Source organism: Heloderma suspectum, chromosome 5, assembly GCF_057233095.1.
Source record: "Heloderma suspectum isolate Gila_16-S chromosome 5, 16-S_ref, whole genome shotgun sequence".
Classification (NCBI taxonomy): Eukaryota; Metazoa; Chordata; class Lepidosauria; order Squamata; family Helodermatidae; genus Heloderma; species Heloderma suspectum.
In genome coordinates, this window is record NC_139462.1 from 230779907 (window position 1) to 230846943 (window position 67037).

At 48.1% G+C, this 67037-nt stretch overlaps 3 protein-coding genes across 11 annotated transcripts; all 3 read left to right on the forward strand.

Annotated features, from left to right (window-relative positions):
* The first annotated feature begins 3481 nt into the window (after window positions 1–3481).
* Window positions 3482–10022, forward strand: LOC146345274 (cathelicidin-3-like). The gene is made up of 4 exons (XM_084855118.1): window positions 3482–4126; window positions 5917–6024; window positions 7056–7139; window positions 9762–10022. Exons 1-4 carry the CDS (start codon window positions 3956–3958, stop codon window positions 9846–9848), a joined length of 450 nt encoding a protein of 149 aa, XP_084711244.1. The 5' UTR covers window positions 3482–3955; the 3' UTR covers window positions 9849–10022.
* Window positions 10023–29082: 19060 nt separating this feature from the next.
* On the forward strand, window positions 29083–37542 carry LOC146345275 (cathelicidin-related peptide Oh-Cath-like). Its single transcript, XM_084855119.1, has 5 exons — window positions 29083–29479; window positions 30221–30328; window positions 34205–34279; window positions 35084–35170; window positions 37291–37542. The coding sequence occupies exons 1-5, from the start codon at window positions 29303–29305 to the stop codon at window positions 37294–37296; spliced, it is 453 nt and encodes a 150-aa protein (XP_084711245.1). The 5' UTR covers window positions 29083–29302; the 3' UTR covers window positions 37297–37542.
* Window positions 37543–45660: 8118 nt separating this feature from the next.
* LOC146345276 (uncharacterized) lies at window positions 45661–60340 on the forward strand. Of its 9 annotated transcripts, none has more exons than XM_084859533.1 (5): window positions 45661–45782; window positions 48014–48153; window positions 50608–51266; window positions 57017–57220; window positions 58515–60340. In XM_084859533.1, exons 3-5 carry the CDS (start codon window positions 50801–50803, stop codon window positions 59600–59602), a joined length of 1758 nt encoding a protein of 585 aa, XP_084715659.1. In that variant the 5' UTR covers window positions 45661–45782; window positions 48014–48153; window positions 50608–50800; the 3' UTR covers window positions 59603–60340. The 9 variants fall into 9 exon arrangements, with proteins under 9 accessions (XP_084715659.1, XP_084715658.1, XP_084715664.1 ...); XM_084859532.1 differs by having other exon boundaries at window positions 48058–48153; XM_084859538.1 differs by having other exon boundaries at window positions 48058–48153; window positions 58518–60340.
* Window positions 60341–67037: the final 6697 nt, after the last annotated feature.

A 67037-nucleotide genomic window follows, 5' to 3' on the forward strand; every position in this document is an offset into this window, starting at 1 on the left:
TTATTGAAAGACCATTAGGGTTGCTGGTAATGTGCACTTTGGGCCCTCACCCTCTGCAGGAACAGCCAAGAAGAAATGCAGCAGGCTGCAGCCTTCCCCAACCTGGTGCCCTCCAGATTTGCTGGACGACAACTCCCATTGGCTCCAGGCAGCATATTGGCTATGCTGGCTGGGAGGGGGGATGATAGGATTTGCAGTCCAACACATCTGGAGGGCACAAGATTGGGAAAAGCTGGGTGAGAGATGTGATGGAGAAGTTCTGCGGCCCTGCCCAGAGCTGTGCCGAGGCAGGCAAGACGCCGCTGCGTCAGGGCTCCCAATATCCATGTACGTGTTTTCTCGGAAGCAAGCATACAGATTTCAATGGGATTTATTCCCAGGTATTTCTTATCACTTTAATTTTTAAAATTTCATTTATTTTTCACTCATATAGACTTCCTCCTCCTTCTCTCTGCCCTCCCCATGCCCCACCCCACGCCCTGCTGCCTTTTTTGGCTGCCGGCCACCCCCCCTCAACAAGCTGACTGAGCCGACCTGTCTGAGTCTGAGGCTGGCCAGCATCTTCTCAGGTGTGTTGTGCCTGTGTGCTGGGTTGCCGCCGCACTACAACTAGCTGGGCTTGCTGGGGGCGCGAGATTGCTGATCACGACCAGCGTCTCCAGCTAGCAATGTAGCTGGGCCCAGTGCTCCCGTCCTTCCCTGAAGCCGGACGGTGACCGCGCAGTCTCAGGCGCAGGAGTGGTGGCAGCTCCTCCATCTCTCCCTCTCCAAGCAAGAGGAGGCAGGCTGCAAGAGAGGGTGAATTAACCCTTTGCCAGGCCAGGCAGCCTTGCCCAGGAGGCCTCTCAGGACAGGGGAGGGGTGAATTCACCATTCTTTCTGCCCCATGCCTGGAGCTTTGGGGAGAGTAGCTCAGCCCGCTCACAACAGCATCTCAGGCTCTTCCAGCCACCTGCCCCACAGCGGTAGGCTGGGAGTAGGAGGGACCTGGCTGAGACCTGGCTCTAAAAAAAGTCCCGGGTCTTTGTCCTGGTGAGACCCCCCACCACTGCACCCCTAGATGTATCTACATTGAACAGTCATTCCCTCTCCCCAGAGATCCCTGGGAGGTGAGAAGAGATGGTGATAGACTGCCCAGCACCACTGTCCATCCATCCATCCATCCATCCATCCATCCATCCATCCATCCATCCGATTTTAGCCTTGCTCTTCATCCCAAAAGGCTCCCAGAGTGACTGACACACAATCAACAAAAGAAGGCAGTCCCTGCCTACAAACTTACATCTAGAATACCAGACACGAAAGGAAAACGGGATGGGAAGCAAAAAGTAATCTACCATTCCAAGGATTCTTTCTGGAAAGCTATGCCAATTAAACTGGTATAAATCACCAATATAAAACTTGGCAGTATTGTACAACTGATCAGCATTCCAATGGAAAAACACCAGTTGGGAAGTAAAGCCATCGGACTGGCATATTGCACAGGGCCATGAGTGCCTCTCGCTGGGGGCTGTGAGCAGCAAACCTGGCATAGTTGGGTTTTTTTATATAACCACTGATTTGCAATCATGTCGCAAGGATATTTGCAGAGCAATTGCTTGTCAAAGCTCACAAACAGGAAGGGAGACTTCTTCTTCCCAACTGTCACAATAGAGGAAAGAGACCATTCAAACCAGACAGCTGTGGGATAGCCACTAACCAAAGAGTTAGTTCCAGCAAGAGAGTATGGCACTTGCTGGAATAACCCATACATCATTGGAGGATGAAACCTTGTCTCAGGAGACGTGGTCTCCAGGCACTCCTTTCATCATCTCATGGCAACCTGCGTTGAATCTAAGGAAGGGGAGAAATTTGTTCACACTTTCAAAGCAATATACAAACTGAAACTCAGTCGTCCTTCAAAAATAGCACTTCTCTGAATTTTGCAGTGCAGTTCTCCAATCAAAAATGTATGCACAAATGTGTATATTAGGGAAAGGTACACTCAAAAATGCGTACAAAAATAACATTAAAATGCATTATTTTAGGAAAATTGCTTGCCAAATGTGTAGATTTGGCAAAATTGCTTACAAAACTGAATGTATTAGGAGAAAAGTGCTCAAAGGATGGGAACAAATTTTCATACAAGCTTAAAAAAAATTTCTCAAAGTTTGGGATGAACTGAATTTAAGACTGGGAAAATGTGAATCCAAGAGAAACCAAAATGGGCAGATTCATCCATTCCTAGCTGAATCTCCCACATCAGATTCCTTCTTAGGATGTCCAGACATATGGGAGAGGGAGGCGTCTGTATCTTCAATAGCTTTAAAAGGAAATGTAGGAACATAAGAAGAGCCCGACTGGATCATACCAAGCTCGGCATCCTGTCTCCAACAGTCAGGGCTGGCCTTAGGGGTGGGCTGTTGCCCGGAGTGCCGAGCTGAGCTCAGTGGCTGTATTTTTTGAATGTACTGTCTGCAGTGAGCTAGGGTGGCAAAAAGCAAGTGTGTGTAACCTTCCTGTCATGGTTCTACAGGTCATTTGGGCAGTAACTATAAAAATGATCGTCCTTCAGTTAGCTTTAAAGTATGTTTCTTTTTCACTTCCCACTTCGATGTCATTTGCGCTAGGAAAAAATCAGTGGAACCCAGCTTTACCTTGAGGCAATGTAACTGAGCACTCAGCACTTCAAATACTGAAAACGCTATGAGCGCTATATAAATAATAATAAAATAAAGCCGTAAGCTGTAAGAGGTCAGCTGGGTACCCTTTTTATTTATAACTTTTAAAAATTATTTTTAAAGATAACAATAACAGATATTCTAAAATAAAGAATGATTACCAAAAGAGAAAAACTGCTACAAAGCAAAAGAAATATTATAAGTAAAAGCTGTGATAGTTCTGCTGTGTTGCACAGTGCACTGCCACTGTTCAGAATGTGGCTTTTTGAACTTCGGCTTGTGCAAACTGAAGCACAGTAGCTGAGAGATCAAGGATTTGAGCGATGTTGTTCTCGATGGACATCACACCTGCACCAGGGCCCATAAATCCTCTGGGTGGCCCTGCAAAACTGACTTCGGGAGGAAGGGCACCAAAGGCACTCCTTGCCTAGGGCGCACTTTATCCTAGGGCTGGCCAGCCAGTTGTCTCTGGGAAGCCCACAGGTAGCATATACCCATTGTGACGAGTAGCCACTGAAAGCCTTATCCTCCATGAATTTTTAAAAGCCATCCAAGCCGGTTGCCATCACCACTTCTTGTAGGGGCAAATTCCATTATTTAACTATGCGCTGTGTGAAGAATGCTTTAGAACGCATGAAACATTTACACCACAGTTAGTGTCAAACGACATGTTACATTAATTGCGTAGTGTATAGCTGAGGCTTAGCTTTCTTTTTTTACTCTAGAGTAAGTGTGTGCAGTCCTGATTCAGATCAGGACCACCATGCACCAAGAGGGGAAGATTAAACCTTCCCCTCCCCACAGTTTGCATCTCACAATTCCCTCCCATGTGGGAGTTTTAAAAAAAGCTAGAGAAAAAGGCTCTGTTGATTCGCTGTAGGTTACAAATGTACAGTTTGACCCTTAATCCTCAGAAAGAAATACATCTCTAGTTAATTTAAAGGATACAAAGATAACTGCAGCTCTTAAAACGCACAGCTTTTTTGGAATATACCCAAGATCACCAGGCCTTTGAAATTTTCCATGCATCTCACACATGCATAATTCCTCCTCCCTCCCCGCTCCATCCACAAAACCCTGAAATGATGCTTCTGCTCTTTACAGGCCAGGTTTGGGATATTGGTCAACAGAAGGAAAAGCCACAGGTTTGAGAAAGCTCCTCTCAGCCATTAGGCCCCTCTGAGCTAATAACCCCACACGGACATAGCCACCGCAAAGGCCGTCCCATATGATATAAAGGGCATCCTTGGCAGATAACAACGTACTCCGCTCCCAGCTTGCACCCACAGCCAACCATGGGCAGCTGTTGGGGAGTCCTGTTCCTGATCAGCCTGGCCACTGCTGCCTCGCTGGGTCCCCCCAAGACCTTCCAGGAGGCCCTTTCGCAGGTTATCGAGATCTACAACCAAGACCCCAAGATTCAAAATGTCTTCCGCCTGCTGCAAGCAATGCCGCTGCCTGGACTGGTAAGTAAGGATGGGAGGGCAGTTAACAGGGGGATTCGTGGCCAGTTCTGCCAAGCATCAGAACTGGCATGTCAGGTCACAGCTAGAACTGAAATGAATTTGCCGGGGGGGGCGGGGCTCTTCAAAATCTTTCTCTGCAGATTTGGACGGCACATATTATTTGAAGGTGTGTGAATACTGGAGAAATGCTTGCTGAATATTCACCATCCACATCTGCCATCAAATGAATTCTCGGTAGAAGTCAACATTTGATGGTATACTGACACATTAACAGTCAGTGCAAACCAGCATTTCCTGCAATAGTTTTATTATTATTACATTTCATAGCTCACCTTTTTCCCTCTTGCAAGGAGCCCAAGGCGGCTCACCTGGGCCTCCTCCTCTCCATTTAGTCCTCACAACAACCCTGTGAGGTAGGTTAGGCTGAGTCACTGGCCCGAAGTCAGCCAGCGAGGTTCATGGTCCAGTGGGGAATAGAACCCAGATCTCCCGAGTCCCCGTCTAACACGGTAATCACTACACTGCTCTGGCTCTAATTGTAAGGTAAAAACAGCAAAGAGCCTTGTGGTGCCTTAAAGATGAAGAAAATTTATTGTGGCATAAGCTTTCGTGGACTGTAGCCCACTTCATCAGATGCATGGAGTATTATGGAGTTTCAGGTTTGTATACGGTACATATGGTGATGGTGGGGGAGAGAAGTGTAAACATTGACGTCAGAAGGAAATTAAATGCAGAAAATGACCAGTCACATTCTCAGCAGTGGCCTTTCACAATTCACGGTTGCTCCTGCGAACACGGTCGGTCATCCTGGCATTAGGTGAGCCAATTAAACACGTGCCATGTGAGAAGGGCACGCTGGAGGCTGGTGGCTCCCATGTCAGTTGGGGCGGTGAATCCACTCCAGTTTTCAGTCAGAACTCTAAAGCAGCTATCCACAGCTACTATCCACAGCTCCTTTAGAGTTCTGGCTGGTTCTGGCTGAAACCTGGAGCAGATTCACCACCCCACTGACAGGGGAGCCACCAGCCTCCGCTGGAAGGGCAATTGTCCATGAAAGTTTTCAGAGCAAACCTGCAAATCTTCAAGGTGCCACAAGACTTTTTGGGTTGGATCCAGATTTACGCTGGATCAACTGCACGGGTGGAAGTGGACTTCCCCTGCACTCTCCTGCCCATGGCAGCCCTTCCAGCCCGCTGAAAATACTACAGAGAGAGTCAGGAGTCTCTGCAGAATGGAGTGAGCTGGGTGTCGAGGAGGGGGATCCCCGAAAATCAGGCACAGAGGCCTTCCCCCCACAAATGGCAGATCCTAGATCCAACCCTTTGTTGTTTTTGCTGCAACACAGCTACCCCCTGGCAATTTTAAATGTGCAGTGCTGCCCATATAGAGCATGCTCTCACTGACTTTTCTGTGAATGCTCAGGCTGGCTCAAGTGAATATCCAAGGTTGCAAATGTTATTTTCTAGTAAGGCTCCAGGATCTTTAATGGCAGCCTGCTATGTAGAAATCTACCAGGTGAAGCTTTTCCTGAGGTGGGGACACAGTGTTGGGAAAGGCTTCCCCTACTAAATTTCTGCCTGACACACAGCTATAAATAAGGCACAGACAGTAAAATGTGTGACATATTTTTGGAGGGAGGGTTGTTCTAGAGCAATAAACTGTGACCAAGCAGAATATTTGTTAAAGGTTTTTAAATTGTGAGATATTTTAAGGACAGGCTTGGGGTCCAAAGTAAAGTTTATTCATGCTGCCCTCTTCCCATGGCTCCTGTGTCTGATTTTTCCACTCAGAATTCAAGCTCAATAATGATTCAGCAGCTGAACTTCACTATCCAGGAGACGGTGTGCCCAGCCTCGGAAAAACGTGTCCTCGAGCAGTGTGAATTCAAACCTGATGGGGTGAGGAACAGCTAGGACGAATGAACGCTATTTTGCCAAGTTCTTTCCACTCTCCATTTCTAAAATGAGAAGTGCTGAGGCTTAAGCCTACCTGCAAACCACACTCTCCGCCTTCCTCCATTCTCAGGTGTCTGCGTGTTGGGGGCGAAAGTTGGGATATCTGTGCTCTGCACATGCTCAGTGGCACTATCTTCATTATTGCTTCGCATGTTCCAAAGCTGACTCTTAGCATTACTAAGAGGTTCTGGGCCCTGCAAAGCAAATGTTGGCTCATATGATGCTTTTGTCTGCATATGACACTGAAGCTGCCTTAAATGATTCACACCCTGGCTCCATCTAGCCCGGTATTTTCGACACTGACTGGCAGCAGTGGATCTCCAGGGGTTCAAGCTGGAATTTTTCCTAGCCTTACCTGGAAATGCCAGAGATCGAACCTGGGGCCTTCTGCATGGAAAAGCATGTACTCTACCACTGAGCTACAGCCCCTCCCTCCATACAGGTTGCCAACATTTCCACTGACTGCTGCACGTGTGTCTTTAATAGCAGTTTCATCTTCTCAGACATTAAAAAGTCACAGGGTCTTTCACCTGTCACAGAAAGCAGCTTTGAAACAACAACAAAAATCTGTGTGAGTCCTGAATATCTCCCTGAGCATGTGCAGAATTCCCCCTGAAAAACAACATCCTTTTTTAAAAGTGCATCTTAGTGGAATAACAATGAAAATATCACTTTTCCAGCTTTACATCTTCCTGTTCCAGCAATTAGACAGGTAGATGAATTTCTGGCTGGTTACCAACCTGAAGTTCAGTTAAGAGCTATTTACTGCTAATAAAAATAATAATATAACATCCTGTACAAGTACTTTAGATAACAAACCAGTGTATTGTGGTATTCCATTTTGTTTGGATAGTCCTTTCCAATTAGACTTTTCCTCCAAAGTTGATTGCTTGCTGCTGCTTCCCCGGGGTGGTTTGCATCTCGGGGTGGGGGTTGGGGACCAGAGATCTGAGTGTTTCCTCTTACTTTTGCAGCTGGTGAAAGATTGCTCTGGGTACTTCTCCACTGAGCAGGCGAATTCCCTTATTGTTATTACATGCGATGCTGTGGTTCAAGAGGTAGGTTTTCCATTGAGATAATGCAGATGGGGAGGGGGGGGGGACAATTTTATTTATTTATTTATTTATTGCATTTATACCCCGCCTTTTTTCCTCTTGCAAGGAACCCAAGGCGGCTTACATTATCCTCCTCCTCTCCATTTTATCCTCACAACAACTACCCTGTGAGGTGGGTTGGGCTGAGAGTCTGTGACTGGCCCAAAGTCACCCAGTGAGCTTCCATGGCCGAGTGGGGACAACACTTTCCCATCCATGTTGGCAAGATAGACCCCCTTCCAAGGAAGCCTGTCCTGTCCATTAGGCAGATGCGACATCCCCCCCAAAAGCTTGCTGCATTCCCCCATGCTTAATACTTCCTCTGCTTCAGCCCTGGCTCAGCCTCACATGGCTATTTTATATGGTCCACAGGTTGTGAGAAAGCATCTTGACGTTGCTAGGCAACTGTGGGATTTGCTTCCCTGGCCACTCCCTAGCCAGCCAAGAGGAGTGTGTCTGATGGCTGCCTAGCAATGGGTGGAAATTCAGCTCTTTTCCAGAGAATTCCCAGAGATGAACTGGATATTAGGGTAACTGTAAGATTTTGGTCCCTCAAAATTTAAGCTCTAATGAGGTCTAGAAGCAACACGCATGTGAGACATTTACAGTGGCTACCCCACATGACAAATGACCTATGATTCCACTGTTAAGAGCGCAATCCTATGCATGTTTAGAAAGAAAAAGTTGTTGTTATTATTATTATTATTATTATTATTATATTTATTTATATCCCGCCTTTTCCCCCATACTGGGACTCAAGGCGGCCTTACAACGTTAAAACTTCTACAATTAAAACCTATTAATAGAAATATAAATACAACTCTGTATTTATATATACAACTCTGTATTTATAACGACAAATGAATACAAAATGCTGGGAGCTGTAGGACTCCCCTCCCCCCCGCCATCTTAACATGCATAGAATTGTGCCCTTAGAGAAGTAAAGGCAAACGTGACAAAACAACAGGAAAGATAACAGACCATCAAAACACAGATTATGAATGTAGGCATGAGTTTATTGCCACCCAGTGGCACAAAGGCAGAAATAAACAATTATTGACTTCAGTGGGAGAGTTAAACATGTCTTTAGCCTTTCCATTGAAATCAATGGGCCACAGAAGTATTTCACTTTGCCAAGTGTGTGCCTGCCAACATTTGAAAACAGAAACAAGAAATACCTTGGGTATCACCATTAGCCTTAAGGGCTCCTTCCCATCTTAGTTTTCCCACGCCAGCATTCGTAAGATGCATCTATGGAAGAATAACTAAGGACTCATGTCTATCTACATGCAGAGAGCCAAATGTGAGTCAGAAACTATGATGGATCATAGGGAGAAAACCTTCCTTTACTGTTGGACCCCCTTTCTGTAAGGCAGGGGTGTTGAACCTCCTTCAGCCTGAGAGGCAAATTCAATTTAGGACAAACTCTCAGGGGCCACATTCTAGTTGTGGGCAGGGCCAAAGAAAATGAGGCTGGGGCCAAAGCCACAAAAAATACTAATGTATTTTAGCTTAAAGCTCTTATCGCCAATAACTAAGCCTTAGGAGTGGCACTTCAGCTTTCTGGAATGGGGAAATAACCATGCAAAAGCTGGGAAAACATGAAACGATCAGCAGTTGTGGGAAAGGGTGTGGGGTCTGGGGAAGGGGGCGTGGCCCTCTGAGAAACCCCCAGGGGCTTGGATTGGGACCCTAGGAGGGCTGGACTTGGTCCATGGCCTGAGGTTCAATGTCCCTGCTGTAAGGTTTCCCCACAAAAAGTATTACTGGTAGGGTGCTACCACAGGCTAATCTGCACCTGAACACTCCATCCGCTTGAAGTGTTCTAAGCCCTGTGCCTCAGGGCTTCAGCTTCAGCCCAGATCTAAATAAAATAAACAAAAATTAAAAGAAAAGGCATACGTTATAAAATGACTAGCCAATTTAGAGCAGGTGGGTTACTGTGAAAAGGGGATTGAACTAAGCATATATATTTGAGAACAAAAGACAGGATATCTGTTTGTTCCAGGCTTCCTGAAGATGTTCTGATCGCAGACACGCTAGTTTTGATCTATTCAGAATATAGGAGTTTGTCACAGAAATATACATTTGCTGGACCAGAATTGGGGAGATTAGCCAAGCCTGTGTTTCAGGCTTGCATCTGACTATTTGCCCATGTGAAGATAGGGAGGGACCATAGTTCAGTGGCAGACCACCCGCTTTGCATGCAGAAAGTCCCAGGTTTGATCCCTGGCATCTCCCATATTGAGCTAGATGGATAAACAGTCTGACCTGCTATAGGGAAGCTTCCTATGTACCACATGCCTTCAGCCATTTTGTAAGCACTTCTGTTCATGCCTTTCTCCACTGGAGGATCTGCAAGTCAATGTGCAGAGCACATGCTCCATGTACACGATGTTCCAGGCTCCATTCCCAGCATAATTAGCTAAAAAGATGTCAGGCTCTGAAGAGCCACACAAGCCAAATGGACTAATGATCTTCTTGTGCCTGACCAGCCAGGGGAGCAAATAAATATACAGTCATTCTACTAGAACCATATTGCCTCAAAATTTCAACTGACACCCTGCATTTATTTCTGCCCCCCAGCCTGTCCGCATCACCAGATTCCGAGGGCTTGGAGGGTTCCTGAGAGGATTTCGAAGAGGATTGAATTTTGGGGGCTCCGATAAGTAAATACAGAATGAGTCCAGGACTCAAGAGAAATAATGGCCCTGAAGAGCTATGAGCATGATGTGAAAGCAAGCTTTATTTACCTCTGCTTCATAGACCTTGTTCGTTTTTGCTTGTACGGTCACTGCCTCCTGAACAGAATTGCATTTGCAAATGTATATTAAAAAATGGTTATTCAAAAAAATAAATTGTGTCTAGTTCTCTTAATACTTCAGGTGCTTCCACACTGGGGGGGAGGGGGTGGGCTCCTAACACTGACTATCAAAAGCCATTGTGCAGCAACTCCTTTTTTCCCTAGCAGATTTTCTGTAGTAAGAAATATGGAAGGGCTATCAGTGGAAGATGACAGTGTCCAGACACCACACACACCCACGCATGCACGCACACGTCGCATAACATTCTGTGAATGAGGCAGAGCAATGGTCCCATAAAAGCCTTGCCTAGAAGCACCCTTGGTTTGTGCCTGGATAGCTTCTGACATTGCTAGTCATGCAGATTACTGCTAGGGTTGAAGGGCAGGTATCAGCACACACACAAAAATTTGCACAATGATGACTATATAATCACACACATATGGTGATCCTGCCAATGCTGTAGCCTGCTGTTTTGGACTAGCAGTCATCAGCACAGTCTCTAAGAGCCTCTCTACATGAGGCTTTTATCCTGTGATCAAGACTGGTTACTCACAGAGGTTTGTGGGTGCTTTACATGACATCGTCAAGTTCCAGGGCCCCTTCTGTGCTTTCTGACCTTTATCTCGGTTTTTTTTAAGATCGGGGATAATGAATTTTTTCAATATCGTGAGTTGAATTTCTCCGTGAAAATAGGAAGTTGCACTATAACACCGCACCATCTGTATAATGAAACATTATATAGATGGTGTATCTGCAACATTAACTTGCAGATAAAGGAACTCTCCGGGGGGGGGGGGGATAGCGGAAGTGCATGTAATAGGCCGATCTTAATCCTGCAAAGAATCCAGAAGCAGAAACCCTGGTAAAGCTGCAGGATAAAAAGCCTCTGTGTAGAGAAGCAAGTCACACTTGCGATCTAGCTGTGCTCCCCACCTAGCCCAGTTCACCTTACCTGTTGTTGTTGTTCAGTCGTTAAGTCGGGCCCGACTCTTCGTGACCCCATCGACCGTAGCACGCCAGGCCTTCCTGTCCTGTGCTCTCTCCCGGAGCGTGCTCAAGTTCATATTCATTGCATCGGTGATGCTATCTAGCCATCTCACCCTCTGCCGTCCCCTTCTTTTGCCTTCAGTCTTTCCCAGCATCAGGGTCTTTTCCAGGGAGTTTTCTCTTCGCATTAGGTGGCCAAAATATTTGAGCTTCAGCTTCAGTATCTGTCCTTCCAATGAGCACTCAGGGTTGATTTCCTTTGCGATGGACTGATTTGACCTCCTTGCAGTCCAGGGGACTCGTAAGAGTCTTCTCCAGCACCACAGTTCGAAGGCATCAATTCTTCGGCACTCAGCCTTCCTTATAGTCCAGCTCTCACAGCCATACATTACTACTGGGAAAACCATAGCTTTGATTATACGGACCTTTGTCGGCAAGGTGATGTCTCTGCTTCTTACTATGCTGTCTAGGTTGGCCATAGCTTTCCTCCCAAGGAGCAAGCGTCTTTTAATTTCATGGCTACAGTCACAGCACTGGGTGGGGTTATTACCCTCCCCGCTCTCTTTCTAGAACCAGCTATGGGAGCATGCTCAGCAAGTTCTCTTCTGGGTGGGTTGGCCTCTTTGAGAAGACTCTAGCAGTCCAGCCTTGCTCAAGAAGAGAAGAAAGCTGCTCAGGAGGGAAGGCTCACAGAATCTATACTATTCACAGGCCCGCTTTGCTTGTTTTTAGGATACAAGTAACTAAGAATGAAGATTTAGATTCCTGCCGAAGAAAACTGAAAGAACTATAAAAGGACCGCGAGCTCATTGTTTTTTCCTTCTGTGTACCCTGTTAATAGCTGAAGGAAACTGTGACTTCTTTGCTGCTGTAAAGCTATAGCAACCAGACTGGCAATAATATCAAGAGTATTACTATCACTTACCTGTTCTGTGTATCAATGAGAATTATTTCTTTTATTTCAGGATACATTTAAGTTTGATCTCTGTTGTTGTTTCTTTTCTTTGTTATTGCAAATATGGATGGGAATCACGCTGTTAGAAAAGACGGAACTTGCCCACTTCTATCTAATGCAGAGATATTGTGGGCTGCACAATTATCAACAAATTCCAGCATTGTTGCCCAGAAACTTGTTTTGAGAAAACACTGATAGGAGAACACCTCCTTGAATTCCTTTCAGTATTTTTCCAGCTCATCACAGCTTCCAGTGTACTTCTTGTGCATAATCTGAGGCTGATGGAGCAAGTGAGACAATGAGTTCATCTCTGGGCCCTTTAAGGGGCATAAGACTGAGGGTCTGTGTGGGGTGAAGCTGTTGGGGCATGTGGGCTGCAGGGGTTGAACATGCACTCCACGTGTGTCCATCTCCTTTCAAAACGTTCACATGGCCCTGTGCGTACTTGTGCCCCTGAGCGTCCTTAGAATCATAGAATTATAGAATAGTAGGGTTGGAAGGGGCCTACAAGGCCATCGAGTCCAACCCCCTGCTCATTGCAGGAAACCAACTCAGAGCATCCCTGACAGATGGCTATCCAGCCTCGTCTTGAAGGCCTCCAGCGTGGGAGAGCCCACCACCTCCCTAGGTCATTGGTTCCACTGTCGTGTTGCTCTTACAGTCAGGAAGTTTTTCCTGTTGCACAGCCGGAATCTGGCTTCCTGTAACTTGAGCACATTATTCCATGTCCTGCATTCTGGGATGATCAAGAAGAGATCCTGGCCTTCCTCTCTGTGACAACCTTTCAAGGACTTGAAGAGCACTATCATATCTCCCCTCAGTCTTCTCTTCTCACGGCTTAACATGCCCAGTTCTTTCAGTCTCTCTTCATAGGGCTTTGTTTCCAGTCCCCTGATCATCTTTGTTGCCCTCCTCTGAACCCTCTCCAGCTTGTCTGCATCCTTCTTAAAGTGTGGTGCCCAGAACTGGACACAGTAGTCCAGATGAGGCCTAACCAGTGCTGAGTAGAGAGGAACTAGTACTTCCTGGGATTTGGAAGCGATTCTTCTATTAATACAGCCCAAAATAGCACTGGACTTTTTTGCAGCCACATCACATTGTTGGCTCATATTCAGCTTGTAATCGACAATTCCAAGATCCTTCTCGCTTGTAGTGTTGTTGAGTCACGTATCCCCCATTTTGTAAATGTGCATTTGGTTTCTTTTTCCTAGGTGCAGAACTTGGCATTTATCCATATTAAATTCCATTCTGTTGTTTTCTGCCCAGCGCGCCAGTCTATCAAGATCACTTTAAATTTTGTTTCTGTCTTCCAGGATGTTAGCTATCCCGCCCAATTTTGTGTCATCTGGAAATTCGATCAGCATTCCCTGCACCTCCTCCTCCAACTCATTATTAATAAAAATGTTGAAGAGCACTGGGCCCAGGACTGAGCCCTGCAGTACCCTGCTCGTTACCTTTCCCCAGTTGGGGAAACTACTTCCAGCCCTACTACTTCCAGCCGTTCTACTTCCAGCCCTACTTTCCAGTAGGGCTGGAAGGGGCCCACAAGGCCACTGAGTCCAACCCCCTGCTCAGTGCAGGGGTCCAAGTCAGAGCATCCCTGACAGATGGCTGTCCAGCCTCATCTTGAATGCCTCCAGTGTGGGAGAGCCCACCACCTCCCTAGGTCATTGGTTCCATTGTCCTATTGCTCTAACAGTCAGGAGGTTTTTCCTGATGTTCAGCCGGAATCTGGCTTCCTGTAACTTGAGCCCATTATTCCGTGTCCTGCACTCTGGGATGATCGAGAAGAGATCCTGGCCTTCCCTTCTGTGACAACCTTTCAAGGACTTGAAGAGCGCTATCCTATCTCCCCTCAGTCTTCTCTTCTCAAGGCTAAACGTGGCCAGTTCTTTCAGTCTCTCCTCGTAGGGCTTTGTTTCCAGTCCCCTGATCATCTTTGTTGCCCTCCTCTGAACCCTCTCCAGTTTGTCTGCATCCTTCTTAAAGTGTGGTGCCCAGAACTGGACACAGTAGTCCAGATGAGGCCTAACCAGTGCTGAGTAGAGGGGAACTAGTACTTCCCGGGATTTGGAAGTGATTCTCCCCATGTGGCGCAGAGTGGTAAGGCGGCTGTAATGCAACCAAAACTATTCCCCACGACCTGAGTTCGATCCCAGCGGAAGCTGGTTTTCAGGTAGCCGGCTCAGGTCGACTCAGCCCTCCATCCTTCCGAGGTCGGTAAAATGAGTACCCAGCTTGCTGGGGGAAAGGTAGTTAAGACTGGGGAATACAATGGTAAACCACCATACAGTCTGCCAGGAAAACGCTGAGGAAAAATGGCATCCCTCTAGGGGTCAGTAATGACTCAGTGCTTGCACAAGAGGAGCCTCCCTTGTAGACTGTGGGAATGCTGTAGACATCATATACCTCGACTTCAGTCAAGCTTTCGACAAAGTGCCCCATGATATCCTGATCAGCAAACTAGCTCAAAGTGGGCTAGATGAAACAACGATCCGGTTGGTCCACAGTTGGCTACAGAATCGGACTCAAAGAGTGCTTATCAATGGGACCTTCTCAAACTGGGGAGAGGTAACGAGTGGGGTACTGCAGGGCCCAGTGCTCTTCAACATTTTTATTAATGACTTGGAGGAGGAGGTGCAGGGAATGCTGATCAAATTTGCAGATGACACAAAATTGAGCGGGATAGCTAATACTTTGGAAGACAGAAACAAAATTCAAAGTGATCTGGATAGACTGGAGCGCTAGGCAGAAAACAACAGAATGACATTTAATAGGGATAAATGCCAAGTTCTGCACCTAGGAAAAAGAAACCAAATGCACAGTTACAAGATGGGGGATACGTGGCTCAACAACAGTACAAGCGAGAAGGATCTTGGAATCGTTGTCGGTCACAAGCTGAATATGAGCCAACAATGTGATGTGGCTGCAAAAAAGGCAAATGCTCTTTTGGGCTGCATTCATAGAAGCATAGCTTCCAAATCCTGGGAAGTACTAGTTCCCCTCTACTCAGCACTGGTTAGGCCTCATCTGGACTACTGTGTCCAGTTCTGGGCACCACACTTTAAGAAGGATGCAGACAAACTGGAGAGGGTTCAGAGGAGGGCAACAAAGACGATCAGAGGACTGGAAACAAAGCCCTATGAAGAGAGACTGAAAGCACTGGGCATGTTTAGCCTTGAGAAGAGAAGACTGAGGGGAGATATGATAGCACTCTTCAAGTCCTTGAAAGGTTGTCACAGAAGGGAAGGCCAGGATCTCTTCTTGATCATTCCAGAGTGCAGGACACGGAATAATGTGCTCAAGTTACAGGAAGCCAGATTCCGGCTGAACATCAGGAAAAACATCCTGACTGTTAGAGCAATAGGTCAATGGAACCAATGACCTAGGGAGGTGGTGGGCTCTCCCACACTGGAGGCGTTCAAGACAAGGCTGGACCGCCATCTGTCAGGGATGCTCTGACTTGGATTCCTGCATTGAGCAGGGGGTTGGACTCGATGGCCTTGTAGGCCCCTTCCAACCCTACTATTCTATGATTCTATGATTCTATGATTCTAACCTTTCCTACTTTTCCTTTCCTTCTATTAATGCAGCCCAAAATAGCATTTGCCTTTTTTGCAGCCACATCACATTGTTGGCTCATATTCAGCTTGTGATCGACAATGATTCCCAGATCCTTGTAGTGTTGTTGAGCCACTTATCCCTCATCTTGTAACTGTGCATTTGGTTTCTTTTTCCTGGGTGCCGAAATTGGCATTTATCCCTATTAAATGTCATTCTGTTGTTTTCTGCCCAACTCTCCAATCTATCAAGATCACTTTGAATTTTGTTTCTGTCTTCCAAGGTATTAGCTGTCCCGCCCAATTTTGTGTCATCTGCAAATTCAATCAGCATTCCCTGCACCTCCTCCTCCAACTCATTATTAATAAAAATGTTGAAGAGCACTGGGCCCAGGACCGAACGCTGCGGTACCCTGCTCGTTACCTTTCCCCAGTTTGAGAAGATCCCATTGATAACCACTCTTTGAGTCCGATTCTGAAGCATGGGTAATATTCTTTTCCATCCCTTGGACTATAGGAACGAAACCACAGGGATCATAACCGCTTTCCCAATGGCACACTGAGGTGCTAAAGCACTATTTCACTTTAGCGAGCTATCAGGAATATGAAAAAGCAGCAAAAGGCATGCTTTTGGGTTTCCAGTGGAAAGAGGTGCCCTTGAATCCTTCACTATACCACTTTATCTATCGGCCGGATTTCGCAATTATGAGCATCCGGTTCCTGAGCACAACGTGCGCTTTTTTGCGTTGCTGTTAATGTGTCCCTGCACTTTAGCTTGATATCATATTTGCAGCTTAAACTTATCCAGACTTACACTGGAGTTCCATTAAGTTCAGAGAGGATGCAGGCCCTCAGTAGAAGTTCTTTCTATGCTTTTCGGAGATGCAGGCAGATGGTGGGACCACTCCTCTCCCTCCCCCCAAATCCTACAGGACTTCGATTCCAGCAGTTTCCCACAGGAAGAGAAAGAAAGGGTGCGGGAATTTCCTCTGTTTGGGAGATGCCCAGAATTCATAGCGCCTTCCCCAAGCCCACAGTTCCGATGGGTTGATCTCTCTGCTTTTGCTACTTCCTCCTCCTCCAGGCTGCTGGCGGTGGCAGAGTCTGCAAGCAAGGGGAGTGGGGTGTCATGGAGGTACCAGGAGGTGATGGATCTACTGGACATTTGGGAGGAGCAGAAGGTCCAGGAGCAGCTTTGCGCCAGCCACAGGAACATCGATTCTTATGAGCAGATAGCCCCCCAAATGCCCCTCCAGGGCCACAGACGCAGCGTGGTGGAGTGCAGGACAACGACTACAGCGCTGCGTCTGAAATATAGAAGGCTGGTTACACACACCTCCCGCTCTGGGAGTGATGCAGCTACCGGCCCCTTCCATAGGGGGCTCCATAGCAGCCTTAGAGGGGAAGCTACCATACAGCCCAAGCGTCTCTGCAGGAGCATCACCATTCACCACACTTCCGCTGCTCCGGCTGCTTCCCCGCCCCCCGTGGCTGAAGGATCGGAGGAGCTCTTCGCCCACGCCCTCCAGCCTGCGAGTGTGGGGGAATACCTTGCACCGGCTGAAGGAGAAATGGTTGAGTTTGCCCCTCAGGCCTGTCCCCCAATCCTAAGACTGCCAGTCCTCACATCTGCCTTGCCTTACGTGCAGGAATAGAATAGCTGACAACGCAGAGGGTGAGACCCCACCAGATCAACCGCAAGGTGATGTAGCTCCACAGCGGCTACATCACACTCTCCAGCCACAGAGCAGGTGCGGCTGAGGGTGGCGGCTGTGTCCAGCCCAGCGAGACCGGCAGACCCAGGTGAGTGCCCTGGCGGACCACAGGCTGCACCCGTTGGTGTGCTCTGAGGAGACACCCTGGGCAGAGCCAGACTGGGCAATGCTCCATTCTGTGCCCGGTGGGCTGCTGACAGCAATGCCAGTGTTGTCTATTACTGCTCTCATGATCTGACTGTGTACCCAAGGAATACCCAAGGAAGAATGGAGAGGAGGCAGGACCGTGGAATGGGCTGCCGGAGGACGGAACGGGTGGACAGAATGATAAAAAGGAGCAACCTTGGGCGAGCGTGGGGACGCACAGCGGTAGATGTGGCCGCTGGAAATGTGGAGTACCACCCAACGTGGGGCATGAACAAACTGATCCACTACCTCCCCGGCCGCTGCCCTAACCAAAGGGAAGTAACCCCACCCCTCACCCCATGGCCCATGGTCCTCCCAGGGCACTGGCCTGCCACAGGGGAATGCCCCCTGCCTCACATCCAGCCCCCCCCCCCAGCTACCACTGGAAGGACTTTCCCAGAGGTCACATATGCATGTGCAGCGTGCACATAGCCAGTGTGAGATTTGAATTGTAGGGCATACCAAGGACCCCTCAAGCAGGCTGAGGGGTTCGGGATATTTCATGATGGAGATAGGAGACACACCACTCATGTCGGTGACAGAAAAAGGAGAGTTATTGTCAATCAAGAATCAATCAACAGGTGAGCCTCCCTAGAGAATAGCAAACTATCTGAGGCTTAAGAAACAATTCACCAGTTCTTTCCGAACTTAACTGCACATCTCTCAGGTAAGTTCACGCTCCTCACGCACAACCTAGCAAGAACCTCAAGGGGCTCTATGCTCCTAAATCACAACTTAGTGTCCAACACGTGGCTCCTTCAGTAGCTAACCTAACAGTTTGTCCCCGTTTGTCAGACAGCTTCCCTGCAGCCAAGGGCACGCCAGAGCTGACTGGGTAACAGGCATACAGTTCCAGCCATGCGGAACACCAACCACCTCATGCTGGCTGTCTCGGGCTTGCGACTGAGGCATTAGTGCCTTCGTTTTAATGTTGGCCAGAGATTTGGTTGTCATAATATTGTTGGGTTACATCGTTGCTGCTGTGGTTCAGCACTGTGATACATCCATGGGAAGCGGTACATAACTCTCTGAAATAACCACAGAAGTCAAAAAGGTCTGCAGGGCACCTGTTTGGGAAGGGAAGCCTGCAGCAGCAGCCTTATCAGTTATACCTCCACTTTCTTGTGCATTCCGAAGCTGTTTTCCTCCATTTCCTTAGTTGTATAAAAGTACTTTTCACAGAGCTCTCTACTCCCCGCCACCCCAAGACCAGAGTGCCTCTCAGGGCACTGACCTACATAGGATTGTGCCCTAAGAAACAAAAAAGGTATATGAATGGGTGGGCATTTCTACAAGGGGTGGGTAATCTTTCCAGTATTGGTACTTTTAATTCATAAAGGATTTCATGAACGTTCCCGTGATTCTGTGGTACAAAATGGGAGTGTTCAGCCTCTAAAGAAAGCTAAAATTGAAAGGAAACACAATAAAATTGGAAGCTGACTACATGGCATGGGGGAACAGGGATTTGTGTCACTTATCAGCAGTGTGATTATACAGGCACTCGCTGACAGGATCAACCCACTGAGCAGCCATTTTGTCTTCTTTTTCTCCCTCACAGCTGGTGAAGGAGTGCTCTGGGTCTTTATCTGTTGAGGAAGGGGCTCTCGTCATCCAGCTCAACTGTGAAACAGTAGCTCAAGAGGTAAGCTTCCCCTGATAAATTAATTTGCAGAGAGGAGAGACACTTTCTAGTGGTATGAAAGGGGCACTATGTCTATTTGGGGCTTTTATCCTGCACTTGAGATTGATTAGTCACAGAAGTTTGCAGATGCTTTACATGACGTTGTCGACCTCCAGCACCTCTCCCATGGTTTCTGACCATTTCTGCAGCTTAATTTGAAACGGAAATAATGAGCTAATAAAAAGAAGTGCTTTAAATCAGGTTGAATTTGTCTGTGTAACGAGGAAGTGGCACTATAACAATGCCATCTAGTGGCTGTATAATGAAACATATTGAACTTGCAGATAAAGGGGGGAAAGTGGGTGGGGTGAGGGAAGCTCATGTAAAGGGCCGATTTTAATCCTGCAAAGAATCCAGAAGCAGAAGCCTGGGTAAAATCGCAGGATAAAAAGCCTCTGTGTGAAGAAGTCCCTAGACGTCTTCTACTGCTACTCACATCTGTGAAATGTCTGCATACATGTAGTAACATTAAAATGTGTGATAGCGATAACCTGGTGTCTAACTCCACCTCAACATGTTCATCATTGCTTGGACACTTGACACAGCACACTGCTTATTTGTCCGCTTTCTAATCCTGCCTACCATCGTTTTAGAATTTCCAAACACAAGAACTTTATGGTGGTGACTACAATATCCAGTGGCAATAAATCCCAGAGGCTGATGAGATATTGTGCTTCCTTTATAGCACAGTACTATGCATGATTACTCAGGAACAAGTCCTACTATGTTCAATGGTACTTACACCCAATAAATGGTGCACAGGATTGCAGCCTCCATTTATCTTATGCCTGGTGCCTACCAATTTCAGTGAATGACCCCGATGTCCTGTAATCTCAGAATTACTTCTTTCCCCACAACCCATATTCATTTTCTCCACACATCTTATGATTTTATAAATGTCATCATGACCCCTTCCTTCCTATTCAATACACTCTAAAAACTAAAGAAATCCTCCTTAGAAATACTGAGTTCTCTTTTTCTGTCTGCCTCTATAGCACACCCGTGTCAGAACCCACAGATTTGTGAAGAAACTCAAGAGGGGAATTCAGAAATCACTCTCAGTTTTGGTCATAGAAGAGACTGATGGTTGGAAGTGCCATGAGGCCACATTTGTGAACCACCCAGAGAGCTTCGGCTATTGGGCGGTATAGAGATGAAATGAATGAATGAATGAATAAATAAATAAATAAATAATAAGGTCTTCTTTCTGGGGATCTCATGTAAGAGGATAGCTAGCAGGCTGCCTTATACGAATGCAAGCTGTTTGTCTTTACTTATGCACTGCTTGTATATTTGTATAAATAAATGCAAATATTACCGAAAAAACACCATAAGCCTCTGGTACACTTGCGTCCAAAGGCAACCAAAACCAGGTAGTACTGCCCCAGAACTTCTTACCACTTGGGGAAGTGCTCAGCAGAAGCAACCAAAGGTCAAGTCACACAACCACTTTTGCTGTGCTTTCAATCCAGACTTCTTTGTGGGGTGGGGTGGGGTGGGGTGGGGTTATGCCCTGATGAGGAGGACTTTGACATCATCTTTAATTTAGAAAAACAACAACCTTGCCTTAATAGTAGAGTGCCTCTGAGCAAGTACAGAGTGCATTTCTGCTAAGGTGAATAAACCTTGCTTTAAAATGTGACTTTCCCCTCTGAGGGTGTCTCTACACTGGTGCATTTGTCATTCCTCAACCACAGAATTTCCCGGGTCCTTTACACGACGTTGTTGTCCTCCAGTGGTTGTTCTGCACTTTCCCCCTGGTTTTCCCATACTATTTCATAATGGGGAAAATGCAGTATTTTCTCTTGTCACACCATGAAAGCACCAGCGCCAGCCCATGTACCTGTGCAACGGTGAAATTAGGTGCTCTGTGTGGGCATTTGCTGGGGGTGCGGTTATGATGACAATGGCAGTGATGACAATGGGGTGGGAGTGTCACCTCGTCATGCCTACACCCTTCTGCCTCCTCCTCATTCATTCCTGTTTCCGGCAGAGCAGCATTGCATTAATGTGGCAGATATCGCTGGTGGTCTGCCGGCTGCTGCTCTGCCTGCCCACAATGTCCGTGAGGTTTCTTGGAGGCACTAGGAAACCCTCGACCTGCTCGACATTTGGGGGAAACCAAAAAGCAAGTTAGGGTCAGGAGCAACATGGAGCCAAGCTCCATGCTTCGTTTGACCTCCTGCCCCTCCGCCATTCTGGAGGTGTGCTATCCTGGTATTTCACTAGTACAGCATGGCAGCGAGAGAGGGACAGGAGCAAAATGGAGCCAAGCCGTGCTCAGCTCCGTGTCTCAGGGATGCCGAAGCAGATGGGCAGTGTGTGGGGGGTGCAACAGCCCCAACATGATACAGGCAAACGTGAGCACATGCAACCCCTTTCCACACAGTCCCCTCAATCCCCTCTCCCACTGTATACACAAAAGAGAAAAGTGTTACTGCTTGCTTTTATAGGGACAATACTGACTTGCGCGCATGGGAGCAGCGGGGGGAGACTTCTGTAGTTCCGAAAGTACTGTGGGTTGTATGTAGAAGCTGCCAGGTATAGATCGGGGGCAGCGGATGTAAAAAGGGGAGGCAAGGAAGCTGAAATGGAAAAGTTGGTGCTGAGAGGGGGAAGGGTTACCCCAGAGGGGGTGGACAGAGGGCACACCATGCTGCTGACATCCACTAACATCCTGCCAGGCTCCATCCACCAGTGTAAATGGCAGGTAGTGTTATGCAGTAAAGAAAAACCAGTTGTGTAAAAAGCCGATTTAAAATCCCGCAAAGAATCCGGAAGAAGAAGAAGCGGTAAATCATGGGATAAAAACCTCATGTGGAGAAGGCCTGAAGGAAGCCACTTTTTTCTTTTTCAATTTAAAAACCAAGCCAGTTTTAAGCTACTGTGGTGTTACAGTTAAGTTTGAAGGGAAGTCTGAGCCAGGGAAACACAAATTCTGTCTTCAACATGCATCTTAGATCAATTAAATGCCAGGCTGATTTGGTATTAGCCTAATCAATTTGACTGATTTATTCTGAGGCTTCTTCGCACGGAGCTTTTATCCTGCTATTGAGATTGCTCACTCACGGACGTTTGTGGGCCTTTTAGATGACGCTGTCAACCTCCAGGGCGTCTCCTGCACTAAAGACCTTTATTCCGTTTTTAAATAGATCGGAGATAATGAGGTATCAAATTACCCCGCTTCTTTTTCCCCTTGAGTTCCCTCCATGAAAAAGGAAAAGCCGCAAGAAGAGGAGCCAGCCCAATAAAACATATGGAAGATTCAGATAAGGGGGAGGGGGGGAGGGAAGGGGGGAAAGGAAGTGCATGTCAAGGGAGTCTGTTGTGATCCTGCATTTCAAACGGAAGCAGAAAGCCCAGTTTCAAATGTGGTATTGGTGGTGACCGATCTTTTTTATGGTCAGAGGCCAAGTGCCTTTCACAGCTATATGAGAGACAGAAATTTGCTCAGCAATGGGAAGTTTCTTGTCCTGATTTATTCTTATTATGCAGTGGTTTTAAAAGGCAACAGCCTTAATCCAAATTTAGTTTTAGAAGATGTTTTAAAATTGTGTTTAAAAAATTGGCCCCCAAAACACAGATTCTTGGGGGAACCCACTTCTTAGCTCCCTCCATTATGAGAACTGTCCTTTTATTCCTACCCTGTGCTTCCTGTTCTTTAACCAGTTATCAATCCAGAAGTGTCCTCTTATCCCATGACTGCTAAGTTTATTCAGGAGCCTTGAGGGGCTTTCTCAAAAGCTTTTGGAAGTCCAAGTTCCCAATGTCTACTAGATCCCCCATCATGGGTGTCAGCAGGAATTTTTCCAGGCCAGGTTGGAGTGTGGGTGTGGGTGGGGAAGCTAGCTGTACATGCATAGAGCACACTGCTACAACAGACTTGGGCACCTTCCTTGTGAGTGTTCTTTGTTGCTTAGCATCACGTTCCATGCCGTTTACAAGCCTGCACAGAGTAGCAGAAGTGCCTGGGAAACGAACAGCGCAAATGCAGAAGAGTGTTATGTTTAAGAAGCATCGTGAACTCCAACAAAAGCTTATTCGGAGTGACGGATAAACACACACACCTAGGAACAAGAGGGAAAAAACCGTAAATGTACAACACAGAACAGTTGTCTTAAGCGTGTCATATCGTATATTTTATGGCATCGCTACCCTTATGGTAACACTGACAACTTCCCATGATTTGTCCTAGAATGATTTCCTTCCTCTTGGAAAAATGGGTGAGCACTTTCTACAGCTGCCTTCCCCAAACTGGTGCCCTCCAGGTGTTTCGAACTGCAGCCCCAGCATTCCGGACCACTGGCCATGCTGGCTGGGGGTGACTGGCGCTGAAGTCCAAAACATCTGAAGGGCACCAGGTTGGGGAAGGCAGCTCTAGAGGGTAGCAGTGGAGTCTGTGGGGAGTGTCTTTAGCAGAGCAAGGAGAAATGAGTCTGCTCGATCAGGTTTTAGTGTTCCAGAGGAGCCTGGACTACTCACTTTCCTTTTCACGTTGTTACCAGCTACTTTTTATATTAACTAACAATACAACTTTTGCATGGCCTGAATTTTGAATTACAGCAATGTTCTTTTGGAATTGCATATTTTTCCTTGAACTCTACATTTTGTGAATGGTTGCACATTTTTAAAAAGCTCTGATAGCATCAGAGAACAAGTCTGCCATTTCTGGTAGATCTGGTGACTGAGCAGCATTATGGCCTGGGCACCAGGCCTACCAAGATAGGAAGATCTAGCCTCTGAGAAATTTGTATACCAGGTCTCCTCCTCTGTGCTTCTCAATGGATAGAGCTGGTGTCCAGACAATGTCTTTCCACCCACATCTGAAATCCTCAGTTGTTTCCATGACTCCCTTCACCCCTGTAATGGCCCTTTACAGTAATGGGTGTGTTAACCATTGCTGTGACTTTATTCATTGGCTAAAAACACTAAAAGGGGAGAGCAGGCTAGTTTTCACAAAAGGAAAGGCCATTACAGAGATGAATGGCATGGTTGCGTCGGGGTGTGTGTGTCACTTTGCAGTCCGCTGCTAGGCTCTGCTCTACGGGCAACACACAGTAGATTCAGGAACCTTCAGAAGAGTTTTCTTTATTTCTGCAATACATGAGAAAACACTAGCTTCTGTGGAACTGCATGGCAAACTGTCTCAGCTCCAAGAACAACACAGAGAGAGAGATGGAGAGAGGTTCCACTTGGGTCTCCTGCAAAAACTAAAAGTGGAAGGTTCTCTAAAATCTCTCTCTCTCTCTCTCTCTCTCACACACACACACACACACACACACACCACCACCACCACCGCCGCCACCACCACCACCAACAACAACTGTTCTAACCCTTAATAAACTGCACTGCTACAATCAACTCCACGGCCCGATCTGCATTTCCCAGAGTTCTCATATGCTACTGTAACGTGCACACCCTCTGCAAAATGGGAATAACAACACCAGGCTACTTTGCAGGATTTGTGGAACCCACACTTTCTCAGCCACTGACTTGCCTCCTGCAAAATGGGCGTAATAATGATGAACCTTATCCACACACCCTGTTGGGATAATTTTAAGAATGTTTACCTCACCTCTCGGGTTTTTGCCTCACCTCTCGCGTTCTACAAGGGCTAGAGAGTTGCTTTCTTTTCTTCCTTTTTTGTGATGAAAATGGGGAATCTGGAGATTATGGCTCATCCCCAACAGGGTCAATTGCCCCTCCTTGCCCCTTCCTACAAATGCCCATGTACATGGATGAAATTTGGAATGGCTGTCCTCATAATGTGACAGTTAACCGTCTCTCCCTTTCCTTTGTGTTCCCTTTCAGCACTTTCCCAGCCTTTGTGAGTGAAAGCATAGGGTTTTAAGGTGCTTTCACATACCAATATTAACAGCTCAATCCTGTGTGTGTGTGTGTGTGTGTGTGTGTGGAGAGGGTGGGGGGGTTAAGCCACGAAAGCCAGTATACATAAGAGCATCTTCCCTTGTGATTCTGGGACTGGCAGGGATTGTCCTTACAAGCAACACCACTTCCCAGACGGGCAATGTTCCTATATTCTCCTCCCCACCTCACCTCACTTGTGGGCTGGAAAACAACTCATTGGTTCACTTGAAATTAAAGTGAACTCAGCCAGAGGCCCAGACCAGGTGGAACCGAATGGGATGTCAGTGATTTGCAATCAGTCAGGGAGGGAGCCTGTCATACTACTGCCCATCTGCTTAACAAGGCAGGCAGTAGTATGACAGGCAGGCACTCTTGCAGGCTGCCAAACCGAGGGCCTAATAGGCCTCACTGCCCCTTCCTGGTCCACATTCTTCCATTTGCATTGCAGCCTCTCTCAGCTGAGCTGGATGGAATCCCCACCCCCAGGTTTAATTTACTGATCTCCACTGGCTGGGCCTCCCCCCCCCCCCCATGTTGCAGGGAGAGTAGAGATAGATGGAGCAGGCATGCACAGCAGCCACCATTGCTACCTTCAGAATGACATCATGACTGGAATCGGGGTGGGGGGGGCAATTGCACCCCCTTGCCCCTGTGAGTGATGCTCATGCCCCCTATCCAAATTCAGATCTATCTAGTCCAGCATTCTGTTACCAGAGAGGCCATCCAGAGGCTTATGGGAAGCCCACAAGTAGGACACAACCACAATAGCACCTCCCACTTGTGTTCCCCAGAGGCACAGTACGCCCAATACTGGAGGTAATATAGCCATTATGACTACTAGCCATTGATAACTTTATCTTCCATTAAAAGCCATGTTGATTCTTCTTCAACAAGGCTTGTTCTTGTATATGCTTGATGATTTTATCTTTCATAATTGCTTCTACAAATTTACCTGGAATAGACATTAAGCTAACTGGTGTGTGATTTCCTGGATCTTCTTTTAGAAACTGGAGTTCTATTGGCTGCTTTCCAGTCCTAATCTTGAGGACAAGTTGCATATATTTATTAGAAAATCAGCAATTTCACATTTGAGTTCTTGAAGTACTCTCGGGCAGATACTATCCAGAGCTGGTGATTTGTTCACTTATCATTTGTCAATCATGAATAGAACTTGAGGAACAGTTTGCAAAGCAAGATCAGATCAAATCCATCGGAAGAACAGTCTGCAAAGGAAACACAACAAAGAATTTTGTAGCACCTTCAAGACTAAAACATCAATGTCAGCATGTTACAAAGGGAGGTCAGACCAAGTCCATCAGAGGAACAGGTTGCCCAGGAAGGTTCTGAAAGGTTCTACCAGATGAAGCCAACGGCAAGCAAAATCTAAGGAAGAACCCTTCCATAATTCGTTCCATGGAAGCAAAGAGAAATCTGCGCTGTTTAAACTGCACCTGGTTCATGCTTGCTGTCATCTCAATGCAACTTACTTCTGAGTCGGCATCTATAATTCTACGTGTGTGTCTGAGAGAGAAAGAGAGAGAGAGAGAGAGAATAAGGATGGATGAAGGGGAGTGTGTGTGTGTGTGTGTGTGAGAGAGAGAGAGAGAGAGAGCGCAAGAAAGAACATAAGAAGACCCCTGCTGGATCAGACCAAGGGTCCATCTAGTCCAGCATTCTGTTCACACAGTGGCCAATCAGTTGTTGACCAGGAACCCATAAGCAAGACATGAGTGCAACAATACTCTCCTGCCCATATTCCCCAGTGACCGGTGTACATAGGCACTCTGCCTCTGATACTGGATGTTGCATGTAGCCATCAGGTCTAGTAGCCATTGATAGCCTTCTCCTCCAGGAATTTGTCTGATCCCCTTTTAAAGCCATCCAAATTGGTGGCCATCACTACATCTTGAGGTAGCGAATCCCATAGTTTAACTATGTGCTGTGTGAAGAAGCTCTTCCTTATGTCTGTCTGGAATCTCCCACCAATCAGCTTCATGGGATGACCCCATTTGGTTCTATTTTTATGAGAGGGGGAGAAAAATGTCTCCCTATCCACTTTCTCCACACCATTCATAATTTTGTACCCCTCTATCATGTCTCCCCTCACTCGCCTTTTCATTAAGCAAAACAATCCCAGCTATAGTAACCTTTCCTTATAGGGGAGTTGCTCCCCTATGAGTTGCTCCAGCCCCTTGATCATTTTAGTTGCCCTTTTCTGCCCTTTTTCCATCTCAACAATGTCCTTTTTGAGGTGCGGTGACCAGAACTGTACACCATAGTTTTGTATACAGGGAATATAACCTTGGCAGTTTTATTTCCAGTTCCGCTTGGGTTGTATCATAGCATCACCTCTTCAGGATCCTATGGAGCTCATTTTAGTAGGGGCATGTAGCGGCTTTACTTCCTGACTGGGAGTTGTGACTGACCACGCAGCCGTATTCCAGTCAAAGAGATTTGGTCTTTGTTCAGCACTCAGCAGTGCTTGGGTTGTGTCACCGGTTTATCATTTCATGAGAAATACATTCATAGGAATCTATGTTCCTATGACTTGACCTAAGCTGATCTTGGATCTTCTGTCCCTCCACCCCCATTTGTCGAGGAGATCTAAGATTTCTATGTGTTTCCAGGAAACCTCACAGCCCTTGCTCACTGAACCTACAGCTGCCATTATACAAAGCTGCGAAGGTGTGGTTGAGGAGGGAGAAAGAGAGCGCACCTTTGTATAGGAGGATGTGCACAGCCGCGAAGGACTGAGGTGGGAAAAAATAATTTTAAAAAAGAGACAGCCTGCTTACAGTGATGCAGCATCAAAACATCGCCTGACTGGGGCACAGACACACCACGGGCCATGCCCATTAAGCTGCATTTACTTCGGGGATATGGGGCACATTTGAGTGGAACCACATGGAAGCCGTGTTAAAGGGAAAATCTGACACAAAACACCTTTGCAAAAATGCAAGTTTTATAGCAGGAAAATCCACGGTTGCTGCAGAGCAGGGACAATGTCACGTGTCATGCTTGTGTGTGAGGTGCAGTCACATGGCAGTAAATTCCCTAAGTAGATTGGCCCCGGGTCAACATTTTCATCAAATTGTCCACCACAACCTCAAGATCTCTTGGTCAGTCACAGCAAGCTCAGATCCCACCAGCTTATACTTCCAAGTTGGGAGTTTTTGCCTCAATATGCATCACTTAACATTGGCTTACATTGAACTACATTTGCGTTCAGAGGAAGGAAGGAAGGAAGGAAGGAAGGAAGGGAGGGAGGGAGGGATGGATCAATGGATGAAGGGGATAGAGGGTGGATGGTGTGAGAGAAAAAGATGGAGGGATAAAGCAGAGAGAGGGCATGTGTGTGAGGGAGAGATAAAAGAAGGAAAGGGGGTGGATGAAGGGGATTGCGTGTGTAAAAGAGACAGAGGGGGAGAGAGAAAGAGAGTGGCTGGCTTTAGAAAACATGATAACCCACACTCAAGGGTTGAGTATGGGTTGGGTGTGGTTTGTTGTTGAACCCTGAGTTGTTGCTGAAACATGGGTTATCGTGTTGTCTGAATCCAGCCATGTTAACAAACCACAAACAACTCATAGTTCACAACCCAACAACATACTATGGGTTCTGTTCATGGGTTGTTCATGGTTAACAAACCATGGTTTGTTGGCATGGCTGGGTTCAGACAACAAGATAATGTATGTTTCAACAACTCAAACTCAACCCATACTCAACCCTTATCGTGCTGTCTGAACCCAGTCGATGTATGCTTGTGTGTGTGTGTGAGAGAGAGAGAGAGAGAGAGAATGAAATACAAGAAAGAATGAAAAATGTGTGGTGGTTGGATGAAGGGGAGAGAGTGGCAGAGAGAGAAAAGGGAAGAGAGGAAGAGGATATTCCACTTTTGGCTGAGGTTCTGCCCACAGCTGGTATATGATGGCCCCTGGCCACTTTTCCTTAAGGAAATGTGTCCCTCTACCCGAGAAGGTTGCCCACCTCTGCTTTAGCATCTATATTGTCCTTGTTATACTTGGGAGATTAGTACCAGTAGAGTTCAGTTTCTGGTCCAATGGAGCAAAGACTTCCTTGTTGCTTCAACCTTTCCTTGCATAGGTCACCCCGCCCTAATCTGTCTCTCCTTCTCCTGGACTGTTTTGGAAGAAGGACAAGAAATTTCATCAGTATTTTAAAAGACTGGCCCCAAAGAACCCCTTCCTATAGGTGGAAAAGAAAGCCACTCATCCATCTTTGGCCAGTGGGAAGGGTGGAAGCCCCAGAAGAGGGTATATTAAGACAACTTCTTCTATCCCAGAAGAGAAATAGAAAAAGAAGCAAGACAGAACTGTCTACAAAAATAACCAAGGCCCTGAGGAGGCCTCAAGATGGGGAGCTTCTGGGCAGTGCTGCTATTTGTTGGGACAGTCACTGCAGCCCCCGCGCCACTGCTCACGCCCTTGAGCTATGAGCAAGCTGTTGCCTCTGCTATCAAAATCTACAACCACAATGGACACAAGGAGTTTGCCTTCCGGCTTCTGGAAGCCGAGCCCCAGCCAGACTGGGTGAGTAGCTCCGCAAGGGCAGGGACATGTCTCTACTCGCTTGCACACTTCTGCCTACCACTTCCCTGCTGTTTTAGGGCACAGAAAAGGGGATGGTGTCATCTGCTGAATGCAAAAGGTCCCTCTGGTGTTGTGGGCCTGGAGGTGCTTGAATCTTGTGCATTCACTGTAAAGTTAGTGGGGCAGAGCCTGGCTTATTTATTCTTGTGCCTGTTTAGATGTAAAGCTTGCTCTGTTCAAAGAGCTCTGGACGGAAGAAACGCCAGCTTCACACCCTGTAGGGAATCTTCCTCCACTTCTGTATGACAGTTTTCTAGAAACTCCAAATGGTGTAAATGACTGCTACAACAACCCTGTGAGGTAGGCTAGCACAATTACCTCCATGATACAGAGAGTAGTGACTTGGCGAAAAGTGCCTTAGATGAGTTTGAAGCTGAGATGAAATTTGACACACACCAGATGAAATGAAGCTGAGATGAAATTTGACAAGCCCGCCCCCTTCGCTGAAATGAGTCCTAGAAAATAAAGCTCCTGTTGCGGCTTTTTAAAAGACTGTTTGCAGCACTGAAGTCCCCAGCTGGCAACCCTGTTGCTTATTTCTAACATACAGAAGCCAAGTTGTAAACCCGAAAAACGTTACCTAGGGCCCTGCTTCATAGGCAAACCCTACCCAGAATGGTTTTCTATTCCTGGTCAGCTGAAGGGGAGCCAATTCATCCCTTTTCCTGAATGTCTCCACAGAACCCTTCTGCTGAAACCCTCCAGAAGTTCAACTTCTCCGTCAAAGAGACCGTTTGCTGTGCATCCAAGAATCCTGATGCCAGGCAGTGTGACAGCAAAGAGGATGGGGTAAGAGCAGACTCTCGAAGGAGCCTCTCTCTTGTGTATAAGACTGCCGACTTTTTACTGCTCTCACACCTTTTACAGCAGCTGGAGATGCAGATGTGAGCCGGGTGGTGCTGTCCCTCCACATTAGCATTTTTCTCCAGTATTGACACCTTTGGATCCCCCATTTATGCTTCAAAAGCCACACTGCATTTCTCCCAAAGTGTTGCTTTCATGTTCTCTCCCCCGACCCCGTCCCGAGGTTGTCCCCATTTGTAGAGCGTCCATCACAATTGTAGCCCCATCCTGCAGGTGCGTTGCATAATTTTGCTTTGCCTTTGGTTCCTGGTTGATGATAGCATTGTATAATTCGCCACCAGTCTCCATTCCCTGCATACTTTTCAACCATTACCTGTTCCAAAACATTGTCCCTCTGCTGACTCCACCATGTTTTCCTTCTGTTGCTTTTAAAGGACTCTGCTTACTTTATGTGTTCAAGCACACATGCACGTGGAAAGACATCACGTTTCAGCTCAAGCTGATCTTTCCTTCTTTGAGTGATTCTCAGCACCAGCAAGCTATCCAAGCCCCATTCACCTGTTGACGCTTCACTCCAGCCGCCCTTCATAAAACGGCAAACAACACATCCATTGCCTCCCTCTTGTAGCAGGGTCCCTCAGGAATCTCTTTACTGGGGGGACCTTCCCCTGACACTCAGCTTCGAACATACTGGGAGATTTTGACAGGTGGTGTTTTCAAGCAGGTAACGCTACACAGGCATTTTCTTAAGTGGTACAACCCCTAGATTGCGGGGGGGGGGGGTGCTGCTGCTGCTGCTGCTGCTGCTGCTCCTGTGCCTTATCATTATTGGGCTGGATCCAGATTTAGGTGTGTGCAACTGGGCTGGCGGAAGTGAACTTACCTGCCCCCTCCTCTGCACAGCAGCCTGTTCACCCCCTGGAAATGCTATACAGAGTCAGGGTACCCTGTTGAATGGGGTGAGCTGTGGTGCGGGGGGAAACGGACTCCCTAAAAATTGGGCAGAGGCACCTTCCATGACAAGGCAAATCCTGGATCCAATGGATTATTTGTAAAATTCTAGGCCACACCTTTCAAACAAATGATCTCCAAGATGGCTTTCAATAGATAATAATACATTACAATATGTTGTTGTTGTTTATTCGGTCAGTCGCTTCCGACTCTTCGTGACTTCATGGACCAGCCCACGCCAGAGCTTCCTGTCGGCCGTCGCCACCCCCAGCTCCCCCAAGGTCGAGTCCATCACCTCCAGAATATCATCCATCCACCTTGCCCTTGGTTGGCCCCTCTTACTTTTGCCTTCCACTTTCCCTAGCATCAGCATCTTCTCCAGGGTGTCCTGTCTTCTCATGATGTGGCCAAAGTACTTCAGTTTTGCCTTTAAAATCATTCCCTCAAGTGAGCAGTCTGGCTTTATTTCCTGGAGGATGGACTGGTTTGATCTTCTTGCAGTCCAAGGCACTCTCAGAATTTTCCTCCAGCACCACAGTTCAAACGCATCTATCTTCCTTCGCTCAGCCTTCCTTATGGTCCAGCTCTCGCAGCCACAGGTTACTACGGGGAATACCATTGCTTGAACTATGCGGACCTTTGTTGTCAGTGCGATGTCTCTGCTCTTCACTATTTTATCAAGATTTGTCATTGCTGTCCCCCCAAGACGTAAACATCTTCTGATTTCCTGGCTGCAGTCAGCATCTGCAGTAATCTTTGCGCCTAGAAAGACAAAGTCTGTCACTGCCTCCACGTTTTCTTCCTCTATTTGCCAGTTATTAATCAAGCTGGTTGCCATAATCTTGGTTTTTTTGAGGTTTAACTGCAACCCAGCTTTTGCACTTTCTTCTTTCATCTTCGTCATGAGGTTCCTCAGCTCCTCCTCGCTTTCAGCCGTCAAAGTGGTATCATCTGCATAACATAAAATAGTTAGTTGCTGGGGAAGGGTGTGAGTTAAAGCCTCTCTCCAGCACCTTGGTTTTCTTACCACTGCTGCTGTCTTCACGGAGTTCTTGTCCTTATTGTTGGATAATAGGAACAACTCCGCACGCTTCCAGACACTAGGGGGTGATAGAGAATATCCTGCAGCTTGATCAGTTCCTATTTCCTGCTCCCTCCCTCCCTTTCCTCCTCCTTCTTCCTCCTTCTCCTCTGCATCAAGCACCATGTGGTCTCTCCAGAGAGGAAGTAAGTGACCATATCCCGTGCTTTCGCTCACTTTCACTCACGCACCAGGCTTTAGGGGGTGCTCGCAGTTAAGCAGCCTTCTCTGACAACATGCATAAAAGCACTAATACAGTAAATTAATTTGAACTTCTTTTGAACTGGCTCTAGCCTGCGTTTATTGCCTCCAATACTAAATGCTGTGTCACCACGAATAAAGCAACTCTACTGTAAGTCCCACCAGGCTTGCCACCACTTATGGGGGCCGGTGGCATAGCCCCCACCTACGATCTCACAGGAAGTGTATTTGTTTTCCCTTGAATGTTTTTCTTTTAAATATATATACTCATCTGCTGTATACGTTTGCGCACGTGTGTGCCTGAAAAAGACATGGGGAGGCCCAACGCTGCTCTTTGTTTGGGATTCATCCCACGGGGGCAGAAATCTGCCTGGGTACCAGGGCTTTCTCCATCTGGTTTCATCGCGGGATTAGATTGGGCTCCTTTACGCAGTTGTTTCTATCTCGTTATATTCTGTTCCTCACCTTTTCCTGGGGCGGCCAGCGTTCTGCAAAAAGACACTGCACACACTGGGGGCATCATGAAATTTCCTCCCTGTTCCTGTTCCTTTCCCTCCCCTCCCAGGTTACTGGTGGTTTGGTTGTGATTGCCACACATTCCGGGTGGAGAGCAGCCTCCGCTGAACTGCCCGACCCGGCCCCTGCGGCTCCCCAGTGAACTGCCGGCAGGCTGTTCTGTGTTGTGGAGGAAGCAGCCGAAGTTGGGAGCAAAGGCCGGTGCGTTGCATTTAGTCCTGGCACAGCAGCAAGCTGGCATGGCAGCAAGCCAGCAGGTCGGTGTACTGACCTGCCCACCACCCTGACGTGATTGTCAGCATCATCAGGACCGCACCCCAACAACCCCAAACAAAGCAGGTTTTTTGCAGTACAGGAGAAGGCCACGGTGCTCCTGTTGCGCAGGCTGAAAAAGTACCGCATTTTTTCCATTTGCGGATAACACAGGATAGGCGGGAGGAAATGGCAGGAAAAGCCCTAGAGGCTTATGATGTCATGGAATGGACCCACAAACTTCCGTGAGTGGCCAGTCATGAATGTGCGATAAATGGCAGGTGTAGAGATAGCCTTTCTCTTAGCATCTCCCAGTGGTAGGGCACGGGTCAGCAAGCTGCAGCCTTAATGCTGTATGTGGCCGTCAGCAGAATTTAATGTGGTCCTCTGCGTGCCATTAGGTCAGCGTTCTGGCAAGAGTGACCTGTCCCATCCCTGGAAGCCTGCTGGGTGGGAAGGAAGAAGGAGAGGGAGAGAAACGGGTGTCCTGTTTGTTTTATTGTTCATTGTTTTTAACTTGTTTTAAAACCGTTTTAAAGGTTTTATATAATGTTTTTTTCATGCTGTGAACTGCATGCAGTAATTGAACTGTAATAAATGAATGAAGGGGGGGCATACCCCCTTTTGCCTCTGGCCCTGCTCACGGATGGCTTCAGCCCCCACAGCCCTTGACAGATTCTCCACAAGGGAATGGAGCCCTAGACAGAAAAAAGGTCCCCCCGCCCCCGCCCCCTGCGGAAGGGACTGTTGCCGTTTAAGCGCAGCTGTTTCACCCTGTTCTGGAGAAGGAAGGAAGCACAAGGCGGCAGTCTCCCACGTTCGAAGTGTCTCAAGAGCAACTTTCTGCTGAAATCACCCAGGAGTCCAGCAAAGAGACGGTCTGCTGTGCATCCAAGGAGCCTGACGCCAGCACGTGTGACGACAAAGAGGGTGGGGTAAGAGCTCCTTCTCCCTTGTTTATAAGACTGCCAACTTTCTGCTGCTCCTGCGCCTAGCCCTCCACAGAGGAAAGGTTGCCCACCTCTCTGGAAGGCACTGCTGCCATCCAGTCAGTGGAGGCTGGTGGCTCCAATGTCAGTGGGGCATTGAACTCGCTCCGGGTTTCAGTCAGAACCAAGCTCGCAGTTTGGATTGCTCCTTTAGGGTTCTGACTGAAACTCGGAGTGGACTCACCGCCCCGCTGACATCGGAGCCGCCAGCCTCCACTGCATTTAAACACTACTGGTTCGCCCCACTTCTGAAGGGGGAGGAAAAAACAGGCGACACTCCCCCCCTTTTGAAGTGCCCCTCAGTAGTATTTTATGGGGACCCTTTTCTTGAAGCCTGGCTCTGAACGTACACGGAGATTTTGACTATGGGAGGGAATGGGGTTTTTCAAAGAAGCAATGCATTATCATCAAAGGGACCGTGGAGATGAGCTGTGGGAGCCTGGGAAAGGCTATGTTTCTGTGGGGTTGGTCTGCGCAGGACAACAAGGAAAAGGAAGCTGCCTTTCCCGGGAAGAAGGCCTGAGTGGAGGCACGTTCACCCTGACGGGAGCCCTGTCGTGCCCTGCTCGGTGTTTGAGTGGCCTGCAACGGAAGAGGCCTACGGTGGCAGCACAGGCCAAGTTCAACCTCTGCTGACGCCTTCTTCTGCCCTGGAGGTGGGATGGCAGTGGGGAAGCGAGCGAGAGCTTCTTTTGCTCAGGGCTGCCGTCGTTATCTGATATTCACGACGCTTCATCTCTCCTCCGACAGACCTCCATGGAGTGCACCGGATCCTATCTTTTTCAGAAGGATCCATTGATAGTCCAAACTTCTGTTTCGTGTGACGATCATCAGAAGGTACTTCCTTGGCCCGTCTAGACAGCCTTTCCTTTTTCTCCTTTTGCGTATGGAGCAGGAGGCTGCCAGAATCCATAAGGGGAGGGGACCAAGGTTCCTGCAATAGAACTCGTCAGTCTACCCCTTCAGATACAAAGGACTCCTCCTGAGGGGCTTGGTGGGCTTTAGAACAGGTTCCGAGCGCACACACACACGCTGGGGGCCTGTTTCCACCAGTGATTTACTCCAAACTGGCTGCGTGTGGAGGTCGTTGGGGATACATGACATCGTGGCCATCCAGCAGCCGCCCCGGACCTTACTGAGGAAAAAACGGATTTCCTGAGATGGCTTAAAGTCCGATCCTTTTCCTCAAGTCAGGTTCTCCCCAGTATAGTTGCCGTGTGCCCCGACCCCCGCATTGACTTCAGGTATGCTAGCCCTGCCCAGGGGTGTGCCTTTCACTGGGACCCCGGTCAAGGGGTGTTCCCTGTCCCTGTGTTTCCCAGCACAAACCAATTACTCAGAATTAACTCCCATTGTGCTCAATGAAGCTTGTCCCCTGAATGCCCACACCAGAACTTACAGAGATCCCCCTCAATTGACATGGCACAGTTTAAAGCCCAATTCCCTAAGTGCGGTAAAGCGCGATCTCGAGGCTCCGATTCTCCTTTGTTTGGTTTATTGGATTTCGAAGAAACTACTTGGACCTTTTGTTACAGAGATCCTGTGGGTTAAAATGGGAGCTGGTTTCTGTCTTTGTGTTCTCACCTCCCCTTTCCCAGCACAAGCATGTGTGTGTCTACTCGGAAGTAACTCCCATTGTGCCCAATGAGGCTTGCTCCTGAAATGCAGGTGCATCTGGACTTTCAGGGGAAAGGAGAAAGAGGGGAAGCCTCTCTTATTGGTTGAGCAGCCCCTGCCAGTCAGATGACGTTCACTCCAACCCCCACCCCCACTAGGAAGTATGTTCTGTGAAGCAATTTTTACTGGTGCGGAGCATTTGCTTGTGGAGCCCTGCATGGACCAAATTGCAGCAAAGATGATTCCTTTTTTAAAAAATCCGGAACTTCACCATTAGCTTCTCCTTCCATTGTCGTGGAAACACAGCCAGAGCTTTGCTGGCCTGTCTACTTCTGTTTTCCAAAATGGTGGCAGGCACATTTGAGCATATGCAGTGTGAGGGAAGGGATCCTGCTCCCCCACCCCTTTTTTAAATGGACCTAGTGCGCCTGAGTATGTGCATAATTCCTTTCCTGAACTCAGAGAAAGTTGGTTTTTTTCTTTTAAGAAATCAACGTAAGGGCAGGGTGCATCTGAGCATGTGCAGAATCCTTCCTGAATGGATACCCTTTAAAAAAAGAAGAAGCCCATATTACAGAAAGGAAGGAAATAGTGAGAAAACACACTCATTTCCCCAGCTTTATAATGTCCTGTTCTGATGAGAGGAGAATGAACTCCTGGCTTGACCAGGGAAACTGAAGCTCTGTGGCTGTCAGGGGGCCCTAGCCGGCCTCTTTCAGTCTATTCCAGTAGCCAACTCCAGACACAGACAAAGGATTCTTTTCAAGGCTTTATTCCTTTTACAACTTAATAACTCTATCACCAGCGACTAAGCTATGAACAGCAGACTAACCTATGCCCCGGGTTGGAAACAGTTGGTCTCCGTTTGAATGAGAATCACTTGCAGACCCTGAACTTATGGGCTAGGGAGAGTCCCTCCCCTTTTCCCTTGGGTCCTCTGGATGCGACTGTTGCTTGCGCGCCAAACGGGCGCTACGCCTCCTTTCCGCGCCCTCCATAGCTCGTCGCTCTTTGCATCTGCGTTGAGCATCCAGCCAGCCCTCCTCCCACGCTCTTTCACTCCCAGGACCGCTATCTATGTCTGGAATGCCGGCCGGAGGAATCTCTGCCAGCTGCAGTGCCTGGGAGGGATGAGCGCGCTCCTCTCCCACGGACGGCTGTTCCTCCTCAGAATCAGAGCTGCTCTGAGGTTCTATGGGCTCAGTGTCCACCCTGACAGTGGCAACCTTGTGTAGACCTACAGGAATCCAAAGATGCATTGGTTTTGTGCAGAAACAAATTCAGGACAAACGCACAGACTCGTGCTCTGCTTGTGCTCACCAGCTTGTCTTTCTTCCCAGGTCTAGCCAAATGGGTTCCAAAGGACAACCGCGGGTGGAGCAACCTGGCAGGGGCAGGACCCATCACCACTGCACGTGGAGACAAAAGCCCAGAAGAGGGGTGTCGGAAACACCGTCCCGCTGGGCTCACTGCTAAAGCGACACCACAAAGTTTGGCTTTGGAAGTTCTGCCTTGCTTCCTACGTTGCTCCTTTCTCACCACTTGTGCAGATCCATTTCATAAGGTTTGGATGTATAATAAAATGCCCTTCGAAAACAATCGTCTTCCACACTGCTTCCTTCCAGAATCTCAACTCCAGGGCTGTCTGGTTGCCAGAGTGTTTCTGCCTCTGGGTCTGCTTTTGGGATGGAGACAGCTCTAGTTGCCCTGGCTGATGAACTATGCCAGGAACTAGACAGGAGGGATGTGCCCATCACCTTTGACCACGATATTCTTCTGGGTTGGGACTCAGAGGCACCGACTTAGGATGGCTCTGTTCTTTCTTGCAGGTCCTGCTTGTGTAGTTGCAGCACCACCACACACATACCACAGGGAGGCATCAGCAAGCTTGGGCGAACCCCAGTGTTTGCAGAAGCCCCAAAAAACTTTAGACTTCCCCCAAAAAACAGCACAATGAGCCTTGAGCATGCTCAGTAGCCACAGAATGCTGAGGGTCTGTTGTGGGAGGGGGAACAGAACACGTGTGTGTGTGAATAAAATGGAGTATCCTGGAAATGGGCATCTGGAAATGGGCATGGCTGGCAGGCTGGAACCCTGAGCAGGAGCACTCCATGCTGCAACATTTTGTTGCAGTTCTCACTGGTTTTGAATGCACAAAGCAAGAGCGCAGCAAGCACTGTGTGTTGTCCTTTCGCTTTGTAAAGTCAAAGCCTATTGGCGGATCAGAGGTATTCCAGTTCACTTCTGGCAAAATTACTCTGTGCTCAGCGGTCCCGAGCTTGTGCTGTTTCTGAAGAGCATGAGAAGTGCCTTGCTAGATCAAACTGAGGCACACCCAGTCCCAGGACTCTTTGCAAGAAGCCTTGCAGCCCGTGAGCACAATGTGGTCTGCCAGAAATTCGTGATTGGGTCCTTTGATTATTCCTGTTGCAGAGAGAGGCAGCAGGACGATCCACCTTTAGGACAGGCTACTTGTTGCATCCTTGCATAACTCGTTCTTGCCTTGACTTTAATCAGGAGGCACAGTCGCTTATGGGCTTTTCTATGGATTAGGATCTGAAGGAACTCCTGTTCCTGTTCCAGCCTGCCCCTGTGCTGAAAACATCTTGGTAGGGTCTCCTATGAGTGCCCCCACCATCTCAAGTGAGATGAGTGGCAACCAGGGAGAGGGCCTTTTTGGTGGTTGCACCCTATCTCTGGATTTCTCTCCCTAAGAAAGCTTGCCCAAAGCCTCCTTTCTTTAAGGCCTTTTCAGTAACGGTCAAGAGACCATTGTTGTTCTTCTGGTCTTCTTCCACCTGAAGAAGTTTTTACCATGGATTTTCACTTCTGCTTTTACCGTGGGCCCCATCTACACCAGGCTTTTACTCCGGGGCAGGGACAAGTTGAGGTCCCTTCCTTGTGATAGATGACACAGTCGCATCTTCGCAGCCATCCGTGGTTTTCGCCTCGAAAATGCGGAGTTCCAAGGAGTCGTTTTACTGCGATTTTGGGGTTTTGCTGTGGGTTTCCCCGCGGTTGTGGGCCATCTGTTCCTTCCCCAAACCGACTTCACATTTTGCAGTGGGCATGCTGTAGGTGTGAGTAGTGCCTGCATCACTCTGTTATGCCCTTTTATTCCCCCCATCCTTTCGCAGCTGCACAGTTACAGAGGCACAGAGGGTCGTTTCCATATTTAATCACACTTTCGCACATATTTGCAGCTTTGTATCTTTGCAACGGTTGTGGATTCAGTATCCAAGGGCTGGGGGGGGGGGGTCTTGGGGAAGGAACAACATTGCTCTGGCTACCATTTTGAAGTGATGGCTAGGCATGTAGCGCTCATGCTTGTGAGTGCAAACCATCGCGAGGGTCTCAGGCTGGGGAACTGACAAACTGATGGTACAGAAATGAAGGAGCACAAAACACCCACTTTTTACCTAAAAAGGGACAGAAAGACACAGCAGAGCCCCTCAAATACAAAACGGCCACTGAAGTGTCGCACCCCCACACTCACGGGACTTCACAGCTGCGCATTTCAGTATAATGGCAAAAAAAAGGGCACAGCGAGTCTGTTAGGGAAACGCTCAGTACATCGGGAGTTATCGCAGGGCATGCTGACTCGAAGCTGCATTGCTGCACAGTTGCAACGGGGTGGGGGATCAAAGCGGTGCCATATAGATGCGGCCCTGGTGTGTTAATGGGTTTGCTGTATTTTCATGCTATTATTAACTTTGTAAACTGCTCTTATAGCTTTATATTGAAAGGTGGTATAAAAACCTAGCTGGTAAATAAAATACTGCAGAAATCTAAGGTGGGGTGTGTGTGTCTCCTCCTCCTTTTAGATGTAAGAATGAAACATTTGAATGAAAAGTGTTAATTCAGAAAAAGCACTCTGCAGTACAACTCTATACATGTCTACTTAGAAGTAAGCCCCATTGAGTTTAATGGGATCTACAAATACGTGCGTGTAGGAATGCAGCCTTAGCCATCAGAAACATTTCCATTTCCACTTTTATGAGTCTCTATTCTGCAGCCAAAACTCTGCCAAAATTTCATAGAATAGTAGGGTTGGAAGGGGCCTACAAGGCCATCGAGTCCAACCCCCAACTTTTCATACTCTCCTCTATGTCCAGTGCTCAGAGGCGAGTGCTGATGCTTATGTAGGCAAAACAGCACCACAACACACAAGAGGGCAGTATCAGCTGGCACAGGGAAACCCCAAGGTTTTCAGAAGTACAAAAAAATCTGGTGGAAAAAAAACCCTAAGGGGGTGGGCGGAGTGGACCGACCTCCAAACAGCCCAATGAGAATTAAGTATACTCAGTGGCCACATAATGCAGACTGGGGCTGGGATGGAAGTGGGAATGTGGTATCCTGGAGGAGGGCATGACTGCCTGGTTGGAACACCTAAGGAGCATTTTGCACTGCAACATTGTGTTGTAGGTCCTGCTTCTGATTCTGCATTCCACAACCATTTCCAGAGAGAGAGAGAGAGAGAGAGAGAGGTCAGTGCTGTTTCAGATGTGAGTGTATGCCGCCATCTTCAGGTCATTCTGTATAACTACAACCTTACAGTTTTAAAGTCCTATAAAGGGAACATTTCCAAAGAAGGGCAACGCCAAAGAGTGTTCAAACTACCGCACAATTGCGCTCATTTCACATGCCAGCAAGGTGATGCTCAAAATCCTACAAGCTAGGCTTCAGCAGTATGCGAACCGAGAACTACCAGAAGCACAAGCTGGGTTTCAAAGAGGCAGAGGAACTAGAGATCAAATCGCCAACATTCGCTGCATCATGGAGAAAGCAAGAGAATTCCAGAAAAACGTCTATTTCTGCTTCATTGACTACGCTAAAGCCTTTGATTGTGTGGATCACAACAAACTCTGGCAAATTCTGAAAGTGATGGGAGTACCAGACCACCTTACCTGTCTCCTGAGAAACCTGTACGAGGGTCAAGAAGCAACAGTAAGAACCAGAGATGGTACAACCGATTGGTTCAAAATTGGGAAAGGAGTACGACAAGGCTGCATATTGTCACCCTGCTTATTTAACTTATATGCAGAGTACATCATGAGAAATGCTGGGTTGGATGAATCAGAGGTCGGAATTAAGATTGCTGGGAGAATTATCAACAACCTCCGATATGCAGACGATACCACCCTAATGGCAGAAAGTGAAGAGGATCTAAAGAGCCTCTTGTTGAGGGTGAAAGAGGAGAGTGCCAAAGCTGGTTTGAAACTCAACATTAAAAAAACGAAGATCATGGCATCTGGCCCCATCACTTCCTGGCATATAGAAGGGGAAGAAATGGAAGCAGTGACAGATTTTACTTTCTTGGGCTCCAAGATCACCGCAGACGGTGACCCAGTGGCTGTGACCCAGTGCGAGGCCGTGATCAGACTGTTGGACAGGGACGTGGCTCTGAGTCCCCACTCAGCCACGAAGCTCACTGGGCGACTTTGGGCCAGTCACTGACTCTCAGCCTGACCCACCTTGCAGGGTTGTTGTGAGGATGAGATGGAGAGGCAGAGGACTGTGTAGGCCGCCTTGGGTTCCTTGCAAGAGGGGAAAAGGCGGGATATGAATGTAATGACGGTGATGGCGATGATGATATGAGCCTTGATAGATCAATGACCCCTTCAGGATCAGAGGTGGTAGCATAGCAGTTGCACTCCTGTCCTGCCTGTGGCTTTCCCAGAGGCCTCCAGCTGGCCACACTGGGAAACAGGATGCTGGAGGAGTTAGGCGTTGGGTCTGATCCAGTATGGCTCTTCTCCTTCTCCATGTTCAGTGACAGAATACCTCTGACTCCCAGCTGCTGGAGACAAACTGGGGGCGGCCCTCTTCTTCATGCGCTGCAGGATGTCTGCACCCTTGAGCACTGTGTGGCAAGCGGAAATGCACCAGGTGGAGCTTTCTTCATCTCTGCATCCCGACAAAAGCTCCATCTGCTGAATTTCTCCATCTCGCACATCTACTAAAGGCGCAGGAGAAAAATGCTGGCAACCCTGCAGAGGCCTTGGTGGGTGGGGTGATAAAAATGTTTTGGGGAAAAGGCCAATGAAGTTCTCTTCCCTGGGAACCCCAGAGTTTATCAGCTACAGAAAGTAGTGGCTAGCGTGCGCTGTTCTCAGCCCTATGTCCTGCTGCCAGAAAAGCAAACCCCATTTTCAGACCCCGTGCTGTGCCTGAGATCAGTGGAAGCATTTCAAGGCATTAGGGGCACAATCCTATGCATGTTTAGACAGAAAATAGTCATACAACTCCCAGCATTCCCCCACCAGCCACGCTGATGGGAGATTGCTAGGAGTTGTAGGACTTTTTTCTGCCTAAACATGCATAGGACTGCACCCTTAATCTGAAATATTGGAGGATGTGTGTTACCTGCAGGTTGTGTGGGGAAGTCTCTGAACAGCCGTAGAATTTTATTGCCGCTGCAAGCCTACGTGTGCTTACCTGGAGTAAGCCCTATTGAACATGGTGGGACTTACTACAGAACAAACATGCACATGATTGCGCTGTATGCCACCTACAGCCTAAGCCTACCCATGTTTTCTTATGAGTAAGTGAGACTAACGGAACTTACTGCAAATTCAAAATACAATTTGCAGACGATTGCAGCATTAAAGGCTTTCTTTAAGCACAGTGTTCCATCTTTGTTTTTCTGTTCCAAGATGCATCTGTGCACCTTACCTCTTGGCTGATTTCGCTATAATGGGTCAGGGATGTTCTTAAGAACTGTTCCAAGCAGAGTACCCCATGTGTCTGTCTGAGTCTTAAGTGTTTTCCAGGCTGGAGGCCAGAGAGCACTTCATCTTCAAACTGGCTGGCTGGTGAACTGAGGAATAAAAGTGCTGCAGAGAGCCTTGGCAATTAATTTGGGGACTAGAGAACCCAGGTAGATTGTTTTATCTTCTGTTTCACTCAACTGTTTCATTTTTATTCTTTTATCCTTTTTTAAATGATTAGTTTGCTCACTCATGCCCCTGGTATCATAAGGATGAAAGGTAGATTTAAAATATTTTAAATAAGTGATCAAAATAATAATACTAGATACATGCAAGAGTCTCCCATGGACTCGGTTCATATTTTTGCACAGGTTTTGGTACTAGTGTACAAAGCCCTAAACAACTTGGGACCAGGATACCCAAGAGAGCTCCTTCTCCTTTATCAACCTGCCCAGTCACTGAGATCATCAGATGGGATGCTCCTGGCCTTTCCGCATGGACCAGCGGCCCGACTGCAGTCCACCCTGAGAATAGCCTTTAGTGTGGTGGCTCCCGTCCTGTGAAACTCCCTGCCTCTGCCTCTGGAGGTGAGACAGATGCCAATGCTGGGTTGTTTTTGGCGCCTCCTGAAAACAGCTCTTTTCCTGGAAGCCTTCCTTGGTTGACCAGTCTCAGTGTCATTGGCACTCTGTTTTTTAAAGAATAATTTTAACATCATGTTTCTTCTTTTTATCTTTTGTTCATTTTATCTCTTGTTGTTCATTGCTCTGGAATCTGTTTAGATGTGGAGCGGTATACAAATGTTGTAAATAAATAAATATCCATAATTGTGACCTTTTCTGCTCTGATCTGCCCATGTCACACCTCAGCCCCCTCACCTCTCTCCAAGACTCCACTGCCAAAATGGTTCACCTCACCCATTGCTCAGGCCACGTGATGCTCCTTAACTCCCTGCACTGCCTTCCTGTCCCTCCTGGATCTTTACCTTCAAAGCCTACTGTGCCCTTGCTCCTTCCTTAGCTCTGCAGTCATACCTCGATATAACCCTGCTTGTGACCCTCCTTCCTCCACCATCTGAAGGTCTCTTGCTCTCTCAAAAGACTCCACCTTTTCTCCCTTGCTGCCCCGTATGCCTGGAACTGCTGCCCAGCACACATGGGCGATGCCACCTCTCTTCCTTCCTTCCTCATCCTTCTTGAAACCCACCTTTTATGTGAAGCCTTTGCCACAATCCCTTAATCACCATACCCTGTTGCAGAGGGTGAACCTTTTGCTGCCCGGGGCCAAATTCCAATTTGGGAAGGGTCTCAGGGGCCGCATTCCAGGAGTGGGTATAGCCAACAGCACGGGGTGGGGCCAAGGACTGATGTCATTCTCACCTATGTGGACATTTTCCCAGCAAGCAGACAGTACAGCTCAATTCTAAGCAAGTCTACTCAGGAGTAAACCCCAGTGCAACAACTGTCATGCACCACTCAATTCTATGCAGAGTATTGAATGTTTAACTGCCTTTAAACATCCTCTTCTCTCTGATCACTACTGGGAGATAACAGCAGAAGAAGCCTGTGGGCCAGCGGAGGCACCCCAGGGGCCACATCTGGCCTACGGGTCCCCATCCCCACCTACTGTAACTAACCCCTGATAGGTACAACTGAAATAAATGCACTTGCTTCCCCTTTACTCCTGCCTCCATTTCTGTCCTCCTCTTCCTCTGTTGTCTTGCCTACATTGGATTAATGGATGCACCCGATCTCATCTGATCTTGTTAGCTAAGCAGGATCAGCCCTGGTTAGTACTTGGATGGGAGACGGCCTGGGAATCAGGCTTCCTGCATTGAGCAAGGGGTTGGACTCGATGGTCTTGCAGGACCCTTCCAACCCTACGGTTCTGTGATTCTATGACCGTACATTTCACAGGGCAGCGATCTGTCCTCTTGTACTGTGTAAAGCACCATGCAGCCTGTGTCGCTGTATGTCTCAATCAATCAGGAATAACAAGGGGCACGAGAAGCCTTCATGTGGGCTGGTGATCCACATTTTACAAGCTCTAGCTGGAAGCTTTTAAAAATATAATTTTTATTGAGTTTTAATCGCATGTTTTCAACGTAATCAATGAGCACATAAAAATATTCTAACAAAACGCAAACACAGGAAATCTTTAAATTAAAAGTGGTGGTGGTGCAACCCGCCTCCCAACCCTGCATATCTCTGGGGTTCTTGGGACATGCAAGCGGGCCTCTAGGAGTGATCGAAGAGGTGGGCAAGCTCGTATGGGAGGAGGCAGGCCTTCAGATATCCCGGCCATTCAGGTCTGTAGAGCACTTTAAACAGTGCTTTTGATTTATATCGAAAGTGGTGGTGCCCTGGCGAGGTAACATCACCTTCCGGAGGCCTGCGGCTCTTTTGGTATCAGGCAAAACCGCTCTTGTTTACCCAGGCATTTCAATCTGTTGCAAACTGATGTTACGGCTTTTATTTATGTATTTATTTATTGCATGTATACCCCGCCTTTTTTCCTCTTGCAAGAAACCCAAGGCGGCTTCCACGATCCTCCTCCTCTCCCTTTTATCCTGTCCCCCAAAGCCTAAGAAATGGCGGAGGGTGGTATTAAAATGTTCTAAATGAAGTGTGAACGATTCTTCTGTATGCCGTCTTGGATTCCACGATGGAAGAATGGTGGCAATATTAATAAAATGAATACGAATCGTCGCCGTAAACCCGGGAACCAGGGCCGATTCCGCAGCAAAAGCGCGACTGAAACGGAAACCGGCACGTGCTTCAGCCCGAGCTCGCTCGCGCGCGCGCGCGCAAAAAAACCCGCGTCGTGTGAATGGCCCTAGCGTGCCAGCCCGCGCCCGAGGATCGCGCGCGCCGCACCCCCGGCCACGCGCGAACCTCCAGGCCTGGCAGGAGCCAGCAGAGGGCAGCGGCAGCACGCGGCGGCGGAGGAAGCGCAGGCGGCCGGCTTGCTCCTCTTCCCGCTCGTCGGCGAGCCGAGCCCGGAGCCAGCAGGCGCAGCAGCCGCAGGGGACGGCAGGCGAGGAGCCAGCGCGCGGCCGGTCTCGCCCTTCCGCCAGGCGCCGGGGATCCGCGGCTCGCCCGCGGGAGCAGCTCTCCGCGCGGGTAAGGGCGCCGGGGGCTCCCCGCGCGCGCGAGCGGCGCCCCGCGCGGAGCAGCCGCTGCCCGGCTCCCCCGCGCCCCGCAGGCGCCCGGCGGCTCCTCCCCAGCGGGCCGGCGCCCCTGCTGGCGCCGCGCGGCGGGCCTGGCTTCCGCGGGCGGCGGCCGCGGCGGGGCGCCTGCGGCGGGGAGCCGCGCGGGCGCCCCGGATCGCGGCCTGCGAGCGCCCGCGGCTGCGGGGGCCCCGGGGACGCTCCGATCGGCCGCAGAGCGGGGCGATGCGAAGGCTTCGGGCTGGCGATGCTCGTGCTGCCGCGCCCCTTCCCCTCGGAAGCCTGATCGCGCCTCGGATGAGCCGCGCCGGGGCTCTCCTGCGACCGCGCGACCCGGATCGTGCTCTGGGCGCACCCCGCTTCCATGCCGAGTTGTGAACACCCCCTCCCCCCCCGCCGGGCGCGCGCGCGCGCAAGCCCGTAGTCAAGCGGGGGCAGCGCCTGTCGTCCTTCGGTGCGCACCGCTGGCGGCGGGACGACCCAGCCGCTGGAAGCCCGGAGCGAGACGGACCGCCCCCCGCCCCCGCCCTGGTGTGGGTAGCTTTAATGCGAATTAAAAGCGTGTGCGGGGGACGCAGCCTCGGAGGGCTGCGTGCGCCCGGGAAGGGGCAGCGGCCCATCGCCAAGCGCCAGCGCTCCGCGGACAGAGCCTTCCCTGAATCTCCCTGACGCTGCACGCCCAGGGAATGCCCCACAGCGAGGGGGGCTCCTCCTTGACCCTTAATTTCTCCTCCTCCCTCGATACACGAAAAGTGAGGCGAGGTGGGCTGCGGTCTCCGCTTATCAGCAAGGACAACGTTGCTTTGCAAGGAGCCACCGTGCGCCAGGACGCCAATTTAAGCCTCTGCTGTCTGGCTTTGCTTAGCCCCCCCCCCCCCCCGCTTAAGACCAGCCCAGGATGGTGTCCCTCATTTGGCCCCAGGGGACCAGGCAGCATCGTGGCGCAAGTTGGCATGTGTTCACGCATGCAAAATAAACATGGGTCCAGACCAGACGCGCCGTGCTTGCACGGGGATGCTAATTTACCTGTTGCTCAGTGCTGTGGAAGCAGAGTTAAATCCTGAACCAGAAAGACATGTCCAGCTGGTGTTTGGGAAATACAGCTGAGAGATGGAGGAAGGACAGAGCTCTCTGTCTCCTCTGCCAGCCTCCAGCAGGCTAGTTACTTCTACTTTGCAGGCTAATATCTTTTGTGGGTTTATTTACAAGGCTGGTCTAGGTATGGTCCCTGTGGCAATAAGTGACAGCTACCCATGGTGTTCTGCATGAGATGAACTTTCCTTGTGTGTAAAATGCCTGTTGTGTGGGTCTGTTTCCTCCAGTTGCAGCCAGTTCTGGGTATTATACGGAATGGGAAACAAAGGCTGCCCATCCCCTGAGTGGGGTTATGAGCCCTGGCCATGGATAAGGGGGTGCTTGAATTTCCCATGGGGCACAAAGCAGTGCAAGGGTCTCTTGCATCTGCTTCGTTGGTTTCCCCTGCAGAGTTCCCATGCACTGCTTGTGCAAGGCAATTTCTCCTGTGAATTCTGCCCAAGATGATTTGCCCCAATTGGGTTTCCCTTTAATGCACTTTAACCACCCGCCCACAAGATGAGGGTGGTTAGAATGACAAACTGTTAAGCTTCTCATTGCTGCATTATTGTTTTGTCATTTCTGCAATACGGTTACGCAAATGCAATGCTTCACTGCTGAATTATAAAATAATTCGTAATGCTTCGGATGGAGGGGAGGGTGAGACGCAGTGAGTTCCCCAAGGGTTACTTCGTGCCTGAGGAGAAATAGGAACCTGTGGGCATTTTTCAAAAGCAGCTTTTGCTTCTGTTGGTTTGTAATGCGGAGGCAAAACCTCCCTTTTGCAGGGGGAGGGTCCATGCTTGAGTGGTAGAGCTCAATGCTTTGTATGCAGAAAGTCTCAGCTCCAATATCTGACATCATCACCTAAAAGGCCACTCAAATAAGAGGGCAAGCCAAAGGGTCTTTGGCGGGAGACACATTTGTAATGCAGATGCCCATTCTGGATAACATGAAGCATATAAACATAGGAAGCTGTTTTACACAGAATCAGACTATCTAATCCAGATTCTGCATAAGGTAGCTTCATATGTTTATATGCGTGACATTATCCAGAATGGACATTTGTGTTACAAATGCCTCTCTTTTGCTTTTCTGCTCTGTGGATAGTGATTTAAGCCTCGCACGTGAAAACAGTCTTGACTTTCCCACAGCCATGCCACGTCAACTAAACTACACTGACTTCTGTACAGAACTGTTGGGCGTACTCCAGTTTGCATCCAGGATTGTGAGGGCAGAACAAAGGAAAGGTATGTGTCCTAGAATTCAGAGGTGTGTAATTTGTGGCCCTCCAGACATTTTGGCCTACAACTCGCATGATCCCTCATCATTGGCTAGGCTGGCTAGGCTGATGGGGGTTGTAGGCCAAAACATCTGGAGGGCCACAAGTGGAAACTTTACATCATTTGGGACGTTGGCTTAGAGAAAAGCGAGTGAGGAGAAAACATGATCGGGGTGTACACAATTATGCCTGGTGTGGAGAAAGTGGATAGGGAGACATTTTTCTCCCTCTCTCAGAATACTAGAACCCAACGGGGTCACCCATGAAGCTGATTGGTGTGAGATTCAGGACAGATCAAAGGAAGGGCTTCTTCACTAGGGAGGGGCCATAGCCGAGTGTGATAGAACACCTACTTTGCATGCACAAGGTCCCAGGTTCGATCCCCAGCTTCTCCAGGTAGGGCAAGGAAGAATCCTGCCTGAAATGCTTAAGAGCGGCTGCCAGTCAGTGTCGACAATACTGGGCTAGATGTACCGATGGTCTGACTCGGGATAAGGCAGCTTCCGATGTTCCTATGTTCACAGAGCGCACAGTTAAACTATGGCATTTCCTGTGACAAGATGTAGTGATGGCCCCCAATTTGGATGGCTTTAAAAGGGAATTAGACAAAGTCTTGGAGGAGAAGGCTGTCAATGGCTGCTAGTCGTGATGGCTCTATGCTACCTCCAGTATCTGAGACAGTATGCCTATGTACACCAGTTGCTGGGGAACATAGGCAGGAGGGTGCTGTTGCACTCATGTCCCGCTTGTGGGTTTCCCATAGAAAGCTGCTTGGCCACTGTGAACAGAATGCTGGACTAGATGGACCCTTGGTCTGATCCAGCAGGGCTATTCTGATGTTCCCACCCCGTAACCTAGATTGTTCAACTTGGAGCACGTGCAAGTGTGATCTTGTGAATGCACCATTGTTTTGATTTAGACGGATTGTAGATTGGATCTGTTTGCATGGTGCAGCCCTCCCCAACCTGATGTCCTCCAGATGTGTTGAACTATCCACGGGAATTATAGTCCAACATACCTGGATGGCACCGGTTTGTGGAACGCCAGCATAGTGCTCTGTGGTGTGATCCTGCTGAAATCAAATGACAAACTCGGCTTAACAGGTTAACGTTGCCTACTGTGCCTTCCTGTGGCTCGGTGACCATTTGTGCAAGTTCCAGAAACAAAAACAGTACCCAAGGCTTCTCCTTGAGGTGATCCCAGCTAATCAGGGATCACATAGGTAACGTGATCATTGCATAGCCAGTCAGACTTCAACACATTATGATGTCATGAAGCTTAATCAGACTGAGAGTTGGAAGCATTGCCCTTACTCTGCAGGCATCATCAGGAGGCCTAATCGGGTGATGTCATAAGGGCAAATCAGACCGAGGGCCATGCTTTCTACCCTCACTCTCAATTTGTGCACGTTTTTGACCTATTTTACAGCCATCCCCAAAAAGCAGTCGCTGAAAGTGAGGGTCATGGTGGTGTCTTTTGTTTTTGCAAAATGCCCCCTTTCACGTTCCAGCTTACCCATAGGTAGTAGTTGCACAAGGCTATATTGCTTATCTTGTTTAACACATGAGGATCCTAACGTGCAACAAGAGTAGACTTACCCAGCATGAAATGTTACCCATGCTGTCAGTGTGAGCATGTTCCTTGAATCTCAGATATTCCTTCGATCTGGAGTCCTTGAAATAAATATATCCATTCCCTATTCCCAAACGTTGGGCGCATGACCCAGTGGTAGCTTAGCAGATGGGCTGTGTGTTGGATGCAATGCGTAGCTAAGGCGTCCAGAGTCAGTGGGCTGGAACCAATGCAGGTTTGTACACAAGGATAATATTTTACTTCTGGGTCCTTTTAGTAAAATGTCCTGGAGTGACTGGGCTTCTTCTCAGCAGACACGCCTGTGGCTGAGGTAGTTTGGCATATTTATTTCTAGTGTCTCCACCATTTTAAGGCCAGGAATGGTTCTTCCCCATTTTACGAAGGCAGAGAATTCAGGTGTGGAAGCCCATCAAGGATCTTCTGTAATCTTCTATAATAAATCCCCCTGTGGGAATGAAGCTGCGAGTCAGTAGCTTCCCAAAGATTAGCTGCCGATTTTATGGCTGAGCTAAGGTTTCCACCCAGAGGGCCACATCCTCTTCCCCTGACCACCAATCGTTTGGTGGTTTTGTGTATTTTTTGTGTATTTTCCCCCCATTCTAAAAGATTGAAATGCTTCTCCTAAGGCTTAGTGAAAACATGCTGGTATTTTTGGCCCTCCTCCCCTTTTGCCTTTGGCTCCATCCACCACTGGAATGCCGCCCCCACCCCCGGGAGCTTCTCCAAGATGGAATTTAGCCCTTGATCACTGCTGTACAGATCAGAAAGGCAGCGATGTCTGGTCCAGGAATATTCTTCCTTTTATCCCTCTCTTTGCCTTCCCTTTCAGGTGGCCTCCGGATGTGGCTGTATGACTCTGGAACAGGTCTCTAATCCTTCCTGGGTCAGCATCCCCGATAGAGCACAGCTGGCTTTGTGCCCTAGGGTAGGAACGATCGTGAAATGCGCTGCTGCCACTGCTGCTGAATTATCTGCTGTTCTGGCATCTGCTTCCCCCCATTCCTTTTGGCTCGTGGACTCCAATGTTTTCCTCAGCAGCTGAGAGAGACAAATGGGGACCTAGGTTTGACGCTTCTCCCTCCACTTCAGCTGCTGCTTCCCAGGCCAATGCGACCGGTCGAAAAAGGAAAGCCAACTTCTCCAATGACGAGACGGAGACTCTGGTTTGGAATGTAGTCCGTCACTTTAGTGCCCTGTATGGATCTGAATCCTTCCGTGCTCACCCCGTCCGCCGGAAACAGCTCTGGACGCAAATCCAGAGCAGGGTCAACTTCCTCGGCTACACCGAGCGCTCCATTGACGATCTCAAGCACAAATGGCGGGACCTGAGGTTGGATGTCAAGAAGAAGATCACGGCCAAGAAGCCCCCACCTGTACACCGCCCAGGGCCTCCGCACAAACCTCGGCTCACGCCTCTGGAGAAGATGGTGGCCTCCACGTTTCTGCAGCCCACCCATGATTCGGAGCCAGAAATTGTCTTGGACCCAGGTGAGTTGTCAACACTTGGATACATGGGGAATAGCTTTGATGTGTGCTGACAGCAGGTTTGGAGACAGCTATATATAGCATGGACCTAACAGGATCATTCCTTTAGGGATGAGGGAACGGTTCCTTTTCCTTCTAGGCCTTTCTTTTCATTTGCCCATTGAAGTGCTCTGAACGCCAGGGCAGGTATTACTTTAAATCTGTATCTAGCGGCTACGTCTTTTTTTCGTTTTGTTTTTATTCTAGAGTAGGTGCAGAAGCCCCAGTCTGGATCAGGACCCTAGCATTGGGGATAGGGGGCATTTAAGATATGGATCAGGGCCCCTGTACCTACTCTAGAGTAAAAAGAAAAACAACGTATCTGCTAGATACAGATTTAAAGTAATGTCTGTTTTGACCCTGAGTCACAGAAAACGTCGAGGTATAGAGTCATTTGCGAGGGACCTTGGAGATCATTTGAGCCGAACCCCCTACTCAGTTCAGGATCCAACTGAGCAGAGGGTTGGGTTAAATGGCCTTGAAGGTATAGGTGTGTTTTTCTCTTGGTTATCCAGGGCAGGCCCAAGACATTTTGGTGCCTGAGATGGAAAATTCAATTGGCACCCTCCCGCCTGCTAATTAACATGGAGCATAGTAAGATATAAAGAGCTCCTGACTTTTTTCTGGACAGCAGCCAGGTTGCTCATAGCTGCTAACTGGAAATCAGCAAATGAGCTTTCTCTTATCCTATGGAAACAGAAAATTTGGGACCTTGCACTAATGGAGAAACTCACGAAACATCTTCAGGTACAAAGAGGCCAAGTAAGAATTGACACATCTTATGGAATATGGTATCCATTTATTGAATTCGCTAATATTGAGAAGAATACATGATAACCTCCTAAGACACATGGAACTCTATGGCATGATCTATTAGGGTGATGAGTGATACCTTTAGCAGATAATTTCGCTTGTACCAAATAGAGATTCTGGTTGATCAGAAAGACTGTAAAGAAATTGACTCAGATGCGGTGCATTTGGATTTGTTACTGTTCATTGTTGCTTTGGAAAATTCAATAAAAAAACCAGCCCACGCCCCACCCACCCCGCAATGGAGCATAATCCACCAGGAGGTTTTCCTCTACAGACATGCCTCAGTGAAATGAATGGGACCTAGAGAAGAGTGGTCACCTTGAGTGCCATTTCCTGGTAGAAAGGCGGGGTATTAATTAATTGAATGGTATTACCGCGCTCCTTGGTCCACGTCCCCCACTTCCTATTACTAAGGCTACAGTTTTATTTTTATTTCAGCATAAATCCTTATGCAGTTGACCTTAGGACATTCTCTCTGATGCCTCACCATCACCACACGCATCTGGGTGCCATTTCAAAATTGACTGCCAACAGGAAATAATGTAACATTTAAATCTAAGTTGAATAATAATTTAAATAATACTAATTGAAATAATAATTTAACGTTGTTGTTGTACATACATTATTTAATTTCAGCTGGTTAAATCATTTATTAATTTAAATAATAATTTAACCCAGGTGCTAGCTCCTCCCGGTTGAATTATAATAATAATTTAACAAAAATGACTCCCAATATCTTTATTTTATTTATTATTAAATTTATTAATTGCCCATCTGGCTGGTCACCCAGCCACTCTGGGGATGTACAGCTTATACTGAAACAGTTTAAAACAATAAAATTCTACAATAAAAACGTTTTCTAAAATACCCTAACCCACCCCAAATGCCTGCCTGAACAACCACGTTTTTAATGCACAGTGGAAGCTCATTAAAGAGGGGGCATGGCGGAGTTCCCTAGGGAGGGAGTTCCACAGAGTGGGGGCCACCACAGAAAAGGCCCTCTCCCTCGTCCCCACCAGTCTAGCTGTCCTGGCTGATGGGACAGAGAGAAGGCCATCCGAGGCTGATCTTGTTAAGCGGCCTGTCTGGTGTTGCTGGAGGCACTCCTTGAGATAGGCTGGGCCAGGACCATATAGGGTTTTAAAGGTCAAAACCAACACCTTGAATTTGGTCCGGAAAGCAACTGGTAACCAGTGCAACTCCTTCAGCACTGGAGTGATGTGATCTCGCCGGCGGCTGCCTTTAATCAGGCGAGCCGCCGCGTTATGTACCAGCTGCAGCTTCTGAACCATCTTCAAGGGTAACCCCATGTAGAGTGCATTACAGTAGTCTAAACGAGAGGAGACCAGGGCATGTACTACTGATGGGAGCAGATGGTCGGGAAGGCAGGGGTGCAGCCGCCGTATCAGATGGAGTTGATACAGCGCTGTCCGGCTCACAGCTGACACCTGAGCCTCCATGGACAGCTGGGAGTCCAAAATGACCCCCAGGCTGCGGACCTGGTCTTTCAAGGGTAGCCGTACCCCATTCAACACCAGGTCAACATCCCCCAGCCTCCTCTTGTCTCCCACCAAAAGTACCTCGGTCTTGTCAGGGTTCAGCTTCAGCTTATTCCTCCCCATCCAGCCACTCACCATCTCCAGACATTTGGACAGGGATTCTACGGCCAACCTTGGTGAAGATTTGAACGAGAGGTAGAGCTGCGTGTCATCCGCATATTGATGACACTGCACCCTGATGATAGCCCCCAGCGGCTTCACATAGATGTTAAATAGCATTGGGGAGAGGACGGAACCCTGTGGCACCCCACAAGTGAGTGGCCATGGGTCCGAAACCTCCTCTCCCAGTGCTACCCTCTGGTACCTGCCGGAGAGGAAGGACCGGAACCACCGCAATACGGTGTCTCCAGTGCCCAACCCCTCCAGGTTGTCCAGGAGGATACCGTGGTCAACAGTATCAAAAGTCGCTGAGAGGTCGAGGAGAACAAGGAAGTAGCATTCTCCCCTATCCAGAGCCCTCCTCATATCATCCACCAAGGCCGTTTCTGTCCCATGCCCAGGCCTGAAACCCGACTGAAATGGGTCTAGATAATCAGTTTCTTCCAAGTGTGCCTTCAACTGCATCGCCACCACCCGCTCAATCACCTTGCCCAAAAATGGCAGTTTTGAGACTGGGCGAAAGTTGTTCAGAACTTGAGGATCCAAGGAGGGCTTCTTTAAGAGCGGTCTTATCACTGCCTCCTTGAGGGCTGATAGCATCACTCCCTCCCCAAGGGAGGCATTCACCACCGCCCTGATCCCCTCACCCAGTCTCTCTCTGCAGCCCATAATGAGCCAAGATGGGCAAGGATCAAGTAAGCAGGTGGTCGGCCTTATAGATGAAAGCACCTTGTCCACTTCATCAGGAGGAAGAAGCTGGAACCGATCCCACAAAACCGGTTTGCCACAGGCTGCCTCTTGCTCACTAACTGTATCCACAGCGTGCGGAGTAACACTCCTAATCTGATCAATTTTATCTGCAAAGTAACTTGCCACGGCCTCACAGGAGGCCGTAGAATGCTTCAGTGGTTCAGGAGCCACAGGACCGACCAGGCTCCGGACCACTTGGAACAGCCTCCTGGGACAGCACTCTGCAGACGCGATAGAGGCAGCATAATATTCCTTTTTTGCTGCCTTCACCGCCACGTGATAGGCTGAAGATACAGCTCTAGCCCGTGTCTGATCGTCTTTGGAGCGAGACTTCCGCCACCGGCACTCTAGCCGTCTCACCTCCTGTTTCAGAGCTCGTAACCGTGGATTGAACCATGGTGCAGTCCGAGCCCTGTTCAGGGGGAGAGGGCATTTCGGAGCCACCTGATCTAATGCCCCAGTGATTGCGGCATTCCAGCCACCCTCCAGGGTCTTGACCGAGTGGCCGTTGGCGTGCTCCAGAGAATCTCCAAGCACGTTCAGGAATCCATTCGGATCCATAAGACGCCTGGGGCGGACCATTTTAATGGGTCCTCCACCCCTGCAGAGGGGTTGTGGAACCGAGAAGTCTAACGTCACCAGATAGTGATCTGACCATGACAAGGGGGTGGTGGATTTACCCCTGACGTCCAGATCACTCCCCGCTTCTCCAGAAACAAACACAAGGTCTAGTGGGCTTGGGCATGGGACCGGCTACATGGGTTGGCCCAGTTAGAATATGGTGCAGCTCCCAGGAAGCCATGGTCTCCATGAAGTCCCGATGCTCCTGTGAGGATGGCCTCTGAATGTACGTTGAAGTCCCCCGACACCAATAAGTTAGGGGACTGTACACGCACATCAGAGACCACCTCAAGCACCTCGGCCAGGGAGTCAGTCGTGCAGCGGGGTGGACGGTACACGAGCAGAATCCCCTGACTGCCCTTCGGGCCCAACCTCCAGTACATGCACTCAGCAACCTTGGTCTCCCGGAGACAGGGTCTGGTGAAGACCAAGGACTCTCGGTAGATAACAGCCACTCCCCCTCCCCGATCCCCAGCCCTCGGCTGCTGTGCATACGAAAATCCGGCTGGACACATGGCTGCAAGGGTTGGAGCAGCAGCCTCGGCCAGCCAGGTCTCCATAATACATGCCAGGTCTGCACCCTCATCCAGGATCATGTCATGGATGAGGGATGTTTTCTGGGTAACAGACCTGGCATTGCAGAGCAGCAAACGAAGGCCAGAAGATGGGGTCACGCCTCCCCCAGCCATCCTTTGGCTCTGGACAGGCCCGGAGCAGGGGACAGATACTACACATCTCTCCCTTGTTCCCCTTACCTGGCATGGCCTGCCCCTCACGCTCCGCCAGCGCCTGCTGCCCAGCCTCGGTATGTTCTGGCTCCCAACAGTCCCCCCACCGCCTCCATCAGGTGGACGCATGCCCCCTCGCTCCCGCCTATCGGGCAGGCTACCCACCCCTAAAAACACAACAGAATCCCCCAGAAATTAAAACAAAAACAACAACAACAAAAAACCAATTAAAAATCCCCTTTAAAATAATGCCAGGCAGGAGTCCACAGTAGTGATAGTGGTGGTGGCAGCTTCTCCTGCAGGCCCTGGCTCTCCCAGGCCACCTCAGTCAGACAGCTTATGTAGCCCCTCCAGGAAGGGGCAGGTGGAAGCAGCACAGCTGGCTCGTACCTGGGGGCCTGGTCCTGCAGGGAATGGCGGTCTGCCAGGCAGAAGTCCGCAGGGAAGGCCTGGTGTTGGTGGCGGCAGCAGCAGCAGCAGGCCCAGCAGCAGCAGGCATGCCTCTTCCCCAATGGTGGCAGCTTCTCCTGCAGGCCCTGGCTCTCCCCTATACAAAAATATGAATAATACCTTAATATTTTAGCATTATAATTTTAACCTTGTACATGAGAAGGATGGGGAAATTCTCGTATAAATCTTACAGGATACCAGAGTTCTAGACACTTAGCCTTTGGATCTTGCAGTCCCGGAAGTATGTCCATTGCAACATCACTGAACATGCAGTCCTGTCTAAACATACACAGGATTGTGCCCTTTGTAGCGTCCTGTGCTGCAGGAATGGAGTACGATTTCATTGTAGATAGAAAATTGTTGCTCTCCATTTTATCTGGGTAGAACGGCTAAGACCAAAACTTGCATTGTGGATGGCAAGCTTATAGGAATCGCATGACTGGGATACTGAAATTATACTCATTTAAGTATTTGCCCTAGTAGCAAATGTTTAGGTGATTAGAAGTAGAATTGTTTTGCTAGGTGAGCTTGATTGTGGGTGATGCATAATGAATTTGGCTAAGGAAGGATTGTTAGTAATACTTTTACTGATCGCAGGACTCCTTGCCTTGTTGGACTCTGCCTTGTGTTAATGTCTTGGAATATGCAGAGGTTAAATGCTTTGTCTTAAGCCAGTTGTTCTCTTGCCTTGCAGAGATCTTCTTCCCTGGAGCATCTAAGCAGTCTTTTTTGCCCATGCAAACGGGAGTCAGCCACCCCAGTATCTACATTGATACCAACGGGCAGCCCTCCTCTCTGCCTGACATGGAAGGCTCCATGGTGCCACGTCTTGGAGTCCAGAGTCCGGACCCTTCTATGATTTGTGACTACAGCAGAGGTGAAGGGCAGAGCAGTTCAGGTAGGGGTGGTGATTGATTATTTATTGATTGATTTATTTCATTTCTATACTACCTAACAGTCGAGGCTCTGTGTGCAGTTGACTACAATTCATAAAAATAAATACAAAAACTATAACATTATAAACATTATAATAAAACATGGTCTGATTTTTTTAAGATACAAAATTTAAAACAATTAAGGGCGCAGTCCTCTGCATGTTGGAATGCTCGGAACTGTAGGACTTTATTCTGTCTAAGCATGCATGGGATTTCCCCCTAAACAGCTAGAAACAATTTCAATTTACAACGGCACCAGCAGAACCCCAGTCCTGCAAGACCACCTGCTCCTCGCCAGAGTGTACACCTGCCAGGTTAGGAACATAGGAAGCTGCCTTATTCCGAGTCACGCCATTGGTCCACCTAGCTTTTCGACACTTTAGGATAGGGAGGAATGTTGGGAATGCTGGGAAACCACCAAACAATAAGTGGGAGTGGGAAGGCCACGTGGCCATCTGGGGAAGCTCAGAGGGCCAGATTAGGACCTCAGGTGAACAGGATTTGGCCTGCAATATCCTTCTGAAGGTGGTGTCTATATGCCACCTATTCAAATATTGAAAGTGTTGTAAGGTCCTGAATCCATTGCATTATAGGAGGTGAATGTTTATCCTTCCAGTGTTGTAAGATCAGTCTTTTAGCTGTCAGAAGGGCACAGAGAATCCATTTCGGCTGACCATTTGTTAATTTCCATGAAGCAGGTAAATAATTTCAAAGAGTGTGTACATCACTGAATATTAAAGACTGTTCCAGTACAAAATGTATCTGTGTACTAACTTCCTCCACAAAAGAAGCAACTACTGGACATTGCCAAAACATATGCTTAAAAGAAGCATTAGTTGTATTGCACCATGAGCAATTAGCTGAGTTAGACAATCCCTTATTTAAAGAGATGTTGCAGTGTCCAGTAGACGTGAAAGAGAAGTTTTTGCTGAATAAGACTTAGCCTACGATCCATAGATATAACAGGTAGACACCAAAGCAGTGATCCACTGATTGGGCATTTTGTGGTGGGGCCCACAGCAGTTTCTCAAATTCCCAAAGATGCGCATGGGTCCAAAAAGGTTGAGGACCCTGATCTAAGCCAGTGGCCGCCATCATATTGTGTGGCAAGGCAATAAGAGATTTGGCCTTCTAACACACCCTATGGGTTTGAAAGAGGTTGAAAGAGAGGCCTCATGAGTGACATGGCTGGGCGCAGAGTTGAGTAACGGGCCCAGATGACCTACATTTACCTCTTTGCCATCTTTCCTGTTGCAGCAGAGTCAGGACCAGAGCTACGAACTGCAGAAATGTCGGCCATCTCTCCCCCTCTACGAAACGAGTCCCTGGTGTCCTATGCATCTGAGGAAGAGGAGCGAGACGGCCAGGAGGTGGACGGCAGGCTGAGCCTGCAGCCTGGCCTAGAGCCACCGCTGTCAGCTGAGGAAGAGATGAAGGGGTCAGGCCGGCAGGCTGTGCTCATGCGCCGGTGCAACTCGCAGGGCTCCATGGCATCCCTGCCAGAGGACGCCCTCAGCCATGCGGATGCCCATTCAGACTGGGGCCATGAGGCTGGCCCTGACATGCCGTGCTTAGGCAGAGTGCTCAACCCCTCTCAGCCAGAGGAGGAAGAGGCAGCTGACCAAAGTGCAGAGCTGTGCTCCTTGCCTCGGGGGCTGATGGGGCCTACGTGGGAGAAGCAAGAGGAGGAGCAGCAATCCAGATCCCCTCTCCACGTTGGGGCCCTCACCGAGGAGTCCCTGCCTTCTTCCACTTCGCCCCAGGCGGACCAGGGGCCATCCTCGCAGCCCTTGCCGCGGGGATTGGGGTGTTCTCGCCTGCGGGAGGGCAGCCGCGACGCCTGGAGGACTAATATCCATCGCTTGATGGACATGGAGGATCAGTGGGACCAGCTGTACCACCAGGAGTTAGCAATGTGGCAAGAGGAGCGGGCTCAGCAACGTGACGAGCGTGCCCGGGACAGGGAGCTCCAGTTCCGGCTGCTCAGAGTCCTCACCGACATCCGTGACGAACTAAGATACTTGCGGCAAGAGAGGGCAGCTAGCCGGCAGGAGCGGGCCGCTTCCCGGCAGGAGCGGGCCTCACAAACCATTGCACAAACTCCTGCACCTGCCACCTCGCCTCCGAAACCCGAGGCTCCACTTCCAGAGACTTCACCAGAGGCCACCCCTCACTTCTTCCCTCTTAAAACTGATGCGGCCCTCTGTGGACCGTCTCCAATTAGCGCTGGCCGGGGAGAGTCGGCCATGGCTACTCGAAGCCCTCATGGCGTCTCCCGTAGAGGCAGGGGCCGTCCTCGTGGCTCAACCTCCAAACACAGAAGGTTGTTTATGACCAACAGCTAGGAGCCGGTGCGGCACTTGCCAAATCCAAACCAATGGATGCCGTGTGTGTACAGAGATCCGGAATTTCCTCCATGTGCTGTACGGAGGGCAGAGCAGAGAGAGTGCGTGCCTGTGTGTGTGTGCAATGGCAATGTATGTGAATATATAACGTTTATTGCACACTGTATAAGAACAGGATGTTTGGGAGTATGTGTGTGGACCTGAAAAGGAAGCATGAATAATCATGCACAAATACTTGACTCTATGCGATGGTGGATGAATACGAGTGTTGGTGTGACTGCACTAAAGTGATTTGTGTGAATTGTGCCACTACATCCACACTCTTGCAGAAGGGAGCTTGTCCCATAACGTTACATACTCATATACGTACTGAAATGTTGGGGGGGGGGGGGGGGCAGGACAACCCAATGCTGATGCACGGCACGTAACTCTGATCCCACCAGCAGCGCTCACTCTGCAGTGCATTTCGCACCATCTGGGTGTACATCCAACTCACAGCTGGCTCACAAATTACTGGTGCAGACAGGACAGCCATAGGCAAGGGGGAAAGGGAGCCTGACGGTGAGAGACACTTGTGTCAAAGTGCAAGTGTAACGGGTGTACGTGTGTACCAATATGTGCGAGAAGGGTTGCTACTTTGTGGGCCAGGGAAAATTAAAAGGGTTCTTATTTGCTGTTTGAGCATTTTCTGCAACTCATTTAATGGACTAATTTGCATATATATCCATAAACTCTTTTAAAAAACAAACAAGCTAGATGTGTGTGGATTTTAGTTATGGGGGGAAAGACTCAGCAGTCACCTTTTGTTGATGTTGGAGCTCCGTTTGACAATAAGCCACCCCAAACCACTTCTCACTTGCAGCGCAGTTTACCCTGGGGAGTGGGGACGCTTATGATAGCTCTGTCCCTGCGCCACTTTCTTTCTTCCTACTTCACTGGGATGAATGCATGTACAACCCGCATTTAATATATATTTAATTTAATATATTTTAATTTAATATATATTTTTTATATATTAGATGCTGTGTGTATGTGTGTGTGTGAGAGAGATTTAATATATATTTAACTGGAAAATTGTCCAGGAAGTCCAACACAGTCACATTTGACTTCAAAAGAGGAAACTTCTTAAAAATGAGGGAACTGGTGAAAAAGAAGTTAAAAGGGGGAGCCAAGAGGATTAAATCCCTTCAAAATGGTTGGAGTTTATTCAAAACCACAATAATAGAAGCCCAACTAAAATGTATACCACAGGTTAGGAAAGATAGCAAGAGGTCGCCAGCATGGTTAACGACCAGTGTCAAGGGAGCGATTAGAGAAAAGAGAGCTTCCTTCAGAAAATGGAAGTCTTGCCCAAGTGAGGGAAACAAAAGGGAGTGCAAGCTTGCACAAAGGTGATGCAAGCAGACAGTAAGAGATGCAAAAAACCATTTTGAAGAGCATATCGCTAACAATATCAAGGCCAGCAATGAAGAATTCTTTAAATATATCAGAAGTAGAAAACCAGCTAGGGAGGCAGTTGGACCGCTGGATGACGATGGAGTTAAAGGAGTACTGAAGGAGGATAAGGATTGCAGAGAAGCTGAATGAATTATTTTCATCCGTCTTCACTGCAGAAGATATAGGACAGATCCCTGTGCCTGAACTGATGTTTTCAGGAAGGGAGTCTGAGGAACAAGCAAATAGTGGTGACAAAAGATGAAGCTCTCAACCTTATTGATAAATTGAAAGCAAATAAATCACTGGGCCCAGATGGTATCCATCCTAGAGTTCTCAAAGAACTCAAATATGAAATTGCTGATCTTCTAACCAAAATATGAAAATCATATCCCTTATGAATATACAGTGGAGGTGAGGAATAGATTTCAGGGATTAGACCTGATAGACAGAATGCCTGAGGAACTTTGGCGGAGGTCCGTAACATTGTTCAGGAGGCAGCAACTCAATCCATCCCAAAGAAGAAGAAATGCAAGAAAGCCAAGTGGCTGTCTGATGAGGCTTTACAAGTAGCCGAGGGAAGAAGGGAAGCAAAACGCAAGGGAGAAAGGGGAAGATATATCCAACTGAATGCAGAGTTCCAGAGAATAGCAAGGAGAGACAAGAGGGCCTTCTTAAATGACTTTGTCAAAGCCTTTTGGAGGTCCAAGTAAACAATGTCTACCAGATCACCTGTCTACATGTTTATTGACACTCTCAAAGAACTCTAAAAGGTTAGTGAGACAAGATTTACCTTTGCAGAAGCCATGTTGATTCTTTTTCAGCAGGGCTTGTCCTTCTAAATGCTTACTAATTTTATCTTTAATAATGCCTTCAATTTACCTGGAACAGACGTTAAACTAACCAGCCTGTAATTTCTCAGATTCCCCTTGGATCCCTTTTTGGAAATTGGTGTGACATTGGTCATTTTCCAGTTCTCTGGTATAGAAGCTGATCTTAGGGATATGTTATATTTTGTCAAATGGAGAAGACACTTACGAGTCCCCTGGACTGCAAGGAGGTCAAATCAGTCCATCCTAAAGGGAATCAACCCTGACTGCTCATTGGAAGGACAGATACTGAAGCTGAAGCTCAAATATTTTGGCCACCTACTGCGAAAACTCCCTGGAACAGACCCTGATGCTGGGAAAGATTGAAGGCAAAAGGAGAAGGGGACGGCAGAGGATGAGATATGGACTTGAGCACGTGCCGGGAGAGAGCGGCGGACAGGAAGGCCTGGCGTGCTATGGTCTGTGGGGTCACGAAGAGTCGGACACGACTGAACGACTGAACAACAAATATTGAAAGAAGCCAAGCATACGGGCAGGAATGAACTGCCAAAACAATTCCCCGTATTGGCCCCCAACCACGTGGTTGGGTTATCTCAATGTTATGACAAGTGGCTCCCGTGCACATATTTAAATCGGTGACTTCAAGTTATGGGTGACTGGTTTACAGATCTTGATGGGCCCAAGCAATCCTCCCTCAGGCTAGGTAAGATTAATTCTGAATTATATATTTGAGGAAACAATTGCTTACTCAAAATTTACTAATTAAACCAAGTGTATAAATTTTCTTTTATACACTTGGGCTACGGTAGCTTAGTGGTTAAGACGCTGAACTGCAGACTGGAAGGTCAAGACCCGAGTGAGCTCCCGTCTTCAGTCCCAGCTTCTGCCAGCCTAGCAGTTCGAAAGCAAGAAATTGCAAGTAGATAAATAGGTACCGCCTCGGCGGGAAAGGTAACAGCGCTCCGTGCACCTCGGTGTTCAGTCACGCCGGCCACATGACCACGGAAGCGTCTTCGGACAGCGCTGGCTCTTCGGCTTAGAAACGGGGATGCGCACCGCACCCTAGAGTCAGACACGACTGGTTGGGGACACCTTTACCTTTACCATAAATTTTCTGGACATCTATATTTCAAGGTTTTTTTTAGTTTTTATACCTTATACAATACCTTTTGTGCTTTAATTGACAAACAAAACTTTAACTATGCTCTTGACCTTGAATATTGGGTTTATAGTTCTTCATTACTCAAATATCTCTTTGACCCAAGTGATTGCACGTTATAATCCAACACTCTTTAGAGTCCCAATTAGGTTTTTTTTTATCAGTCACCCAGAATTGTGAACCTGTTTGTGTTTTCGCTTGACTATGATCACTATTCTCTTGTTCACACCTCCAAATTCATATGTATCTCCAGTGGTTTTTCACCCAGGATTTCATAACAGTACAAGATGTCTTGAGACGAGCTAACACTCCGCAGTAGCTTCCTAGCCATTTTAACAAAGCTAAACCAACTATTCTCTTAAAATTTCTGACACTCTCCCTCCCACCTTATAACCTCATAACAACTCTGTGAGGAAGATAAGACTGTGAGTGAGCGATTACTCAAAAGGTTACCATTATGGCTGAGAAGGGAATTGAACCAAAATAGCATTGTGTATTTGGAAGGACCGGATTTCATACGGTTCCTACTGTGCTAAATCTATAGGCCACTGATGACAACTACTAAACATTTATTTAGTTCAGGGTGGTGTGTTGTATGATAGAGGGGTCCCCACCTTTTTTGGGTCAGTGGGAATTCTGAGTGTGTCATGGGAACTTTCACAATGGCTGCCATGAGGAGGGCGTAGGGGCTTGTCCTTTCATAAAATGGCGGCCATGGTCAGTCACAAAACACTCGTTTCCCAGAAGGCAAACTGGTGAGGCTAAATGTACCAAAGAAACAAGAGCCTAAGTACAAGTAGAGCTGGGGTCTGAACACCAAAACAAAACTACTCTTTTGAACGTGAATAAGGTTGGATGGTAGCACTTTGCTTTGAAACATGCCAGCCTCCCAGTTTTTTTAAAGTAAAGAAGTCTTTTTGTGAACTTCGCAGAAAGCTTCGGCTAGGGGGCGGTATAGAAATAGAATAAATTAAATGAATGAAGAAATAAAATCTACAGGGCAGGGAGCTTGACAGACACCAAGAGATGGGCCTGCAGGAACATTTGTGTTCATGGGTATGTTGGAAACCCCCATGGCTGAAGGTGTACATGCAGAAACCAGGTGAAACTTTGATTTTCTGTGAAGGGAACTTTTTTTTTTTTTTTACCTGAGTAGCAGGCTAAAATTACTTTAAAATAAGGGAATTTTATTGAGAACAAGCAGGGCCCTTGTGAAAGATATCAGATGAATAAATGGACAAGAACGAACTTCTCACTTTAATACGTGCATCTCATATAGAAGATAGCAGGAGCAGCCATTTTAAATCGGCAAGCTTGGCGCAGTGTGCCGCTGAAACACAGATTCGATTCTCATACGTATGAGAAATTGATTTCTGAAGTGTGAATATGAGCTGTTGAACGCGCCTGTGTGAGGCAATAGTTACAGCTCAGTTCATGCTAGGGGTGCAGTAAAAATTCTTGAGTACTGTTCTAGTGCGGGAAACTGTGAAGAAACTGTTCCAAAATCCAGTCAGGAAATACTTTTCTTAAGACCAACCCAATATACCCAAAACTGTGGGCAGCCTTTCCCAATCACTTCATCAGATGATATAAAAATCAGTTTGCGGGCTGGGGGGCGGGGCGGGAAGGCTGACTTGATGCTGAAATCATTATATCTGCATAGTCATTTTTAAAATGAAGTTGAGGAAGAGGTGCAGAGTGAAATGTGTAATCTCCAGACATCAACTCCCAGCCGCCCTTGTCAGCATAGCTGTTGGTCAGGAATGCTGGGAGTTGAAGTCCAAAATATCTGGAGATCTACTTTCTGCCCACCCCTGGATTAGGCTGTACGGTGGGGGTGCAGAACCTCGGGCCTGTAGGCCAAATCCGTCTGGCCTGCCTGCAGGCCAAACGTCAGCCCTCTGGGGGTCCCCAAATGGCCCCACCTTCTTTCCCGACTGTTTGGTGGGTTCCTGGCTTTTGTGCAAAAGGTTGGAATGCCTCTCCTAAGGCTGAGTTACTGGCAGTAAGCGCTTAAGCTAAAATATGCTGGTGTTTTTGGTATGTTGGCCTGGCCCACAACTGGAATGCTAGAGCTGCTCTGAAAATGAATTCCACCCTTGGCCTGAAAGCGGCTTGATACCCCTGCACTACTAGGTGTCGTTAAGGTTTCAGGTTACACCTAAGACTGTTAGGACAAACAAACGTGTAATGGCCAATTCCTCTATTTTTGAAAATATAAAATCCAGTAGTTACTCAGATTTGTCTGCAACCCTTAGGCAAAACACACAGATTCCTTGGTAGGCTGAGAACAGAAAAGAAGCATGGCAGTTTTTATGTGAGCCAAGAAAATAGTCTGAAGTGATATGCACGGCTGGAAACGCTACAGGAGTCGGAGCTGCTTTGCCAGCCGCTTCTATTTTCAAGTTTGATAATCTACCATATGAGTCTGGCCTAGGACTAAAAGCTTTTCCGCCCCAAACCTGTAGGAGCTGCTCTAGCATAATTGGACTCAGCTAGTGGCTAACTGGATGGGCAGATGATGTTCTCTTGATTGGCTTAGAAATGGAACCGTATCCATCGTCATCGAGTGACCATGTGCATATGGAAAACACCACAGCTCAAGTAGCAGAAGCCGAACTTACATGTAATCTCAAAACATTCTTTAAAAAAAAACCTTGGCATGTCCGAGAGGCAATTCTGAGTCATTGAGTGATGACTGTATGTAAATAATTGCCGATCTTCCAACACAAGTCACAACACTCCACTAGTAGGGAGAAAATGTTTAAATATTATTTCATTTTAACCTTGCCCTTCATGTAGGCACTCAAAGTAATGTACAGGGCTCTTCTTCCACCTAAGTGAGAGATGGCGACCATCCCAAGGTCACTCCAAGAGGGGAGCACAGTCCAGTCCAAGATTGCAATCCTACACTTACCTGGGAGTAAACCCCATGCAATGCAGTAGGACTTCCATCGGCATTGTGCTGCTCATCTGCTCCCTTTCCAAGCAAAGATCTAAAAAAAATAACCATTTGCTGTTTGTGCCTTTGTTCTGAGTAAATGAACCTAGGACAAACCCATCCTGTCATCCTCATTCTGGGCATTTTATATAAAATGAAATCCTAGAATTGGCCTACAGGTAAAAAGCAGAATGAACATGCTGCTGTAATACATGCAGTGTTTCCCAAGTTCTCCAGCCGCTCCTGATCATTTCCTTCTTTAAACTAAATACATGCCTACAAACACTTCCCTTCCAGGGGGAAAAATGGACACTACCTGAAACAAATTTTTATTTTATTTTATTTATTGCATTTATACCCCGCCTTTTTTCCTCTTGCAAGGAACCCAAGGCGGCTTACATTATCCTCCTCCTCTTCATTTTATCCTCACAACAACAACCCTGTGAGGTGGGTTGGGCTGAGAGTCTGTGACTGGCCCAAAGTCACCCAGTGAGCTTCCATGGCCGAGTGGGGACTAGAACCCAGATCTCCTAGTTTAAAAAGAACTTTAAAAAAAAGGTACTATAAACACTAACCAGTTTCCTTGTTTAAGTGTGATTTTTCATGTTAAAGTCTCTCACTGTTTCCCCTATTATTTTACATGACTTATGAACGAAACATAATACTTAATGGTTACGTAGCCACAGCCTACTCTTAAGTTTGCATGTTCAAAACCAACTTCTGCAACCAATGGATTGGTCTCTTCACGTGTTTTAGGCTTTCCTATTACCATCAAGAAGCGTTTTCCTATGGCTCCTTCCCCCCTAAATTTCTGGATTTTAAAAAAGGATAGGTGGGTATATAATCAAGGGGCCCCAAACTCCCCTACACAATCCAGTCAGAAGCTCTTTTATAAGATAAAGAAAATGTTTGCTTTACACCTATGTGCCGGTCAAGAAAAAAATACCAACACTGATATCCTCAAATCACAAGCATGACTACTTTTTTAAAACATGTAACCCAGTTTTTAAGGAATTATACATTTGGAATCTGTTTTATTCATGGGGATGGGCCCTCCAGTCCAGCATTCTA

Excerpts from the sequence above, each read along its gene's own strand:
- LOC146345274 (XM_084855118.1), top strand. The coding sequence starts at position 3,956 with ATGGGCAGCTGTTGGGGAGTCCTGTTCCTGATCAGCCTGGCCACTGCT. Across the intron at positions 6,025-7,055 it reads GTGAATTCAAACCTGATGGG|CTGGTGAAAGATTGCTCTGG; the intron begins GTGAGGAACAGC and ends TTACTTTTGCAG. Across the intron at positions 7,140-9,761 it reads GCGATGCTGTGGTTCAAGAG|CCTGTCCGCATCACCAGATT; the intron begins GTAGGTTTTCCA and ends TCTGCCCCCCAG.
- LOC146345275 (XM_084855119.1), top strand. The coding sequence starts at position 29,303 with ATGGGGAGCTTCTGGGCAGTGCTGCTATTTGTTGGGACAGTCACTGCA. Across the intron at positions 29,480-30,220 it reads CCGAGCCCCAGCCAGACTGG|AACCCTTCTGCTGAAACCCT; the intron begins GTGAGTAGCTCC and ends ATGTCTCCACAG. Across the intron at positions 30,329-34,204 it reads GTGACAGCAAAGAGGATGGG|GAGTCCAGCAAAGAGACGGT; the intron begins GTAAGAGCAGAC and ends GAAATCACCCAG.
- LOC146345276 (XM_084859533.1), top strand. The coding sequence starts at position 50,801 with ATGTTTTCCTCAGCAGCTGAGAGAGACAAATGGGGACCTAGGTTTGAC. Across the intron at positions 51,267-57,016 it reads AGAAATTGTCTTGGACCCAG|AGATCTTCTTCCCTGGAGCA; the intron begins GTGAGTTGTCAA and ends CTTGCCTTGCAG. Across the intron at positions 57,221-58,514 it reads TGAAGGGCAGAGCAGTTCAG|CAGAGTCAGGACCAGAGCTA; the intron begins GTAGGGGTGGTG and ends TTCCTGTTGCAG.